Genomic DNA, 72089 nt, shown 5'->3' on the forward strand with positions numbered 1-72089 from the left:
TGAGCCTGATGTGGAGATCCTAGGAGATCTCACTTATGTTGAGCAGCCAGTGCGGATCCTTGACATGCAGATCAGAAAGTTAAGGAACAAGGTAATCCCGATGGTGAAAGTCCTTTGGAATCACCACAACATTGAGGAGTGTACCTGGGAGACACGGGAGTCCATGCTCCAGCAATATCCTCATCTCTTCTAAGGTGAGTGTTATGTGTTTTGTATGTATGTTTATGTTTTATGCTATGTTATGCTTGTTTGGTGAACATTCGGGGACGAATGTTCTTAAGGGGGGAGAATGTAATACCTGGCTAGACTCCGGCATCAGAATTCTTACCGTCCGGTGGAATCTCGGGTGTCGGAAACCTCTAGAAGGGTAAAATCATGTTTTTATACAATGTTTTCATGTATTTTATGGTTTTTATGAAGAAAGAAATTGAGTAAAATTTTTATAGAAAAGAAAGAAAGAGAATGAAGGAAGAGCCCAGGTTCGGCTGCCGAACCTCATGTTCAGCCGCCGAATATGGGATGCATGCGGAGGCACGTTAGGCCCCCGAAAGTGGCCTGGCTAGCCACCTATAAAGGGGTCCCCTGTCCGAAATGGGCGAGTTTTCTCTCCTCATTTTCGGCCAAGGTGAGTCTGCGTCCTCCCTTGTCGATCTTGTGTTCTTCCTTCAAGTCTTTCATGATTTTTACGAGTTATTTTACTTGGTTTTTGAAGTTTTGAGCTTAGATCGAAGTTGTGAAGCTTGGAGACCTCCGGAACTCATTTTTCCCCCAAATCTCCAAGTTAGGTCACGCCCTCTCTGGATCTTCAAGAGGTAAGCATCGATCCTCACCTTTTTTGATGTTCTAAGCAAGTTTTATGAAAGTTTATGGGGTAGAAATGCATGTTTAAGCTAGTTGTTTAATGTTAGGGTTCATGTGAGTTTTGTTGAAAATATGTGTAATGTGTATATGTTTTGTGTTGTTGTTGGGGTTTAGGATAGTGTGAGCCCCCTATATGCTTGTTTGCATGAGTATGCATGTTGTAGGATAGCTAAATGCATGTTTGAAAGTTGTGGGAGGCAAAATGTGCATGAGGAGGCTGAGTTCTGCCACTTTGGAAGAACTCAGGTTCGGCAGCCGAAGGCACTTTCGGCCGTCGAACCTGCCTGTAAGGGCAAGCTTTTGGCTGCCGAACCCTGCACCCGAAAGTTGGACTTTCGGCTCTGAAGGGGAGTTTCGGCAGCCGAAAGTACCGCCGAAGGTGCATGAGTTTCATCTTTGGAAGGGACTTTCGGCCGCCGAAGGTGCCGCCGAAAGTGGCTGAGTTTCGGCTCTTGAGGGACTTTCGGCCGCTGAACCTGCCGCCGAAAGTGCCCTGTTCAGCCTTCCTTTGCATGATTTCTATGATTGTTTTAAGGTGTTTTAGGGGGTTTTTGGGGAGATGTTTAGAGTCATGTTCATGTATGTTTGGTCCCTCATTTGAGTCCACCTGTGTAGGTTTGGACCCGAGGAGCCAAGGACCCCAGTAGTGAGATAGCTAATTCAGAGTCAGCCTAAGGTGAGTAGAATGGATCTTTATGTTTCAAAGTAACTCAATTTCGAGCATGTTCATGCATCACGAATGCCATGTTATGTATTGTAACGACCCGAAAATCGGACCGCTACCGGCGCTAGGATCCAGGTCGGCTTAAGGCCGCCAAGACCCGTAGCAAGCCTGACATACAACCTGACAACCTGTTTAATCCCATACATGATCAACAACATACATAAAAATTTAAAACTTTTCTTTCACTCATAAGCCAAACTCAACCTGTGCATGCACTGAACATACTCATAATCATAATCATGACCCCTCTGTGAGATCTCATCAATGCCCCAATGGGCAAAACATCATATGTTGAGTTGGTCTACATAAACATCATAAAAAGATTAAAGATCATGTATTAACAGGGATACCTCATACATAAAGTCAAGCACAATCTCTAATCCTCAATATCATTACATGATTGAAACTGTACTTTTACATAACATTAATACATTTATCATGTCCACACTATCTATTACATATACAAGACTTCATTACTCTTATAAACCTCCTGGTCTACCCTGTACCTGCAATCCTGGGGAAATTGGGAGAGGGGTGAGCTACTAGAGCCCAGTGAGCAGAATAATAAAACATTTAAAACATATGATAACATGGAATGCATCACATCACAGCTAATCACATCAAGGATGAACTTGTCACCAATAGCCCTCTACATGGTCCAATTGTGCCAGAACGTAGAATGGGTCCTGGTCTTTCCCTTACATAGTGCCAGCGAACGTAGAATGGGTCCCACTGGTCTTACATTCCGTACCGTACATATCACATCGTCATATCATAGATCGAGGGCTATGGATCATCCAACATTCATCCACATCAACATTTAAAATATGCAGTGCAACATATTTGTGAATTCTAATGCAAGCAACCTAATTCATCACATGGCATTCATGATGCATGAACATGCTCAAACTATACGATCAATTTGCTTAAAAACATAAAGGTTTATTCCACTCACCTCTGGATAGCTCTGACCAGACACTAGGGCAACAGACTCACTGCTGGGGTCCTCGGTTCCTCGGGTCCGAACCTACACAGGTGGACTCAAATGAGGGACCAAACAAACATGAACATAACTCTAAACTACTCCCCAAAAACCCCCTAAAACATCATGAAAAAATCATAGAAAAACATGCAAGAGAGGGCTGGACAGGGCACTTTCGGCGGCAGGTTCGGCGGCCGAAAGTCCCTCCAGAGCCGAAAGTCAGGCAGGTTCGGCGGCACCTTCGGCGGCCGAAACTCCCAGACAGAGGCAAAACTCATGCATGTTCAGCGGCACTTTCGGCGGCCGAAACTCCCAGACAGAGATGAAAGTCTCCTTTCGGGGCAAGCTTCGGCAGCCGAAGGCTGCCTCCACAAGCATGTTCGGCGGCCGAAAGTTCCTTCGGCTGCCGAACCTGGTTTCTCCCTTAGTGGCAGAAACTCAGCTCTTCTATGCACATTTGCCTCCAAAACTATCCAATCATGCATAAACCTATTCTACAACATTCCCAATCATACACAAGCAAACATACACTTTCCTAGGGGCATCAAACCATCAAAAACCCCAACTACAACACACAAGCAACTCACATTGTTCATAAACACAAATAAAACCCATAAACCTAACCATGAGCTAAACATGCATTCTACCCCATAGATCGACTTAAAACTTACTTAAAACATGAAATGAGTTTAAGATCGGCTCTTACCTCGTGGAGATCGAGAGAGACGACCTAAACTCGGAGATGGGAGGGGTTGAGTTCCCTTGAACCTCAAAGCTCCAAAACTTTGCTCAAAGCTTGAAAATCTTCAAAACAAAGTAAAAACTCATGAAAATCGAGTAGGATTGGAAAGAAAGAACTCAAGATCGGTGAGGGACGGCGGAGAGCTCACCTTGGCCGGAAATGGGGAAAAAAAAGCTCGCCCGTTTTCGGCTAAGGGACCCTTTTATAGTGGCTAGCCAGGCTACGTTCGGGGGCCGAACGTGCCTCCGCATGCATGCATGTTCGGCGGCCGAACTTGAGGTTCGGCTGCCGAACCTGGAATTTCCTCACTTATGCTTTCGGGGGCCTAAAGGCGCTCCCGAAGGCATGCATGTTCGGCAGCCGAACTTGAGGTTCGGCGGCCGAACCTGAGTTTTCCTTCAAGGTTGTTTTTATGCAAAAACTCATTTCCATTTTACTTAAACCATGAAATACCTTAAAACATTTTATGAAAACATGAGTCTACCCTACTAGAGGCTTCCGACATCTGAGATTCCACCGGACGGTAGGAATTCCGATACCGGAGTCTAGCCGGGTATTACATTCTCCCCCCCTTAAGAACATTCGTCCCCGAATGTTCCTCAACTAGCACATAGCATGGCATAAGACATGACATACATACATAGCACATAAACACATAGAGATCTAACCTTAAAAGAGATGAGGGTACTGCTGGAGCATAGACTCCCGTGTCTCCCAAGTGCATTCCTCCAAATTGTGGTGGTTCCACAGGACTTTCACCATCGGGATTTCCTTGTTCCTTAACTTTCTGATCTGGGTGTCTATGATCCGTACTGGCTGTTCAACATAGGTGAGATCCTCTTGGACCTCCACATCAGGCTCACTAAGAACCTTGCTCGAATCTGACACAAACTTCCTCAACATTGAAACATGGAAAACCGGATGGATTCTTTCCATTGAAGCAGGTAAATCCAGCTTGTACGACACATTCCCAATCTTTTGCAAGATTTCAAAGGGTCCGATGTATCGTGGGGCTAGTTTACCTTTCTTCCCAAAGCGAACCACTCCTTTCATAGGAGACACCTTGAGCAATACCAGATCCCCCTCCTGAAACTCTAACTGCCTTCTGCGGATGTCTGCATAACTCTTTTATCTGCTTGCCGCAGTCTTGATCCTTTCCCTGATTATGGGTACTACCCTGCTGGTAATCTCTACTAGCTCAGGCCCTGCCAAGGCCTTTTCTCCAACCTCTTCCCAGCAAACAGGTGATCTGCACTTCCTTCCATATAAAGCTTCATATGGAGCCATCCCGATGCTAGCATGATGGCTGTTATTGTAGGCAAACTCCACCAAAGGTAGATGCTGCCTCCAAGAACCGCCAAAGTCCAGCACACACATCCTGAGCATATCCTCTATGGTCTAGATGGTCCTTTCTGATTGTCCGTCCGTCTGTGGGTGGAAGGCAGTACTGAAATCCAACCTGGTACCCATGGCACTCTGCAGACTCCGCCAAAACCTGGAGGTGAACTGGGGCCCTCTATCCGACACTATCGAAACCGGAACCCCATGCAGTCTGACGATCTCATCGACATACACCTACGCCAACTTGTCCACAGAATAGCCACTCCTGACAGGGATGAAGTGAGCAGATTTAGTGAGTCTGTCCACAATCTGTTGGACGCCGCCGGTAACCCCACTACGAAGTCCATAGCTATATTCTCCCATTTCCATTCTGGAATAGGTAGCGGGTTAAGCATTCCAGCCGGCTTCTGATGTTCCAGCCTCACCCTCTGACACACTTTGCAGGCTGATACAAACTGTGCCACTTCTTTCTTCATAGCTGGCCACCAATAAACCTTCTTTAGATCTTGATACATCTTGGTGGCCCCGGGGTGAATGCTGTATCTTGCATTATGAGCCTCTCTCATAATGTCTCCTTTCAGCCCTATGTCATCTGGTACACATAGTCTGCTCCCATAGCGGAGGATCCCCTTGCTGTCAAATCTGAACTCACTATCATTGCCTGACTGAACAGTCCTGGCAATCTTCACTAACTCCGGGTCCTCATGCTGTTTCTGAGCCACCTGCTCCAGAAACACGGGTGCCACTCTCATCTGGGCCACCAAGGCACCTGTACCAGACAACTCCATCTGAAGACCTTCCTCAATGAGCTTGTAAAACTCCTTCACCACTGGCCTCCTCTCTGCCGATATGTGGGATAAACTGCCGAGTGATTTCCGGCTTAAGGCGTCTGCCACAACATTCGCCTTACCCGGATGGTACTGAATCTTGCAATCATAGTCACTCAGCAGTTCCACCCATCTTCTCTGTCTCAAGTTCAAATCTCTTTGACTCAAGATGTACTGCAGGCTTTTATGATCTGTGAAGATCTCACATTTAACCCCATAGAGGTAGTGCCTCCACATCTTGAGTGCAAAGATTACTGCTGCCATCTCCAGGTCATGTGTGGGGTAATTCAACTCATGCTTCTTCAGCTGCCTATAAGCATAAGCAATCACCCTCTCATTCTGCATTAGTACACAACCCAGTCCCACACGGGACGCATCACAAAAGACTGTAAAGTCTTCATCACTGGATGGCAGAGCTAACACTGGTGCTGAAGTCAACCTCTTCTTAAGCTCTTCAAAACTCTCCTCGCACTGGTCGGTCCACAGAAACTTCTGATTCTTCCTGGTTAACCTGGTCAGAGGAGCTGCTATCTTTGAGAAGTCCTGAACGAACCTCCTGTAGTAACCTGCCAAACCCAAGAAACTTCTAATCTCTGTCACTGAAGTGGGTCTAGGCCAGTTAGCCACAGCTTCTACCTTCTTGGGGTCTACCTCTATTCCATTCTCTGACACAACATGCCCCAAGAATGAAATGCTCCTTAGCCAGAACTCACACTTAGAGAACTTGGCATACAAGCCATGTTCCCTCAAGGTCTGCAGAACCAACCTCAGATGATGGGCATGCTCCTCTGCATTCCTAGAATACACTAAGATATCATCTATGAAGACAATAACAAAGTGATCCAGGTATTGGCTAAATACTCTGTTCATGAGATCCATGAATGCTGCAGGGGCGTTGGTTAACCCGAACGGCATTACAAGGAACTCAAAATGCCCATATCTGGTCCTGAAAGCTGTCTTTGGCATATCTTCGTCCCTTATCCTTAGCTGATGGTACCCAGATCTCAGATCTATTTTTGAGAAACAACCCGCTCCGGCTAGCTGGTCGAATAGATCATCGATCCATGGCAGAGGGTACCTATTCTTGGTAGTGACTTTGTTCAACTGCCTGTAGTTGATACAAAGTCTAAGGGATCCATCCTTCTTCCTCACAAACAAGACCGGAGCACCCCAAGGTGAGGTACTCTGTCGAATGAAGCCCTTTTATACCAGCTCTTGCAATTGCTCTTTCAACTCCTTCAACTCGGCTGGGGCCATCCTGTAGGGAGGGATAGAGATCAGTTTAGTTCCAGGCATCAACTCTATCTCGAACTCTATCTCCCTAGCAGGTGGTAAACCTGGAAGCTCGTCTGGAAAAACATCCTGAAACTCTCTGACAACTGGCACCGAGGCTGGCTCCCTGACCTGACTGACTAGCTCTCTCACATGAGCTAAGTACCCCTGACATCCCTTCCTAAGCAACCTACGAGCCTGAAGAGCTGATATCAGACCTCTAGGTGTACCCCTTTTGTCTTCTCTGAAGACGACCTCTGACTCGTTCTGATCTCTGAACCTGACTACCTTGTCCCTGCAGTCCAAGGTAGCACCATGGGTAGATAGCCAATCCATCCCTAGAATGACGTCAAAGTCTGTCAAATCTAGAACCACAAGGTCGGCGGAGAGGCATCTTCCCTCAACAAAAACTGGACTGTACTGGCAGACTGACACTGCCACTGACGGGTCACACTTGGGTCCACTGACCCATATGGGACACTCTAACCCAGAGACTATCAGACCCAACCTCTCGACGGCTCTCGGAGCAATAAATGAATGAGATGCACCCGGGTCCATTAAAGCATACACATCAGAACACCCAATGACGAGATTACCTGACACCACGGTGTTGGATGTGTTAGCCTCCTGCTGAGTCATGGTGAAGATCCTGGCTGGAGCTGATGGACCTTCACCTCGGGAACCAGAAGAAGAGGCTGCCCCTCTCCCTATACCTCTGCCACTGCCCTGAGTTGTGGCTGGAGCTGCTGGCTGTGCCACACTACCAGAAGCTGTCTGCTGGGGCTGGCCCATAAAAGGTGCTCTAGGACACTCCCGAGCCATGTGTCCCTCCTGTCCACATCTGAAACATGTATTAGCCCAGCTCGACACACTCCCCTGTGTGGCCTTCCACATCTCTGGCATTCTGTACCATCTGAGCCTGAGCTCGAGCCACCGCCAAGTCCCAGACCGGATCTCAACTTATTCCAAAACTTATTCTTCTTCGGCTTCTTGGTGGTGTTATCCCACCTCTTCTTACTTGAGCTCTAAGAAGAGAGACCTGGCCCTCCTCTGCCTGGGGTCTGAACCCCTGAAGACTGGGTCACTGACTGCTTCACTGACCCCTCAACTATAGCACTCGCCTCCATCCTTCGAGCCATATCCACCACAGTGTGGAAACTTTCCCTCTCAACTGACTGAATCAACGAGGAGTACCTAGAATGCAGCTTCATAACATATCTCTTGGCCTTCTTCGTATCTGTATCTAGAGCTTGCCCTGAAAAAGGCAATAGCTCCAAGAATTTATCCGTGAACTCCTCTACACTCATGTGCTCTGTCTGCCTCAGTTGCTCAAACTCAATCATTTTCAGTTCTCTGGAACTGTCTGGAAAAGCCCATCCAGCGAACTCATTCGCAAATTCCTCCCATGTCATGCCGTCTAGTCTCGGGTCCACATAACACTTGAACCATTCCCGTGCCTTCTTGCACTTTAAAGTGAACCCTGCCATCTGAATGGCCCTGCTGTCATTTGCCCCTAGCTCATCAGTTATTGTCTTCACTACTCTCAGGTACTCAAAGGGGTCATCCCCTGACTTGTATTTGGGAGCATCCAGCTTGAGGTAATCTGTCATCTTTACTTTGCTCCCACCGGCTGAGCTAGGTCTGGGAGGTTGAGTAACTGGGGCTGCTAGTTCTGTAGGTGGTGGAGGTGGGGGTGCAGCATTCCCTGAGGTGGGGTTTGCCGGGTTAGGATAGAAGGGTGAGGGTGGATAAGCTGGGTATTGTGTATAAGGTGGATAGAAAGGTGGATAAGGCATGTAGGTAGGGTAGGGGTTAAAGCTGTAATAATCCAATGTGCCTCCCATCGGATACCCTGAACCCTGTGGGAAGGGTGGATAATGGGGTGGAAAACCATACCCCGAGGCCTGAACGCCTCCCTGAGACTCCCCTGTCCCCTCTTCCTCCATGCTCACATCCAGGTTCCCATCCCTCCTCTGATCCTCTTCCACAACCTCCCTCACATCTGAAGAACTTCCTCCTCTATCAGTCCCCCTTCTGCTAGCATCAAAAGACCTTCTAGGGTCCCTTGACACTCTTTCTCTATTTGCTCTACAAGACATTGCCCTAGGCAATGTAGGAGGACGGGCGCTCGTGCCCTCATCCTCAGGTGGTACTCCGGTCAATCTTGCCGATCGACGGGTTCCTCTCATCCTGTTTTCTGAAAAACAGTACACATCACACAAACATTAGCATCATATGGTTCATGTGAGCACACATGAACCCTCATCACATATACATCATTCATATCATAGCATCAATGCACATGTACATAATCATGGCATTTCACATCATTAAACAAGACAGGACTCCACATCCTATCCTAGTGGACATGATCTTTCCTATTGTGCTTGACCTTCTAGAACATCTATGAGCCCAACACTCTAGGTCCGATCCTATGAACCTAGGGCTCTGATACCATTCTGTAACGACCCAAAAATCGGACCGCTACCGGCGCTAGGATCCGGGCCGGCTTAAGGCCGCCAAGACCCGTAGCAAGCCTGACATACAACCTGACAACCTGTTTAATCCCATACATGATCAACAACATACATAAAAATTTAAAACTTTTCTTTCACTCATAAGCCAAACTCAACCTGTGCATGCACTGAACATACTCATAATCATAATCATGACCCCTCTGTGAGATCTCATCAATGCCCCAATGGGCAAAACATCATATGTTGAGTTGGTCTACATAAACATCATAAAAAGATTAAAGATCATGTATTAACAGGGATACCTCATACATAAAGTCAAGCACAATCTCTAATCCTCAATATCATTACATGATTGAAACTGTACTTTTACATAACATTAATACATTTATCATGTCCACACTATCTATTACATACACAAGACTTCATTACTCTTATAAACCTCCTGGTCTACCCTGTACCTGCAATCCTGGGGAAATTGGGAGAGGGGTGAGCTACTAGAGCCCAGTGAGCAGAATAATAAAACATTTAAAACATATGATAACATGGAATGCATCATATCACAGCTAATCACATCAAGGATGAACTTGTCACCAATAGCCCTCTACATGGTCCAACTGTGCCAGAACGTAGAATGGGTCCTGGTCTTTCCCTTACATAGTGCCAGCGAACGTAGAATGGGTCCCACTGGTCTTACATTCCGTACCGTACATATCACATCGTCATATCATAGATCGAGGGCTATGGTTCATCCAACATTCATCCACATCAACATTTAAAATATGCAGTGCAACATATTCGTGAATTCTAATGCAAGCAACCTAATTCATCACATGGCATTCATGATGCATGAACATGCTCAAACTATACGATCAATTTGCTTAAAAACATAAAGATTTATTCCACTCACCTCTGGATAGCTCTGACCAGACACTGGGGCAACAGACTCACTGCTGGGGTCCTCGGTTCCTCGGGTCCGAACCTACACAGGTGGACTCAAATGAGGGACCAAACAAACATGAACATAACTCTAAACTACTCCCCAAAAACCCCCTAAAACATCATGAAACAATCATAGAAAAACATGCAAGAGAGGGCTGGACAGGGCACTTTCGGCGGCAGATTCAGCGGCCGAAAGTCCCTCCAGAGCCGAAAGTCAGGCAGGTTCGGCGGCACCTTCGGCGGCCGAAACTCCCAGACAGAGGCAAAACTCATGCATGTTTGGCGGCACTTTCGGCGGCCGAAACTCCCAGACAGAGACGAAAGTCTCCTTTCGAGGGCAAGCTTCGGCAGCCGAAGGCTGCCTCCATAAGCATGTTCGGCGGCCGAAAGTTCCTTCGGCTGCCAAACCTGGTTTCTCCCTTAGTGGCAGAAACTCAGCTCTTCTATGCACATTTGCCTCCAAAACTATCCAATCATGCATAAACCTATTCTACAACATTCCCAATCATACACAAGCAAACATACACTTTCCTAGGGGCATCAAACCATCAAAAACCCCAACTACAACACACAAGCAACTCACATTGTTCATAAACACAAATAAAACCCATAAACCTAACCATGAGCTAAACATGCATTCTACCCCATAGATCGACTTAAAACTTACTTAAAACATGAAATGAGTTTAAGATCGGCTCTTACCTCGTGGAGATCGAGAGAGACGACCTAAACTCGGAGATGGGAGGGGTTGAGTTCCCTTGAACCTCAAAGCTCCAAAACTTTGCTCAAAGCTTGAAAATCTTCAAAACAAAGTAAAAACTCATGAAAATCGAGTAGGATTGGAAAGAAAGAACTCAAGATCGGTGAGGGACAGCGAAGAGCTCACCTTGGCCGGAAATGGGGAAAAAAAAGCTCGCCCGTTTTCGGCTAAGGGACCCTTTTATAGTGGCTGGCCAGGCCACGTTCGGGGGCCGAACGTGCGTCCGCATGCATGCCATGTTCGGCGGCCGAACTTGAGGTTCGGCGGCCGAACCTGGACTTTCCTCACTTATGCTTTCGGGGGCCTAAAGGCGCTCCCGAAGGCATGCATGTTCGGCGGCCGAACCTGAGTTTTCCTTCAATGTTGTTTTTATGCAAAAACTCATTTCCATTTTACTTAAACCATGACATACCTTAAAACATTTTATGAAAACATGATTCTACCCTACTAGAGGCTTCCGACATCCGAGATTCCACCGGACGGTAGGAATTCCGATACCGGAGTCTAGCCGGGTATTGCATGTATTAGGTTGATTGCATTAGAATTCACGAATATGTTGCATTGCATAATATGATGTTGATGTGGATGGATATTGGATGATCCATTAGCCCTCAATATGGAATAATATGATATGATGATGATACGGTATGAAGTCCAAGAAGACCCATTCTACGTCCCTGGCACTATGTAAGAGAAAGTCCAGGAAGACCCATTCTACGTCCCTGGCACTATGTAAGAGAAAGTCCAGGAAGACCCATTATACGTCCCTGGCACATTGGAATGTTATGATATGTTTAAGGGAAAGACCAGGACCCATTCTACGTCTTGGCACTATTGGAATGTGTAGAGGGCTATTGGTGACAAGTCCATCCTTGATGTGATTTGTTTGTGATGTGATGCATTTCATGAAAGCATCAATTTATATATATTATTTTCCTATTCTGCTCACTGGGCTCTAGTAGCTCACCCATTTCCCTCAACCCCCAGGTTTGCAGGTGCGGGCTAGACCAGGAAGTCACCAGGAATAGAAGTTTATATATGTAATAGTTAGATGTGGACATGTATTGTAAAATGTTATAATGTGATGTAATGTAAAGAACCGTATTGAGGATAGAATTGTGCTTGGCCCTAGTGTATGTAAATCCCTTTTTGGTACATGATCTTTTTAAAGAAATGTTTTCAAGATGTTTTATGTTAACCAAGCTTAATGTATGATATGTTACCCCATTGGAGCATTTGATGAGGGCTCCAATGTGGGGTTTTATGTTTATGGTTATGTGCATGCTCAGATTAAGCTTAGTGATGAAAGAAAAAGTTTAAAGTTTTTATGTATATGTATGATCATGTATGGGATTTAACAGGTATACAGGATGTATGTTAGGCTTGCTACGGGTCCCGGTGACCTTAAGTCGATCTGGATCCTAGCGCCGGTAGCGGTCCGGTTTCCGGGTCGTTACAAATAGTCTCAGAAGAAATGATATGAGAAGGATCAAATCTATATCTTTTCAGCATGGATACATGGAAGACATTATGTATTTTATATAATTCTGGAAGTAATAATAACCTGTAGGCTACCGGATCTACAAGTTCATTTATCTCATATGAACCGATAAACCTATGACTTAACTTTTCCTTTTTGCCAAATCTAAGCACCCTCTTCCATAGAGAGACTTTAAGAAACACTTTATCTCCAACTTCATATGCTATATCTTTTCTCTTCAAATCTGTATAAGGCTTTTGTCTATCTGAAGCTGCTTTCAACCTTTCCTTGATAGTTCTAACATTCTCTTCTATTTTTCTCATCAAATCTAGACCTATTAGTTTAGTTTCCCTGAGTTTTGTCCAGCACAATAGAGTTCTACATTCCCTTCTATACAATGCTTCATAAGGTGCCATTTTAATACTTGCATGATAACTATTATTGTATGCAAATTCAATCAATGGAAGGTGTCTCTCCCATCTCCTTTCAAATTCAATAACATAACTTCTAAGCATATCTTCCAGTATTTGAATTACCCTTTCAGATTGCCCATCTGTTCGAGGATGAAAAATTATACTAAAGTTCAACTTAGTACCCAGTGCTTCGTGCAATTTCTTCTAAAATCTAGATGTGAACCTCGGGTCCCTATCTGAAATAATGGAAAAAGGTACTCCATGTAATTGAACTATTTCATTAATGTATAGCTCTGCATATCTCTCCAACGACTAATCAGTCGTCACTAGTAAGAAATATGCTCACTTAGTCAATCTATCTACAATCACCCAAATGACATCTTTTTTCTTTGGTGTTAGTAGCAATCCCATAACAAAATCTATAGTGATCCTATCCCATTCCATTCTGATATGGAAATAGGATGTAAAAGACCATATGGAACTTGATGCCCAACCTTCACCTGCTGACAAGCCAAACATTTAGCCAAAAATTCAACTATATCTTTCTTCATATATGGCTACCAATAATGTATTTTGAAATCATGATACATTTTAGTGCTAGTAGGATGTATAACATATGAACTATTGTGTGCTTCCTTTAGAATATTTTTTTCAGGTCATCAACATTAGGTACACATATTCTACCTTCATAATTCAAACAACCATCATTATGAACCACATGTTTTTGCTTTTTCCCCACTTGGACTTGCCTTATCCACAAAGCTATTTCGATATCCCATTTCTGTGCTTTCTGGACTTGTTGGAGTAGATTGAGTCTAAGCTTTAGTTCTGCTATGATGTCCCCATCATTAGCTAAAGATAGACGAGTATTCATAGCTCTTAGAGCAGCTAAGGATTTCATGCTAAGTGCATCTGCTACCAGATTGGCCTTGCTTGGATGATAGTCAATAATGCAGTTGTAATCCTTAAGCAACTCTAATCATCTTCTCTGTCTCAGGTTCAACTCCTTTTGTATTGGTAAATATTTTAAACTTTTATGATCTGTATAGATATAATATTTCTCCCCATACAGATAATGCTTCCATATCTTTAATGCAAAAACTATGGCTGCTAACTTTAAAGCATGGGTAGGTTAGTCCTTTTCATACAACTTTAATTGTCTTGAAGCATAAACAACTACCTTTCCCTCTTGCATGAGTACACAACCAAGCTCACTATGTGAGGTATCACTGTATATCATAAAATCTTTACCCGATTCTGGCTATGTAAGTACAAGTGCCTCTATAAGCATCTTTTAAGCTTTTCAAAACTCTTCTAGCATTTTTCATCCTAGTCATACTTAACATTCTTGCATAACAATTTAGTCAGTGGGGCAGTAATGATTGAAAATTCCTTTACAAATATCTAGCCAAATCTAGAAAACTTCTAATCTCTGCTACATTCTTAGGTGGTTTCCATTCAAAGATAGCTTCTATCTTTTTAGGGTCTACTCTAATTCCTTCAACAAACACAACGTTTCCAAGAAAGGATATATCATTCAGCCAAATCTCACAACTAAGCTTGACATAAAGTTGTTTCTCTCTTAGAGTCTATAATACTATCCTCAAATGTTGATCGTGATCTTCCTTAGTCTTTGAGTATATCAAGATATCATCTATGAATACTACTACAATATGATCTAGTTAGGGATGGGAGATGCAGTTCATCAGATCCATGAAAGCTACAGGAGCATTAGTTAGCCCAAAAGGCATAACAATAAATTCATATTGTCCATATCGGGTTCTAAAAGCAGTTTTAGAGACATTTGTTTCTTTTATCTTCAATTGATGGTAAATTGATATCAAATCAATTTTAAAAAAGATACCTGCTCCTTTCAGTTGATTGAACAAGTCATCTATTTGAAGCAAAGGGTATTTACTCTTAATTGTCATCTTATTTAGTTGCCTATAATCTATACATAACCTGAGGGTCCCATTCTTCTTTTTTATAAAAAATACGGGTGCGCCTCAAGGTGAGATATTAGGTCGTATGAAACCCTTGTCAAGAAATTATTGTACTATATTTTTAACTCTTTTAGTTCAGTAGGTGCCATCCTATAAAGAGCAATAGACATAGGTGCAGTGCCTGGTATAACATCTATAGCAAACTCCACCTCTTTCAATAGTGGTAACCTAGGAAGTTCCTCAGAAAAAACGTCTGGGAAATCACACACTGTGGGTATGTCATGCACACCTAGATTATCCTTTTTAGTTTCAAGCACATAGACTAGGTAGGCTTCACAATCCTTGCTAATCAATCTCTTAACTGTAGTGTTCGATATAACATTAGACAGATAATTTGATCTCTCCCCTACAACTACTACATCATCTTCAAGTGTTTTCAATATAATTCATTTTGATATGCAATCTACTATTACCCGATGCCTAGATAACCAGTACATGCCAAGGATTACATCAAATTCTCTAAAGGGTAACTCTATCAAATCACCATAGAAAGTCTGATTATAGATGGATATAGGACAATCTCCATATACTTTACTCATTATCACACTATGGCCAAGGGGGTTGGTTACTGTTATATCTTGGTTTAGAAAATCTGCATGTAATTTTTCCTCATTGATAATGGGTATACATATGTATGAATGTGTAGATCCTGAGTCTATCAATGCATGCACAAGTTTATCAAAGATTGAGAATGTACCAACTATCACATATGGGGAGTCTTTATCCTCCTTATCCATGATGGCATAGGCTCTAGTAGGTGTTCTGAAGTCTAGTCTATCTATTGTTTCATACACCTTCTGAAAGGCTAAAGTTGCCCCAATTTGATTACGTATACCTCTTTCTCTTCCTTTAGGTCCAGCAAGAATGGGCCTCTCTACAGGTGGTGTTGATGATAACTGTCCTTTAGGATAGTCTCTCATAAGATGCTCAGTGGATCCACACCTGAAGCAAGCCCCTATTAGTTTTTTGCAGGGTCCCAAATGTCTTTTACCACAATGCTCACATACTGGGTATTGTCCCCTGCCTGCCCCTTCTGAACTAGCTACAGAAGTACTAGTTTGCTACCCAAACCTTCCTGCAGAAATCTGCATTGGTCTCTGCCTTTATCTCTATACCTAACTTTGCCTTGATGGTTGAGCACCCCTCTTTCTCTTAATAGGTGCTTGAGAGGCTGATGATTGCCCCTGTGTCTGGGTTTGCCCTCTCTTCTATTGTCCTTTTTATCTCCAGCTCTGATATTATTCTTTTATCTTTTCTATATTCAGTACTGCGTTTACAAGAGTAGAGAACTCTCTGATGGGATGGGCTACCAAAAGCACCCTGATGTCACTATGCAAACCCTACTAAAAAATTTTACATCTAGCTTCCTTTGTAGGCACTATTTCTCGGGCATACTTACTTAGTCTGATAAAATATTTTTCATACTCACCGATAGTCATCTTGCCTGTTTTAGATACAGGAACTCTCTTCTCTTTTCATCTAGATACAAATCTCCAATATACTTCTTTCTAAACTCAGCCAGCAAGAATTCCCAAGTCCGTTGCTCATGCTGCACTATCTGTGATGTGGTATCCCACCACTGATAAGCTTCCTCCTATAACAAAGCAACTGTATAAGCCACACTATCTGATGGTACAATTAGAGCTACTGCAACACACTTTCTATACTTTTCAACCAGTAATCTGTTGTCGGAACATCATCTTCCCTTCTGCCTTTGAATTCAATAGCTCTATATTATCTAAACTTATCTATTGATGGTCTAATAAGAGCCTACACCGGCACTGCTACTGATGGTGGCACCTAAGGTGCTGCTCTTGAAACTCATCTAAACATATTTGCTACTTGCTGTAAGAATGCATCCCTTCCTGGCCTACCTTCACCAGAAGGAGCTAGTGCAACTGTTGGCTCAATAGGTTCTGAGGGCATGACTTCCCACCTCCTCATCTATATCATGTTGTAATTCCTCATACATCCTATAAACAATTAAAGACACAAAACAGGTTTACATCAAATTTACATAGTTATATCATAACCTTGACACATTTGGTATGTACATTCACCTATACTATATCCTAGAACCGCCTAAACCTTTACTTTGATACCAAAAAATGTAACAGCCCTTACCCATTTATTAAATAGCTGAGTAAAGGATGCCACATGCTATACTATATACAATTACATATATAGACTTAAATTAGCTTATACATTATTAGTTGTTATTTAATTTATTTAAAAATATATTAATTCACATTAACAATTTTAAAAGGAGAAACTCCAAAAGTCTTGCTTGTTTTTTAGCAATTATCTCTGTCAAAAATAAATCATAAATTCTCAATATTTACTCAATTCACACTATTAAATCTATAAATGGGACATATTAACTTAAAGTAGTAAATATATTGATTTATATTTTTACTGTTTTTAACACTCATTTATAGACTCCTGGTGGACTACTTATGTACATGTCAAACATAAACAACCTCTTTACGAAAGTTGAGATTAACTAGTTATGATGATGTCTCCGTGTTGATGCAGAACCAGGCATCTTATTTATCACTTCCTTTGCCCGTTATCTGCGTATAGAAAAGTCCAATGTGCTGAGCTCACGCCTAGTGGATTAAGAATAATATATTCATACGAAGAATAAATAAGATTACGCATGACAGTTACAACAAAATCATTTCATAAGACTGTGTGGAAATTTTGTATATTTGTGGGTAAAAAGTGAGCAAATTAAGTCATGCAGTTGTATATATGTAAGGTCATTCATATTATGGTAACCATTTTGTATGCATGCTTATAAGATATTAACAAGTCTTATAATTAAATCTTAACCCCTATAAACTCTTAGCAGAACCAACTAGCTAGACAAGGAAAAAGTATGTATAGCATAAAGTGCCAAACTGTATGGCCTAGGGGCGAATGCTATGATTGTATAGTTCAAAAGCCGAGAAACTGTATGATACATGGTGTGTCAAAAATATCATATCATGTAGCCCATTAGGGTGTAATACTACTAAACTGTATATGTCTTGCTACGCCCTTATTCTGTACATGACTTCCACTAATGTTTACTAGGGCCAAGAATGCATATTTACATGTTAAATATTTATTTATACTAAAATTATCCATTGAGATGCTTAACATATTGAAACAAGTAAGCATGTCAGATTATACATTCATAAGCAAGCATGTCGATAAAACGAGTTCTTAAAAGCATACATGTGTGTATAATAGACCATATTCAGTCATGGACATATTGTTATTTCATTAAGAACATGTGTATAAAGTTTTAGTTTATTAAGTTAGCACGTGCGTAAAGCAGGCACGTCAAGTTAGCACGTACATGATTTGGCAACAATGCTAACATGTCAATCCCTTTAGGTCAATATTCATATTTATATTTGTTTCTGCCTGAGATTTTGTTACATTTCCAAATGTCTTATGGATAGAATTAGACTAATCTTTCTCATGAACTTTGTGTATTTATGTCTTAGCTTTCTAACAAGATATATTACATCTAATTCTGACCATCCTAACTTGAGTTATGAATTTTTCTTTGCAAACTGGCCAATCAGGTACTAACCAGTATAGTTTTAATACTTGTTTTTTAGTCTAACAAAACATATCATATGCATACATTTTCATACAGATTCAAGTTTAAGTTTCTTCTACAAAGTCTTAATGTACTTCTCAAGGTATCCTGAAATGACATCTAAAAAAAGACCAGGGCATGGCCTGAGGTAGAGTTTACTAATCTGTCGATGGATGGGAGTGCATAGTGATCCTTCAGGCATGCCTTATTTAGATCGGTAAAGTCTATGTACATCCTCCACTTTTCATTTGCCTCTTTGACCAATACTACATTGGCGAACCATGTAGGATATTGAACTTCCTTTATTAAACCTGCACTCAAGAGTTTGTTAACTTCTTTGTTAATCACCTATTGTCTCTCCAGGGCAAATTTTCTTTTCTTTTGCAATACCGATTTTATTGACTCATCAACAGATAGTTTGTGGGTGATTAAGATTGGGCATACACTTGTTACATCTTCTGGATACCAAGCAAAGATGGTCATTCTATGTTTTAGTAATTTTACTAAATTATCTTTTACTACACTACTCAATGTAGTTCAAAAATGCACATTTTTATTTGCTTCCAAGTGGATTTCCTCTACTGGGTCTGCTAATTCTGGCTTCATATGAGAGTCTGATTTTTCTAACAAATCAATCGACATTATTGCTTTCCTGAGACTTTTCATGGAGTGCCTATAACATTCTTGTATTGACTTCTGACTGCCTCAAACAATTGTCAATCATCTAGTGTTGGTAACTTTAAACATAAGGTACCCATGTTAATTATTATCATATGGCAGTTTAAGACCGGGTAACCGACTATTACATTATAGGCAAGTGGAATATCTACCACTGCAAATTCTACATATAGCTTCCACTTGTACTTCTCATCTCTTAGCACAAGCAAGAGATTAATGGTGCCAAGAACTGCCACGGTTTTATCCCCTAGTCCCACTAATGGGTAGGAGACTTTAATAAGATTGTTTTTATCTAAACCCAACTTATTAAACACTTATAAAGTGAGAAGGTTAATAGAGCTACCTGTGTCTACCAAGACTCGTCTTACATCATACATGTTCAACCGAATGCTTATAAATAGCAAGTCATTGTGCAAAGTTTTTGTCACTCTATCCATTGGCCTGAACTTTATCTCTTGTTTCTTCCATGGTTCTTGCTCTACATATAAGACATCCTCAGGGGTGCACTTATTCTTTTCCTTACAATCACTAAGGCCACCTGCAATCACCTGTATAATCCTAATGGGTTCAAAATCAATAATGTTTTCTGGTACTCTTATCTCAGGCTTGGATCTCTTGTCCTCTTAGTCTTTCTTGGCAAACTTCTAGAGCGTACCATCCCTTATCAGTCTTTTGAGTTCGTTCTTCAACTGCTGATATTCATTCATTGTGCATCCATGATCTTCATGGAATCGACAGTATTTTGTCTTGTCCCGCTTAGTGGCTCTACCAAGGTTGAGCTTAAAAGGCCATCTGACCTATTTGTTATTCTTCCTAATCTACATCAAAAATGTGTTCGCGAGTCATATAAGAAAGTGTAATTCTTATACTTACCTTGTTCTTCCTCCCCGAGACATGAGATAATTCTTCTAATCTCCTTCATAGTCTCGCCTTTCTAGCTTTTGAGTTGTATTTTGACTTGAAATCTTATCCTCTCTCAGCGCCTAGACTTCATCATCCAACCGAGTATACTTTTGTACCTTGTCCATTAACTGCTAATAAGTGGCTGCTAGGTTCTTGATTAATGAATCCATAAACTTTATGTTGTGAGTCCCTTTCTGTAATACCCGGCTAGATTCCGGCATTGGAATCCCTACCTTCCGGCGGAATCTCCGTTGAAATATGGAATTTTGATGATGCCAGAGTCTTCTAGAGGGGAAAAATGTGATTTCTAAAATGTTTTTACTAATTTCATGGTTTTAATTGGAAAAGAATGTGAGTTTTGAAAAGAAAAGACCAAGGAGGCTTTTACCAGGTTCGGCCGCCGAAAGTGAAGTTCGGCTGCCGAACATGGAAAGGCTTCAGGAGCGCCTTTGGCCTCCGAAAGCCTTGTTTGAATGAACCAAGGTTCGGCCGCCGAACATGCATGAGTTTAGGGGGCACATTAGGCTGCCGAAGGTGATTCAGCAGGCCGCCTATAAAAAGCCCTCAGATCGGAAATGGGCGAGTTTTCTCCCCATTCTCGAGCTCAAGTGAGTTTTGGCCCTCCTTTGGTCGTTTTCATGATTTTCTCTACCCACCTTCAAGTTTTCATGAGATCTACCCTTGTTTTGAAGTTTTGAAGCTTAAAAAGGAGTTTTGGGAGTTTGGAGGCTTTTGGAGCTTGGATCCTCCACACCCCCAAGTTAGGGATCACACCACCCCTCGATCTTCAAGAGGTAAGTGTAGATCCTTGCTTTCCTTTATGTTTTAATGAAGTTTTAAGAGGTTTTAATGGTTGAGTATGGGTAGATATGCATGTTTAGGTTTATGTGGGTTTTATGCCCAATGTATGTTTATATGTGTTTATGTGATGATATGTTGTTAGTTATGCTCCTTTATGCATGTGGGAGTGAGTATGCATGATGGGGAGAGAGTATGTGAGGATTTGGGTTGTTTTGATGGTTTTGGCCTATGTGGGTCATAAACTATCTATGTATGTTTTGATATTGTTTTTGGAGTTTAATCAAGTTGTTAAGCCCCTTTGTGCATGGTTAAGAGTTTGTGCATGTGCTGAGAAGTTGGGTGTATGTTGTGGGGTGTTTAATATGGTTTAAGAGGCTGTTGGTGCATGAGGCTGAGTTCTGGACGAACTCAGGTTCGGCCGCCGAAAGTAGTTTCGGCCGCCGAACCTGCCTATGGATGCATGGATTGGCCGCCAAACCTTGCCCCCGAAAGTTGAGTTTTGGCTTGAAAGCAGACTTTTGGCCGCCGAAGGAAGGTTCGGCCGCCGAAAGTGCCTGACTTTCGTCTCTGGAGAGGGACTTTCGGCCGCCGAAGGTGCCGCCGAAAGTGCCCGAGTTTCATCTCTGGAGAGAGGGTTCGGCCGCCGAAGGTGCCGCCGAAAGTACCATGTCCAGCCTTTTCTTGAGTGTTTTCTATGCATGTTTAAGTGATGCTTTAGGGGGTTTTTGGGTAGTTGTTTATGAGTTGTTTAGAGTATGTTTGGCACCTCACTGGAGTCTACCTGTGTAGGATCGGACCCGAGGAACCGAGGTGTTTAGCAGTGTCGGCCGTTCAGAGTTGGTCCAGAGCTAGCCAAAGTTGAGTGGAACTGAACCTTATGTTTTAAAATAAATCAAATGTTAAGCATGTTCATGCATCATGATTACCATGTTATGTAATAGGTTGTTTGCATTAGAATTCACGAATATGTTGCATTGCATATTATGTTGTTGATGTGGATGAATCTTGAATGATCCTTTAGCCCTCAGTACGATGTGAAATGATATGATATGACATGGTATGATATGATATGACATAGTATGATATAAGATAGAAAGACCAAGTTGCCCCTGGCACTATGATAAATGTAAGCGAACACTAGGTGAGGCCTAATCGCCCCTGGTGTAGTTGGACTTGTTATGACATGAGTTATGTAAGCGAATACTAGGTGTGGCCTCATCGCCCCTGGTATAGTTGGACGTACTACGGTATGTAGAGGGCTATCGGTGACAAATTCATCCTTGATGTGATATGTCTGTGATGTGATGTATTCCATGATAGCATACGTTAAAATGAACTGTTTTCTTTTATGGTTTCTGCTCACTAGGCTTTATAGCTCACCCCTCTCCCCTAACCCCAGGTATGCAGGGTCAGAGGTAGTTCAAGAAGTCACCAAGCTATGGCTATGGTCATGTTTTGTAATAGAATGGTAGTGGACATGATGTAATGTACGTTTATGTATTAATGTAAAAGAGTTATGCTGTAAAATGATTTTATGTAATATGTTTAGAGTGATAGTATTGTGCTTGGCCCGAGTTGGATAATCCCTTGTGCATGAATTTTATTTTATGTTGTTATATGTGATGGACCAAGTTTGACATAGGGTATGCTGACCCTAGGGGTTCTATGAGATCAGTCATAGTGCATATGCAGGTCAAACTGGTTAAAGGTAAAGTTTTAAATATTTTATGGTAATGTTTGTTCATGTTTAGGGATTATACCGACTGTACAGGATGCATAGTAAGCTTGCTACGGGTCCCGGCGGCCTTATGCCATTCTGGATTCTAGCGCCGGTAGCGGTCCGGATTTCTGAGTCGTTACACTTTCTTTAATGTTTTGCATGCTATCTTGTGATCCAATTCTTCAATATGTATGGCTTCAGCAGTGAAACGTGAGATAAAACTCCTTAAAGACTCGCCCTTTCTTTATTTGATTTTTCACAAGTCTGAGAAGAGTTTTTTAAGAGGTATACAAGTAACAAATTTGGATTTAAATAACATGGCAAGTTGTGTAAAACTATGGATATAACTTAAACTCAGATGCTGGTACTATTTCTAGGCCAAACCTGTGAGGATGGATGGAAAGACTCGACACAACACAAAATGTTAACATCCTGTACCTAAATCGTAGTCCGAAAGATAGCCAGATGACTCCTGGGGTTTACTGTCCCGTCATACTTATCCAAACAGGCAGATTGAACTTTGTGAGAAAAGTTTCTACAAGAATTTCCTCCGACAGGGGTGAACGTCATCCAAACTATAATCTTCCTTTTCCTCCTTCTAGTACCTTTGTACAACACGAACCAACTTCCAGTCAATGTCTTTGGGGCCTTGTCCGATGATTTTTCATCATTTAGTTTGACCTTTCCTTTAAACTACGTGTCAATTGCCTCCGTCTGAGTCTTTAAGGTCTCGAAAGAAGCTTCCTCCCTTATTATAGGAGTCATGAATGAGGCCTCCTCCCGAGTTTTACATTGCTTAAGAGTTGCCTGCAGCCTTTTTATGTATTGAACCATCTGCTCATTATTCAAATTATTGAAGTTTGTCTCATTGACTATGGAAAAGTGTCATGTCCACTGCCAGGGGTGGAGGAGACGATAGCTCCCCTGTTGGCACTAGACTTAGCAACAGCTCATGAGTTTTTAGCCATTTTAAGAGTAAAGTGTGAGAAATTAAAAGGAATTTTAAGTGAAAAGGTAAATAGAAATGCTAGGCCGCATTTATCTCCAAATGAACAAGAAAAACTCGATGGGGATCTCGGCAATAGAACCAAATGATGTGATCGAAAAGAAGCTGAAAGTAATTTATCACTCTGCAAAAAAAAAAAAAAGAAAGTTAGGTGATCGGTACTTATAAGCAGTCATTTTGACGCTCAAGTCAGTAACTTATTAGAAAGGGTGAGTGTAAATAGATTATTTGAGTTTAAAAAGAGTGTAAGAATGTATACTTTTAACTCTGTATATGCTTTACTTTTATACCATAAGAAGACAATGTTAGTTGGCGATTTTCCTAGAAATCTGATTAGTACCCGTTAATGGATAAGAGATTCCGCAATTGTAGGCGTAATTGGAATCTGCTGAATGATATCATTTTAACGATAACTTAGATGTTATAGGAGGCTCAACTAGACACAAGAGGGCAACTCTTCTACCGTTCCAAATGTTAACCATTATGATGATCGGGTCTCCTTTCTTATGGGTGAGGCTTGTATGATTGAGAGTTATAGGTTATTAAAGTTTTGTTGTGACTCTGTCGAATGGCAACAATAAATGGCATGCTTTGGGCACATATTATACAATATCAATAAGCAATGTCTTTACAAAAATAATCGAAAAAAAATAATGTCTTGAAAATTATAACAAATTACATTATTATTAATATTATTAAATACATCTCTCTATAACTTTTTTTACAAAAAGAATGTATTTCCAATAAAAAGAGAAAAAATGTAATACCTTGAAAATTATAAAGAATTACATTATTATTAATATTATTAAATACATCTCTCTTGCAACTTTTTTTTACTAAAAATGTATTTTCCAGTAAAAAGGGAAAAAATCTAATATCTTGAAAATTATAAAGAATTATATTATTATTAATATTATTAAATACACCGCTCTATAACTTTCTTTGTTACAAAAAATGTATTTTCCAGTAAAAAGGATATTACTAGCAGTGAGCAATGTGAAGAAATCAGGTATTGGTAATCTGGTGGCTGCTGAGTGTCACTTCGCAAGTAAATGGCGTGCACGCTGATTGGCTCCTTTTACTCGAGAGTTCAGCTCATCAATATCCCCACCTAGATTATCAAGGGCTTTATTTTGCCTGTATGCATTTGCCATACAAGTTAGAACATTTGTGCAAAGTTAGAAGCTTAAAATATAATAATTTACAGAAATAATGCAGAATTGAGTTATTTCTATACTCAATAAGAAGAATATCATTGCTGACCTGTCAATTTCATTTCCCATCTCACAAGCCATGCCCTTCAAATCACCAAGGATATTACTCAAATCTGAAAGCCCATCATCTTGTTTTGCCTTCTCTAGCTGCCATAGACAAAGAAAACAAATATATGAATTCAATAATACAGCTCAAATAAAATCAAGCATTCCTAATCACCAGTTAAAAGGCACAAACCTCCACTTTCTGCATGGCAGTTAATGGTTCAGAAGGAGGTGATGCAGGAGCTGAATGTCCTCTAGCTTTACCTCCTACACCCAGCTTTTCTCTTTCTTCTTTGTTTTTTGCACTTTTTTTGGATGGCTTATCTGCAGCCAAAAAGAACATCAATGAAAAGCATAATTATATACTCAAGTCAGGTAAATTTCTTAAAAAATAAACTATCCAGTGACATCAGAATTAAAGACCTGCTGTGGTCACAGGCCCTGTTATTTTCTTGGTCTTCTTAGGTTTCCAAGGCTTGGAGAAGATGCCCCCAAGATTATTTAACAGCTTTTCACCCTAACAATAGCAATACAAGGACTTAGGAATGATTCACAATTAAAACTTTCCAGATAAACAGGGACAATGTAAAATGAATTCAAAATTATATATTGATCTCACCTTACTCAGATCCTTGTCCATATCCACAGCCATCTGGTGGGTCCTGTTGATTTGGTCACCCTGAGCATGCAACATATCAAGAGTTTTCGTAGCATCTTGTTTGATGTCCTCTGCAATCCTTAGGCAATTATTAACACCACTTGTTGTCTCCTCAGCCTTGTACATAGCATAATTCTCCAGCTCTTGAACACTTTGGTTCTCTAGTCCTCCTGAGTCCCGGAAGCCATTCTTGTATCTGTCATCATCTGCAGGCTGACGTTTGCCATTGGATTCATCATCTGAATCGAAAGGGTCAGTCTGATCTGCCTTAGTTGCTTTATTTGCAGGTGCTTTCATAAATCCAAACATTTTGTCTTTAAGGAAAGATTGTACACATCAAAGGTGTATAAATGAGGTTGAAAATCCAAAACCCAGGAGACAAAATGATGGGATTCTTGAGAAACTCTGCTTATGTTTCCTAAACATAAACATAGTTAATTAGTGAACAACTAATGACTTCAATGATGTTAAAAAAATGGCTTCAGCAGTAGTATGAGGATCTCAAAACAGAGACAATTTAGAAAAACCAACAATTAATGTATGATAAATCAAAATAAGGTAATAGCATCAAAAAGAATAAAAGAATGGGAACCTTTCAAGGCAATTAACAGTAGATCACATTTGCAATAAAAGCATGCCAAGAATCCAGAATGAACCCCATACCAAAAAAAGAGATCGAACAAGTACTCGCTGGAATCCCCAATTACACTCCTCACGGTTATCTTTGATATTGACGATAAATAACAGAATTCAAACGGAACCCAAAACAATATTTTACATAAAAGAATATAAATATTCGTTTCAAGGGTCCAGATGCAATCAAGATCGGTTGATCAAAGATGTAGCAGAAATTTGATAACAAAATCGCATTAGAAAGTGAAAGAAATCAACAAACCTGGGTTTCCTGTGTGTTGGCAATCTCCAAAGAGAGGAGTTGGAAGTTTGTTATGCAAAAGAGAAGAGGAAGAATTAGAGATTTGTTTAAGAGTAGAAATAGGAAAGGATTAGAGATTATTAGAGAGAAAGAGTCTCTCTTCCGCAGTTTGAAAAGAAAACGGATGGAAGGCGCCGCGGAAAAAGAAAGAGGTCTCTAATTTGCGGATATTTTTAGACCGTTGGAGTTTTTCTTCTGATCTTTGGAGGGAGGACAATTTTTGTAACACGGCTATTATAAACTCTGAGTTTATCAAGGATAGTTTGTTAAATTAGAAATATTTTTTTTTTCTCTTCTATATAATATCAATTTAATTTTTTAATTTTTTAATTTTTTTAAAAATCAATCAAATAATTTTTTTATTTTTTTAAAATATTAAAAAATTAACTAAACATTAAGGATGAAAGAAAATATATATATATATAATTTAAGAAACTGAAATTTCAATTATATTAAAATTACATTATGCAATGTAGTTACTGTAAGTCGACTCTCTTTCAATAGCTTAAATTTAAGAAACTGAGTTTAATTTAGATTCTTAGTTGTGGAGCTGCTAACGTGCATGTGATCCTGTATTACTGCATATGGTTGAATGTTTAGTCCATTCGACTTAATTTTAAATCGAATTAAATAATTTAAAAATTAAAATTTTAATATTTATAAAAATTAAATCAATTAATTTTAAACAGAAATCAATTTAATCAATTAATTTGATTCAATTTGATTTAATTTGATCAATTAGGTTTTTTATAAATTTTTTAATTTTTACATTTTATTTTTAATATTCACTCTAAAGAAATTTTTCTTTATTGTAAATAAGCTCAAAAGTTTTCATACAATTAGACTCGATAATAAATTTATATGAATCAAAAGATTCGATATAAATTATATTTTTATAGATGATTTATATTTCAGTCACAAGCGAAGTAACTCTTTTAAAAAATCTCAAAAATTCTTCATCTATTTATCATCAGCGTCACATATAACATAATTAAAATTTTTAATTTTTAGCGCATTCTCTTTAAATTAAATAAAAAATTTTATATACTTTGAATAAATTGGATTGAAATTGAAACATAATTAAAAATATATACGGAATGATTTACAAATTGTCTAAATTTTTATTATTATTTTAATTTAATTTTGCTGCATTTATAAGTTTTGTAATGAATTTTTGCAAGTAAAAACAATGAAAACATATTATTTATTTTTTATAGTTAAGCCTTTTATATTTATGAAGTCAAATTTATATTAAATTCGCCTACATCGATAACCTTTTAGGCTAAAGCCCCCAACTTTTTCATTGACAATTTCTCATAACGACAAATACTCACTCCCCTCCACGTGGAAATAATATTTTTATTTATTTATTTAATTTAATTATTTTCTTTATTATTCCATGTGTTTAGCCTAATTTATTAGGTTTGATCTGATTTGTTGGTTTGATTAGTTTTGTTAATTTGGTTTGATGTATTTTATTGAGTTGGTTGCTTTGGTTTGACTCTTTTTAATTAATATTTATTTCTTTTCTATTAATTCTCATTAAAATGAAAAATTTTAACTTGTAAAATTTTTATTCTATTAAGTTTTTTTTTTAAAAAAATCTATAAGGGGGAAAACGACAAATCACTAATTCCCCTCGTTTTCAATCTGAACAAGTTGGCATAAGGGAAAAAAGATAAGAACACAAAACCAACACTCTCTTTCTTTCACTCATTTTATTTTCTTCCTCCTCATTGTACCTCCTCATACTTCCAACACACAGCTACAACAAACAATGGCTACTTTACCGTTCCCTGCAGCTCAATCAAAGTCCAAATTCCCTTCAAGGTTCACACATTTCAACTACAGAGCCACCCTTTCGAAGCTTTTCTTTACAACCCCATTTTTGAATCATTCAAGAAGAAGAAATTTATCTGTCAAGAACATTGCCAGCGATCAAAGACAGGATTTACAAGACCCTGTTACTCGAGGAGGTTGTGTTTACATGCATTTTTCGTCTTTGATACGAAGCTCTGTTGTTGAATACGGTCCTGTTTCTAATTACGATTTTTCTGCTTGTAGATTCTCTGGATACATCTGTTCCAGATTCAGGCTCTATCGCCTTCAGAATCAAGTACCATGCAGAATTCACACCATCTTTCTCTCCAGAACACTTTGAGCTCCCCAAGGCGTTTATGGCTACTGCAGAGAGTGTCCGGGATTTGCTTATAATAAATTGGAATACTACATTTGAGTACTATGTGAAGATGAATGTGAAGCAGGCTTATTATCTGTCTATGGAGTTTCTACAGGTAAGTTATGGATTTCTGGTGGATACAACTGAGCACTGAACATAATTCTCGTTTTACTTTATATTCTTTTGATAGTTTTGCAGGGTAGAGCCCTGCTGAATGCGATTGGTAACTTGGAGCTTTCAGGGGCTTATGCAGAGGATTTGAGAAAGCTAGGTCACAATTTAGAAGATGTAGCTAGACAGGTAAGATGGATCTATGACTCTTTTATTCAATTACTCTCGCTCATGCCATTCATTGCACTAGTTTAAAATCTGTCACATAAAAATTGGCAGGAGCCTGATGCTGCACTTGGTAATGGAGGCCTAGGGCGGCTTGCTTCCTGCTTTCTTGATTCCATGGCAACGTTAAATTACCCTGCATGGGGCTATGGACTTAGATACAAATACGGTTTGTTTAAACAACTTATTACAAAAGATGGTCAGGAGGAAGTTGCAGAAAGTTGGCTTGAGGTACCACTCAATTATGTGCATTTCATTACATCAATAGAAGCTTTGCCCTTATTAGGTTGGTTGATTTGAACATTTCTGGCAGATGGGAAATCCCTGGGAAATTGTAAGAAATGATATAAGCTACCCTGTGAAATTCTATGGTAAAGTAATTTTGAAGCCAGATGGAAGTAAGGCATGGATTGGAGGAGAAAACATAACGGCTGTCGCCTATGATGTGCCAATTCCAGGATATAAAACTAAGACAACAATAAATCTTCGGTTATGGTCCACTAAAGTTGCTCCAGAAGAATTTGATTTACGTGCTTTTAATACAGGAGATCATGCTAAAGCATTTGCAGCTGTAAATAATGCTGAGAAGGTTAGGGAATTAGCAATGATTAAACCATTTAGTTTCCATGGTTTCCTTCATAATCACCTGATTCTGACAAATGGGTTTTTTCTCTGATGTTTTGGTTGCGATTAGATTTGCTATATATTATACCCTGGAGATGAATCAATAGAGGGTAAGACTCTTCGATTGAAGCAACAATATACTCTATGCTCTGCATCTCTCCAAGATATAATTGCTCATTTCGAAAGAAGATCAGGAGAATCAGTGAATTGGGAAATTTTTCCTGACAAGGTAGCAGTTCAGATGAATGACACTCACCCAACTCTTTGCATCCCAGAGCTTATTAGAATATTGATGGATGTGAAAGGCTTGAGTTGGAAGGAAGCTTGGAATATTACTCGAAGGTATTTCACTGTATCAATGTTGACAATTGTTTGTTACCTACAGATTTTAAGTGGGTGTCTAGTTGTAGGAACTGATAGTTCGTTAAAAATTATGCTTCTGTAATTTTATGCTAGAACTGTAGCTTATACAAACCACACAGTTCTACCTGAGGCTCTGGAGAAATGGAGTTTGGAGCTACTCCAGGATTTGCTTCCTCGACATGTAGAGATCATTAAGATGATTGATGAGGAGGTAAGGTTTGGAGACGACAAGGTTTTATTTTCTGACTCAAGTGAAAAACTGAACATGTTGTGCCTCCCTGAAATTTGCGTACATGTTGTTAATCAATGTTGTATGTTGCATGTCTTAACCAGTTGATTCATACCATAATGGCGGAGTATGGTACAGAGGATCTTGACTTGTTGCGACAAAAGTTCAAGGAAATGAGGATTCTGGATAATGTGGAGTTGCCTGACACTGTGATCCCACTGCTAGTTAAATCACGAGATAGTTCTTCTGTTGATGCCATTGAGTATGTTGATGAAGTTGAAGATCCTGATGAAGAAACTGAATCTGCTAAAGAAGAGGAACCGACCGAAGAAGAGGAAGAAAAGGAGGAAAATGATGTAAAATTTGAGCCGGATCCAGCATTGCCAAGGCTTGTCCGAATGGCTAATCTATGCGTTGTTGGCGGATATGCAGTGAACGGGGTTGCTGAGATTCACAGCGAAATAGTGAAAAATGAAGTCTTCAATGAATTCTATAAGGTAGCATATATAGTTCCATTTCTGATAATATTTCATTGCAGTTCTTTTTAAAGCAGAATGTGGCATAGTTTAGCTTTTTCATGGTAATGAAATTTTGTTTCAAGTAATTTCAACATCCATGGCTTTTTGGCAGTTGTGGCCTGAGAAATTTCAAAACAAAACAAATGGAGTAACACCAAGAAGATGGATTCGATTTTGCAATCCTGATCTCAGCAAAATCATAACCAAGTGGACTGGAAATGAAGATTGGGTCTTAAGCACTGAGAATTTGCAGATACTTAGAAAGGTAAACTATTGATGAATGATCACTTCATAAGTTAGATATCTTTCATTGACTTGTACTGAGTGAGATTCCCTGGTGAGAATCTTTTAAATGACAAAATATTGGTTTTCCACAGTTTGCAGATAATGAGAATCTCCAAGCTGAATGGAGGGAAGCAAAAAGAATGAACAAGATGAAGGTTGCAGCTTTTCTTAAAGAAAAAACAGGGTACACTGTCAATCCAGATTCAATGTTTGATGTGCAGGTTAGTAAATCTAGATAATCTCTTTAATCTCTATCTGTTGCTGCTGATATTCTTTTTAAATGTAAGAAATCCAAGAAAAATAAGCAATATTCTAATTTTCAGGTAAAGCGCATACATGAATACAAGAGGCAGCTGTTGAACATCTTGGGAATTGTTTATCGCTACAAGAAGATGAAAGAAATGAGTCCTGAAGAAAGAAAAGCATGTTATGTTCCAAGGGTGTGTATATTTGGAGGCAAAGCATTTGCTACATATGTCCAAGCCAAGAGAATTGTGAAATTTATCACAGATGTGGGAGCTACTGTTAACCATGATGAAGAAATAGGTGATCTTTTGAAGGTACATATGCATATATTAATATAAATTGTAATAATCCGGCTAAAGCTGACAGAGCCACCAAGTTATTTAGTAGTTTTCGGCTAGTTATTATATTTCTATTAACTTCCCTTGCTCTCTCAATATGGAATAAGATCCCACATCCCACCCAATTTGCGATACCCTTGTCTCAACTCTACTAAACTGTACTAAGATGGATCGGATATAATTGTTAAGTAAGAATTGAACACTAGGGTAGTATAGTTTGCTAGTGTGTCAGGTGGTTACACTCGACCCACGGACAGCTCTTTCTAGGTCCACTAGCTTTACAAGAATTTTTTGGTCCAGTGTGGCTCTAATCTAATACCAATTATAACAAATTGGCTAAAACTGACCACATTATCAAAATACAGGATATAGAAGATATTTAGATCAGTTTTAGTTATACCGTTACATGAATTGTCTAATGTTCATTGATAACATATATCAGCTGAGAAACAAATTGATCTCTTGTTTTAGGTCGTGTTTGTTCCTGATTACAATGTGAGTGTTGCAGAAGTACTGATTCCAGGAAGTGAGCTTTCCCAGCATATCAGGTATTGAATAAACTGCAGAACTAATCTGGTTTACTCATTTAGCACATAAATAAGAAGATGAAGACATATGTTTGTTGTTTAAAATTTGGTTAGTACTGCTGGAATGGAGGCCAGTGGAACCAGCAATATGAAGTTTGCCATGAATGGCTGTGTCCTTATTGGAACCTTAGACGGAGCAAATGTCGAAATAAGGCAAGAGGTTGGAGAAGATAACTTCTTCCTGTTTGGTGCTCGAGCTGATGAAATTGCTGGACTAAGGAAGGAAAGAGCAGAGGGTAAGGTAATTAAGCTGATACTCCAAAACTACAAACTTCATTTTTTTTTTCCCCAATCCCCTATATGATCTTTGGACCATTATCACTATGTACTCCGAACAACGATACTTCTTTTTAGTATATTTAACTCCAATTAGGGTTTGAATTCGAGATCTCACTGTCACTGATCACATATTGTTATGTGCAGTTTGTGGCTGATCTACGGTTTGAAGAAGTGAAGGCATTTGTTAGGAGTGGTGTTTTTGGGCCCTATGACTATGAAGAACTCATGGGATCTTTGGAAGGCAATGAAGGGTATGGCAGAGCTGATTATTTCCTTGTAGGCAAAGACTTCCCCAGTTACTTGGAATGCCAAGAGAAGGTTGATGAGGCCTATCGCGACCAAAAGGTGAGTAATGTTAATTTTCCAACGCAAGAAAAAACACACATACCCTTAGTCTTTCTCTGCGAGAAGTTTTTTTAAAAATAATTGAAGGCAGCATACTAAATTTAAGAGTGGCATTTAAAGTGAAATTAGTTTCTATGAGCAGTCCATTTGATCAACAACATGTGCATGTGAGTTTAAATAAGTGTCCATGGCAAGCAGGCAGAAACTCTTGTTGATCAAAATAACCATACATGTATGTCCAGTGGTCAAATTTTTACCAGACAATGACATAACCTAATGTTTTAATTGGACAGAGGTGGACAAGAATGTCGATTTTGAACACAGCTGGATCATACAAATTCAGCAGTGACCGAACAATTCATGAATATGCCAGAGATATATGGAGGATTGATCCTGTTGTGTTGCCTTGAAACAGAACCTCAAGAGTGATGAAACAATAATGGACCAGGAACTGTCACTGGTTAATCAAAGGGGACCCAATTATACCCAAGCAAGTAGCTTGTATAAAATAATGAATTATCACTATAAGAGTGAGAGTTTATTAAAATTTTACTGCGGACAAAAAAATTAAAAACATCTATCAGCAAGTTTGGCTAAAAGACTGAATTAATTAAAGATACTAAATTTTATTTTATTTTATTTAAATTTGGGATTTCTTTATTATGTAATAATAACTTTTTGCTAATGTTAATTACTCTAATCAGCTGATTGCTTAAGTGCTCCAGCTGCCAATCAATCCCGGTTTTCCTCGGTAAAAGCATAGTTAGCGAAATTGGGAACCAAGATTAGTTAACAATATATTGAGTATCAATAATTATTGCCTGATGTCACACACAGCAAAAGAATCTGATTTTGAAATAGAGGAGGTTGTGACTTATGATGGGGACTTGAGTGAATTGATTGGTTAGAGGGGTACCCACAAATTATAGATTATAAACAGGATTTAAAAGAGAAGATTACTATTAAAAAAAGATGAAAAAAAAATGAATATTGTAGACTAGGGTTTGGGTATGGATTACCTCTATGCACCATTGAAGTTAATGGGGGATCTCCTTTTTGTATAAGTAGAAAAAATATATATATAATTTAATTAGTGTTTGCCATTAGAACTGAAACAGAATTATAGGCTGATGACATATTCCAATAAGAACACTTGAGATGCACTTTGGAATAGAAGTCATTATCAAAAGTGGTTTTCAAGCTCATCAGCATCATGATTGTCGGGCTACTAACATTAAGCCACGGTTGAATTTTTATAAAAGAATCGGATCTAAAACCTATTAAATACCACTACACAAGATTAGTCTATTAATACGCAACTTAACCCACAATCGAACAGATCAGATTAATTGAATTCGGACTCATAAGAAATAAATCTAAATTATCTGTGACGGGGAATAGGAGAGTAAGCGTAACTATACCACGACTCTATCAGTACGAGTACTGAAAGGAAATTAAATGATCGCCTGATAATAGAGGGTAGACAGATACGCTCGTATATATGATTCCATGTGATAGCAATAGATAATATTATAACAAAGTGGTAATTATGCGTTATTAAAAGATAAAAAAAATAAAGAGAGAGGTGTGAATCGTTCAGACTAAATTTATTTCTACGCATCTAAATTCTACTTCTTTCTAGATCTAATTAATAAATCATCAAATGTATATATGCCCTACGGTTTTATTAGAGTCCCTAGACTAATAATCTAACCTATATTTGAAAAAATAATTTTGATAATTTAAAAAAATTTTAAGAGTTTAATTTTTATGAATAAAATAAATATTTATTAAAAAAAATTATTTTTAATTGGATGATTTGATATATTAAGTTTCTTCTCCCACTTCAAGTTAGGTATTACTCCAGTATTGGTCCATGATTTATTAATTGGCAAAGGTTAAGGCAAGCATGCAGAAAGTTAAGTCAATCACAAAGTTGACAAAATGATTGCATTTGAATTACTCACACAATTTTAGGCTTTGGAGAAACCACACTTTAAACATAATTAAATATTACCCACTCACAAATGCTTGCATGTGATCATCTCTCTAGCTATAGCTAATCAGCTACCTATTAAGGTTTAAGCAATTTCTTTTTTATTTTTATCAAAATTGAAACTTCCAAGAAAACAATTTGCAGCATTTTCTTATTCACATGCATGCATGCTTCCCATTGATCTAAGCAACTATTTTGTAATTTTTTGTTGATTAAAGATCTTCTAGGGCAAAGATTGGAAGTAGGGAAGCTAACAAAAGGCAGACAGAGAGGCAATGGGCCACATGAATTAGTTAATCAAGGCTGATCTTGTGTAGAATGTCTGCAACTGAAACCATGCATTTTTCAACAAGTGGAAGTTGCATATGCCAATAGGAAGTTAATTATCCCTCCGCCAAAAAAGGCCACAACCACTTTTTGATTCTGTGGTGTCCCTTCACATCAGCTTTTGGCATTGGGTTGTTTATAGTAATTGTCCTTAATTATGAAGTTGTTATACTTTAATCCTTTTATTTTTGGTTTATTATCATGAGAGCTCTTGTTTTTCAAAACACTACATAAAAATCTCTCAGATTATTTTTCATTTATTTTAAAAAAATTTATTATTTGATTCCTATACAATGAATTTTAAATACATTAAAATGTCTCAAATATTTTAAAAAATTTACTAATTATCAGTTAAGTACGAGAAAAAATCTAAAATACTCTAAATATGAAAGGACTAATTAGTAAATTTTTTAAAAATCTAATGGATCAATTAATAAATTTATAATTGGAGCCATTCTCAAATCAAGAAATGAAGCATTATTAGGTTAAGCTTATTAGGGTGAGTAATTTAATTTCTAGTTGATTAGATTCTCTATATAAAATTAAATAAAATCTAAATTTGATTATTTAATTATTTATAAATGCATTAATGTCACTATCATTTCTACTACTGCTTCTTAGATGGACACAACATTGTTGCCCAAGAATCATGGCCTTATCTTCCACTACTAGCTTGATTAATGTAATAATAATGATGATATAATATTTTACGAAGCTTTTGTTTATTTACAGAAAATAAATTGTAATTAAAATATAATTTATTTTTTGTTATTCAATTTTAATTTTAAAAAATAAAATTTATTAATAAATTTATATATGTATAAATTTTAATAAAAAATTTAAAGTTTGAAAAATATTTAATTAAAAAATATTTTTTTATTAATTAAAATTTTAAATATTCATATATTAAAAATTAAAAAATATTTTTCGTAAAATAAATATATGATAAGAAATTAATTATTTTTTTATATGTTAACTGGTATATCACCATGATTCAATGCTTCTGCTTGTGCAATAATATTCCCATGGCCCATTTTTCTACTCAGTACTATTTAACACCTTCATCTTTCATGTCGGTGAGAATTGGCTGAATTTTGCTTTAATTTTTTTTAACTTTTAAGTAATTAATGCTTTTTTTTATCTCTTAAATTTGTAAAATTTTATATACTAAGAATTTCAACTCAAAATTTTTAATTAAAAAAAATTCTATTTTATAATTGATATTTATTTTTTAATTTAATTTTTTATCATTAAATACTGTAAATATTATCGATAAATGTTGAAATAAGTGATTTAATATTTTTTTTAAATGAAATTGAGAATTTTATTCTGATAAGTAAATATTGGCCGGAATATTTTACCATTTAACAGGGAAATATGGTGTGAGCCACAATATGAATTTATATATAATTTTATAAAAAATTATTTATACAAATTTTTATATAAAAAATTATTTTTTAAAAAAATAAATTTATATATAATTTTATAAAAAATTATTTAAATTATTTTCATGCAAAATTTTTGCATGGTGAGATAAAAACGAATAGGCCATTGATCAGAATTCACAAAGTAAGAAAGCCAGATTTGGGAAAAACCTCGGAAATAATATAAAAATATCAATTGGTTTGGCTGTTTGCTTTCTCAATAAATCAAGAGTCAACATGCCATTATTATATTAACTAAATCTATATTATATTAAAAAGATGGAAATAAACGACATTTAACATATATTTGCATGAGAGCTCAAGATCCTAATCACCAATAAATTAAGCAATCCAACAATTCTTTTACTTTTTTTATTTTAATTAATATCTTACTTCTTAAAATATTTTTTTTAAAAAAAATTATATGTAATTAGTGATTGTTTAATTTATCAAGTAATTTAAAATCAAATTGGTTGCTTTATATAATATGCATTCAAATTTAAGCTCAAAAAAATTTCTTTCTTTACTTGCTTTTATGATTTTTTTTATTTTTTATAAAATATTAAAATTGTATAAAAATTAAATTATAAATATAAAAATTTATTAGTACTTACAATATTTAAAATTTAATTTATAAAAATATAAAAAATTATTTTAATTAAAAATATAAAATTTAAATTAAAAAATTATTTTTTAAAAAATTAAATTTAAAAATATAAGAATAATATATAAGTTAACATCGACTTAAATATCAAAGGAGCGACAGTTCAAATCCGTTTGAAAACCGTGACCAATGAAATTGAATTAAATAAGAATATATTTTATATTTTATGTTAAACTAATTATTTATATAAATATATTTTTTATGAGATTTAAATATATTTTAAAAAATAAAATTTATATAAATACTTATAAATATTAATGACATTCGGAATGACGCAGAATATTAAAGAAGAGAATAGAGTTAAATTCTAATAGAATTCACTCGGTAGATAAATGTCTGTGATTAAATAGATTGAATGAATTTTAAAATTTGAATCGATCAAATAAAATAAAAGTATAATATTTATGATGCGGCGAGCGTAAAGATCTTCGGTTACACTATAATATATATAAGTCTACGTGACAATAAGAAATGACACTATAATAGAGTGGCAGTTATATATTATTAAAATATAAATAAAAAGAAAATAAAAGAAAAATATATCAACTCCCATACTAAATTTATATATATTTATAAATTTTATTTTTTCAGAATTTAACAACATCAAATATTAATTTTTTAAGCATATCTCTGAGTCTTAAATTCTCCGGTTCCGAAGCTGTATAACTTGCATGCTCAGCATTTAGTGAGATACTTTAAAAAAAAAAAATTATATATTCCACCGAATTTATAAAAATTCAAAATCAATCAAGTCCAAATTTTAAAAAAAAATGTGTAGATGGTAGTGTTGAAGATAATCAGAATCTAAATTTCGAATATAAATTGGTTAGAGAATAAGAGTTGTCTTCAGAAGTGGACATTTTAAGGGTCTTAAAGGTTTCATTTTCTTGATTGCTACCCACTTGATCGGATGATCGGTTGCCATTGATAAAGCTAATTTCATTAAAAGATTTTAGAAAATTTTATTATTTAGATATCGAACAACTCATTAATTAATTTTTTAATTTTAAAAAATATATTAATTTTTTTAATTTTTTAATTAAATTATTAATTTTAACTATTAAATATTAAAGAATAATTTAAAATATTAATAATATTTAAAAATTAATTAATAAATTTGTTTATAAAAAAAATAAAATATATTTTAATATATTTTTTAAAAACAAATAACATGATTACTAATAAATTTTTAAACTAATTTTAATAAATTTTTTAAAAATTTTAATGATAATTATATTTTTTAAAACTGATAAATTAATCAAAACTAATTAATAGTTTTTATATACCATAAAAACTAAAGCAGTATTTATATATTTAAAGTTATAATCCCTCCCTCTTATAATTTTTATTATTTTAAAATTATTATTTATTTTTTAATTATAATAATATATAAATTGATTATTATAATTTTATTTTATTTAAAAAAATAAAAATATTTTTAATATTTAATAAAATTTAATACTTTTAAAATAAATATAATATAAAAGTTAATAAAAGAAATTGTTTTTTTTAATATATATAAAAAATAAAATAAATAAAAATTATGAAAGTAATGAAATATTTATTAAGTAATTTTTCTTGTGATATTAATAAATTTAAAATAAAATTAATGAGTTTGGAATTAATCATAATCACATTGACCCTAAATTTGTTTGAAAATGGAAAGAGGGAGAATAGATAAGATGGTGAAGGGTGGTGGTTGTGTGCAATTGATAAATAAATGTCGTTTTGAAGAAATTGGGTGAAAACGATGGGATTGCTTAAAGATCAAGTTACCTTATTAATAAAGAGATTCGCATCACTCCCCACGATCTCTACCTCCTTTGGCTTTTTCCCCCTCAACTAATTTTTTATTGCAATCTCTTTTTTTTGTTTTTTTTTTTAAAAAACTCATTTTAGGCTGAGTATACAGTTTAATTTAAAATCAAATAAATTAAATAAATTAAAAATTAAAATTTTAATATTTATAAAAATCAAATTAATTTTTATTAAAAAATAAATTAAATCAAACCGAATAAATTTTAATTTAGTTTAGTTTGATGGATTTAAATTTCTAATAATTTTTTTATTTTTAATATTTTAAAATTTAAATAATTTTAATTATAATATAATCTCTTTATATTATTAAAAATAATATAGTATTATTAAAAATAATATAGTATTATTACTAATCATTTGATTTGATTTTTTTAATTATTTTTAATTAAAATCAATTTAAATCAAAATAACTGTAATTTTTTAAATTAAAAATTAAATTAAATAAATAAATAAAAAAATCAAATCAAATTTTTAAATTAATTTAATTTTTTCAATTTCAATTTAACACAGTCGGCTAGTTAGGTTATTTATTCTAGTATGTTCATAAATTTAAAACTATGAATAGTTCAAGAATTTCAGTTAGAATTAATTATTCACCTTGCTCAAATTGATTTTCGTTAATTTTTATAAAATTCCTGATTTACTCCCTATTTATTTCTAAAAATTTATATATAATATGTTTTCGAAAAGTTGTTTTTATTATTTATTTATAATATTAAAAAAAGTGTTGATAAAATTTATGTAAAGAATGTAAAGCTATATTAATAAAAATTTTAAAATTAAATTATTTTAAAATATTTTTTTGTCTCAAATATTTTTTTTAAAAAATAAAAATTAAAAATTAGAGAGTAAAAGATCATCAAACTAAAGCCGTGAATGCTGTCTAAATATTAAAATTTAAATAAATAAATAAATATTTTTATTTTGAAATTCAAAAAATAGAGTTTACAATAATTGGATAAGTTTGGCCTGAAAGCAGGGTTCCTCTCCCTCTATTCTTTTTCTTTTTCTAACCAATGACGTCTAACGGATTTTCTATTATAGGACGTCTGTCTCTATCATTCAGCTCCGTATGTACAGTGGTGTCAGTTCCTCTTACTCATGTCAGACGGCTATTTAATTTTCCTAAGAACGCGTGCAAGAAAGACTGCGAAAAGACCGGACATGCTGCCCATCTTTGGGTCCTATCACGGTACTGGTTTCAACACAACAGGTTCTGGACTCGAAGGTGGCCTAGATCGACTGACGTTTTCGGGTTGGGTCCGATCCATTGCTTTGAGCAGGCTTTCCTTGAGGTGCTCCGGGTTCTGGGCTGACCTTCGCTTTCATTGGGCTCTGATCCGATCTGGGAGGGATAGACCCAGCGGTTATCATATATATATATTAATTTACTAATATACTCATATTGAAATTTAAAAATAAAATTCATTATTTAAAAATAATTTATTAATTTGTGTAATTCAATTATAGTATATTAATATAAGTTGATAACAAATTATAAAACGCAAACTAATATTTATAATATAATAACTACATTTTTTAAAATAAAAATAAAAATAAAAATAAATCTATCATTGTGGTGGAACAAACGATAATAATAAGCATAAAAATTATTATAATCATAATTATTATTATTATTATTATTAAAAATATTATAATATCTTGCTTGGTTTAAAATGTTCTATTTCTATATTTCTCAGAAAGTATTTATTGAAAAGTATTATATAATTGTGTTTGATATATAAATTAATTTTTTAAAACATAAAATTATTTTAAATAATAAAAAATAATAATATTTATAATATAATTTTAAATATAATAAATTAACAGATAAATTAATAAATTCAATATAAATTAACTAGAGAACTCCAACTTATTCAATTCAATCCAAATAAATTACTTTATATGAGAGAAATAATTTCTAAAAAATTTACTTAAAATGTAAAATAAATAAAAATTTTTTTACACATTTTAAAAAATATCACTTCTTTAATTTAATTACCCCTAACCAAACAAGGGATATATGATTATGGTAATGAGAGTATTGGAGGACACAACAGTTCCACGTCAAGGCGAGAATCCGTGCATGGAGGATTGTTTCTGGACCATACGTTTGTCTACGTTACATTCCTCCCAGAATCCTTAGTCGCGTCGCCATATAAAAATTATTTCATAATTCAATCAATTTGAAATTTAAAATTTATTTAAAAAATAAATAAATTAGAAATTATTTTACATTGAAACCCATAATATTTTATAATATATATAAAAAATATCTTAGTTATTAAGTAATATATATACCTTGAAAATTGTTAATTATGGAACTCGACTTTATTTGGTTATAACAACCTTAAATAATAAATAAGAAAAATATTATTTTATACATTAAAATCAGAAAATACTATTACTTAATTTTTACAGTATGATAAAATTGATTAATTAATTTTTATATTTTAAAAAATATATTAAAATATTTTTAATATTTTAAAAATTTTATTAATTAAATTTAGTCATTAAATATTTTACTGATTAATTTTTATAATTTTATAAAATATAATAATTAATTTTTATATTTTTAAAAAATTTATTAATTAATTCTTATATTTAACCGTTTTGTAGACTTTTTAAAATATTATATATTTTAATTATTTTTTAAAATAAAAAATTAATTAATAAATTTTGTTAATTAAATAATTAATTTTTCATAAAATTATTATTAAAATAGCTGCTAATTTCTAATTCATAATAATTTGTTGTAAAAAATAGTTGTAATCTTTAATATTGTATAGGCACTTCATAGGGTGAGCAGAATTGATTAACAGTCCATTTGCTTATTTGATTATAATATAATTTTGAGAATTTAATTTTTATTTAATAATAATAATAATAATAAAATACCCAAAAAATTAAACTTTATTCCAAAAGGTTAATTATTATTTTATGAATTTTAAGAGATAAGATGCAATATTATTAATTATTAATTAGAAAATTAAGAGCTTAATCAATTATCTCAAATTAGTTTTGATATCAACATCAATCAATCCTTGTATCAGTGGACCACAACTTAGAATCAAAATTATTGGAAAGTTCAACTTTTTCCCATTTTAATAATTTCATCACAGCCACTTGTTTCATATCTCTTTCTTTTTCCATTTATTTCTTTTCTATTTACACTTGTTAGGGAGATTATTACTTTATTTAATATATATCAAATAATAATTGTAATATTAATTATTTGATTTTTAATAAAATATATTATTATAAGGGCATTAATTATTATATATTTTTTCAATATTTAAGCTATTTAAAAATATAAACAAATCAAGGGAGTAAAAAGAAAATTAAAAAAAAAATGAATAGCCGTAAAGTCTATTCTGTACTTGTGCCCACATACATTATATTCATCTGACTGATGAGGGAGGGATTTTCCCTACACAATTATCACATGGAATCCTACTATTTCCTCAATCCTCTTAACTTTTCTAATCTTAATTCCACCCCTCTCCACCTCTTTTTTTCTTTTTTTTGGCAAAATCATATGGTTATATAACGATATGGTCCAACCTTAAAAGATTATTATTATTTTTTTTAAAAAATACTAATTGGCTTTCTAATAATAATAACAACAAAGGATTAACCAGTCTATTCTTTGCCTTAGGTTTGAAGGAAAAAGTTTTCTTTTTAAAATTTTTTTCACTGTTACAAGGGAACTAATTTAAATAATTAATGTGTGCAACCATCTCAGAATTTATTCAAATACAATAAAGATACTTTTATTTTTATAAAGTCTAAAAAATAAATTAAAAATGCTGATAGAATTAATTTTTTTATAAATTTAATTTGATATAATAATTAAGATTTTATTTAGTTGAAATAACTCAATTAAACAATTTAAAATTTATCTCAAATATAAACCTCACATAGAAAAGCCTGATGTTATCTCCTCTTACTTCATTTCATGACATCTGCACACCAATCCAACTATCTATACATTTTAAATCTATTTTTATTTTTTTTAAATTTTTTTAAAAAATTGTCTATTTTTTTTATAATTACGAAATGTGTAGGTCATTTTTTTTATATGCATCTCAATTAATTCACTACTCTAAATAAAATATATGTAATACGTTCTATATGTATAATTTGATAAAATAAATCTTTTTATTTATACTTTTTGTAAGGAATATTCTAATTAACATAAGCAATCAAATTAATATTGAGAAAAAAAAAATAAAAGAAACGAGAGAACTTGTTGCACGTATGGAATGCGCGTGTCAACAGCAAAATTAAGAAAAATAAAAGAAAATACTATATAAGAATAAGTTTATTATTATTTTTTATAAATTAAAAAATATAATTAATGAAATAGCTAAATTTAAATTAATTCAAATAATTTCTACATTCACTCTCTACTTAATTTAAAATAATTATCTTAAATTATTTAATAATTTCATATTAATTATTATATATAATTTTATAAATATAATTTTGATTTACCCTATTTGGTTTATCATATTTCTTTGACTTGTTGAAAGCTCACATCAAGCCAGCAACAGATTTTTATACACCTTTATGCTAAATTTATAACGTTTTTATTGTAATTAAATTAAATATAATTATTAAATCAGAATTAAACTCTCAAATATTATAATTTATTAATATTTTGGATGGCTTTATTTTATTTTATATGACTAATTTTTTTTAAAATTTATTAATTTTATATAATTTTTTAATTAAAATATTTGTAATATTAATTAAGATAATTTAAACTAAACTGATTTAAATAACATTTAATTTCATTTCGAAACAAGTAATACAATTTTGATTTATCTTATTCGTGTTGCTGACTTTCACAGTTAATTTTTGTACGATCTTTCTAATATAATCCCAATTAATATGCATTGAAGAGTAAGGTTTATTAATTTTGAAAATAATTTAATGATAAAATAATAGTGGTTTGATTTCAAAAATAAAAATCAGAAATAAAAAGAAAGAGAGAGAGAAAAAACAAGGTGCCACCCGCTTGTCGGAAAAGTATCTACTATTTATTCATGCGCGTGGTGGTCCCCATCTTTCTCTCCTTCCCTTAAATATCCGCCTCTCCCTCTACTGTTTTTTGCAGTTGACGCCCCTCTCTTTTTTAAGTTATCTCTTTTCTCTCTCTAATTCATTTGATGGGACACTCTTTCAAACCCTTCAAAAAGTTTCTAAAACTACGCGTCCTTCCCAACACAACCAACCAACTAACTTCACTCCTAAAACCCTAACCTCTCTCACTCTCTCTGCTCAATTATTCTCCATCAATTCCCTCTTCACTTTCAATTCCCTAATCCCGCCTCCCCTCCTTCATGGACGATGCTGCTGACAATCCCGATTCCGGAGACCACTTCGCCATCGGCTCTAACTGGAATCTCCACCCTCACTCCGATAACGTCGATTACTTCTTCGCTAGCCACAGGGAGAGCAGTATACTCAATGAATTCGGATGGAATCTTCATCCCTACCATACTTCTACTGAGAGCAGCCGCTTTGACGATTTCGACAGGATCGATGCCCTGACGGTAAACCATGGGTTTGCACCTGAGACCTGTAGTAGCGTCTTGCAGGGATCGGTTAGTTGTGGTGATCAGGCGCGTACGGTTGGGTCTGGGATTGGTGGTGGTGACGTGTCAACTTCGAACCCGTCAGTCTCGTCGAGTTCCAGCGACGATCCGCCCGATAAGTCTACGAGCTCCGGCGGTAAACCACCTGAGATACCGTGAGTGGATACATACATGAAAAAATGAAATGACTTAGTACTGTAATTAAGTGGAATTTCAAGGCCAAGTGATAGTTGTGCACTTGAAATAATGGGGAAAAAAATCAGAATCAGAGTCTAACAACGCTCCTTTCTGTTTGGAGGGGAAAAGGGGGAGAGGGTGCAATTTGATCGTCCGTACACCTCTAGAAACTGTCAAAACTTTTAGTTCATGCAAGTTAGGTAGGAGTGAGATAGTTTCGTAATTTGACTGAAATTTTGGGGCTAGATGAGAGAAATTCTTGAAACCAAAGGGCCTTTTGTTTTTTAACCCAAAAGATAATCTTGAAGAGCGCTTGAGCACCGCCGTTATTGCGGCGGGAATGGCGTCCTCTAATTTTTTAACACTACAGAGATTGGAGAATAATTTTTTTTTTCTTTTTTTAGGAATATCTTCTCTTCCTAAATTTTATAGCGACAAAATATCCTTTCTGTTCTAGATACTAATTTTTATTTTTATTTTTTTCCTTTAACTTTCAATAACGTATAGATAGATTCTTTCGCTCCCATGAAAAGGAAAAAAAAATTGTGGCGGAGATATTTTCTTATGATCGTGTTTTATTTGCTGGATGCTTGTTTTATCTTCTACATTCATCCCCTTTGATAGTGGGTATACATTACAATCATTCCGAGAGTGATATATGTCTGCAAGTTGCACGACACAATGCTTAAACGTTTTTACATTTGTTATTTTCAGGTTATTGCATCTCTCTTTCTTTCTTGTTGCTTTTCATGAACAGATTTATGGGCATTAGCATCAATCCTATGTTTTATTTAGTCTTCATGAAAATGCACTTATATATAGAGAGAGAGACTCTTTAAATGGGGGCATTTGATGGCAGTTTGCATTCTCTAGTATTGATTGATCATACGCACCGCACCGAATGCAATGGATATGGTTATGGTGATATTTTTGGAGTTGTAGACAACGATTCTAAACCTAATATTTACATACTTTATTTCAAATTAAATTCTAAGTTTATTCGTATAAGTAATGCCATTTTTCACTGTTAGTGAATTCATACCCTACTCGAGCTAGGAAGTGCCTTGGTCATTGTACTCGGCATCAGGGACGATATTAAAAGGATTTTAGGGCTTTAGATTACTTAACAATTAGAGAAAATTAAGTTCTCTCACTTGCAATTTGCAGCACTTTCTGCACAAAATCACAAGAATTTAGACGGTTTTTATCTTATCATATAAGAATTAAAAATTTAATTGGCGGAAATTTCCAAGAGAAATATAGTCAGTGAAGATAACTAATGCGTTATAAATTACAAATTAATCTGCTTGCAAATAATAAGACCACTTCAGTTTCATTTCTTTTTTATTTTCAAAATTTTATTTTTATTTTGATAAAGCTTGATGAAAAATTTTGTAGGAGTAAAGTTAGAAAGAAGGGACAAAAGCGAATCCGCCAGCCCCGTTTTGCATTTATGACTAAGAGTGAAGTTGATCATCTTGAGGATGGTTACCGTTGGCGGAAATATGGACAGAAAGCAGTTAAAAATAGTCCATTTCCCAGGTCTGAAAATGATCTTTTTTTTTTTCTTTTTTCAATCTTTTACATATATTTTTGTCTCAAAAGTATACACCTGATTTATATATATGTATTCCTTTCTTTGGTTATTTCATCGCTTCCTCCAAAAAGTTTTATAAGGCTTCCAGTTCACTTTTTCAGTTATGTTAATGCACTCCATTCAATCATTTCTGCTCAAGTAGTTCCTGAAATGCACAATAGCTGATCAATAAAAGTAAGAGAATATTTATGCTTTCATTTTTTTCATAACTTAATCTGATTTGGTCCAGTGATTAAAGCGTATCATTCTTTTGGCTGCTTCAGTTTTGAATCTCCACTACTCAATCCCTGCTGAAAAAGAAATATTTATACCCTATGTATAAATGAACTTAAGCTTTAGTGGCATGCTAAAACTTGAGAATTTGTATTAACTTCGATCATTGACATTGGACACACCTTTCAATCATTATAGGGCACGTCACTTTACTTTGGCTCTTAGCTATACAACAAAATGGCTTTCTTCAGCCCTATGGCTGGAGTATTTGGGATTAGCCATTCACAAAGAAGGGTTTTATGTTCTTATTGAATTCCCAATGCAGAGTAGGTGACTTGCGGGTAGGAAAATCTGTAGCAAAATAATAATTTCTGAATATATTGTACGTTTGACCCATAATTGTTCAGGAGCTACTATCGATGCACAAACAGCAGATGTACCGTGAAGAAGAGGGTTGAACGGTCTTCTGAAGATCCCACCATTGTGATCACTACATATGAAGGCCAGCACTGTCACCATGCTGTTGGTTTTCACCGAGGTGGAATCATTAGCCATGAAGCGACATTTGTCAGCCAGTTAACCCCCTCAGTTTCACAATTTTATTATCCTGGAATTCAGTTACCTGAAATTCCTCCAACTATTACAGAGTCAAATCAGTTATCTGTTCAAAGAATTGAACCCACTACACTATTAGTGCCAAGCCCACGGATTCCAGCAGATGAAGGGCTTCTTGGAGACATTGTTCCTCCTGGGATGCGTACATGAGGTAAATAGTACATATTACTTAAACTAACTTGAGTTTAAGAAATTTGATGACATTACGCCAAAGCTTGTGAGATAACCATTATGATAGCAGTGCAAGCATTCAGTGTGTATCAATATATTTTTAGAAGTGTGGGAAATACGTGAAATCTATGATTGCCCCTATTAGTTGCTCAGGTGATGCTTCTCCTTGTTAATTGGTTCCTGAATAAACCACCGTCAAATTTACGTTTGTCAGTTGTGTTCGCTTATAGTAGGGCATCCTAATGTTCCAAGTTTATGTTAACACTTATCTTTTATTTAGACGTGAAAAAGGAAAATATGATGTGTTTTAAAAGTTTTCAGTTAGAACGGAGTATGTTTTTTCAGTGGTATCAAAGTATGTTTCAGCTGTCTAAATGAATCTCTTTCATTCACTCTTTTCTATTGATTTCTTTTTATCAATTCAAAATATATTACTGGGTATTCGTTTTGCACAAAAAATTTCAGAAACTAATGAAATGCATAAAAGCATATGAGATGTTATACAACGGATCGATGCTAAATTAAAATGAATCTTATTATTCTGGACATTGATGGCGTTAGCAGACAAAGGGAGAAAGTCCGGCTATTTTTTAATAAAATATTTTGCTTGTCTCTTAGTTATGGCTTCTACATTTTTGACCAAGCAGCGTTGCCGAACGAGAAATATTCTTATTGGATTAACTGGCATAATACGTGCTATATATATATTAAAACTTTTTGTTTTGTCCAGAGGTAAGAGAATATTACTTATCTAAAATATTGGAAATAAAGCTAGCTAGATAAACATAATCTGTTAGAAAAAGATTGTTTTTGAGAGTTTGTTTGGCAAAAGAGTTTGCTATTTCATTACAAGAGCGCTTGACTCGGGTAAAATCGATTTCTTTGAACTCTTGGTCAATTGTCTTAATTTAAGGATCACATTTTGAATGTGGATTGATGGATCATCTTGGTTGTAGTCTCGATGAGTTGTTTACAATCACCCTCTATAATGATCTTCTTAAACCCTTCCCTGCGGGTTATGCTAGAAGGACCGCTTCACGACAAGCTCGTGAGGGAATAAGGATATAAGAGAAACCAGTGCAATTCCAGCCGGTAATTTGCCCATTATGATTTCTAGTACTTCTTTCTTCTCCTTATTGGATAGGGTTGCATCAAAATTCATCTTGATCATTCTTGTTGGAGGTGGAGACCAAGAGACTTGCCAGGTGATAGAGATAAAACGGTGCTATTGAGGTTGAGATATGACTTCATTGAAAGTTTCATGAAAATTGGACCGATGGAATTCTCTTGTAAATAGTCAAATTGGGGAAAAGTTTTTCGTTAAGGATGCACTAGAGAAAAGATGGCTAACTTAGTGGGAGTTTAATATCCCAAACTCTTTTCTAGAAGACCTCTAAAAATTGTTGCGATCTCAGTTCATAGTTTGCAATAGTTACATTAAGTCTCTCTTTATTGATTTGACGTTCTATTTGGTATCTATATTTCGGTGTATCTATCGTATCTATCCAAGTGACATACCATATGATCTTCTTGTGTCTGTAGAGACCAATAGGAATAGAGAAAATATTATTAGGCGTCATTTTCAACAAACACATTTTTAATTAAATCAATATTTCAGCAATGTGAAGATAGGTGCATGAGCTAGTAAACTCAATGGATCTGCTAATTGTGCTCCTCTTTAACTTTAGGTTTATCTGGAAAGGAATTAGAAATCCAGTTATCTTCCTTAATCTAGCATAGGTTTAGCATGTTGGTAAGTGCATTTCTTTATCCTAGACTACATTTTGAGCTGGAATCCCTTTATTTACACCCTTTATGAACCGAAAAAAAGGGGGGAAAAAAAGACACTACAGGATATTAATTGCACTGAGAATCTGAGACGGTAGGCCAGAGTGTAGTGAGTCATGTGTACCGCGTCCTTGTTTCCTAGCATCATTACTCGCATCATGTAGCTCTTATCGACTCGAAAGTATACCCAGTTACCCACTACTTTTGCTAAGTTTGAACCAAAATGAAGATATGATTTGTGTTGCCCACTGGAATTATGTAAAATCCAAATGGAAACAAATTCCTTGGGAACCTACATATACTGTATATGTTATTCTTCACATTACTTCTTCAAAACCTCTGTATCTACGTATGCTTCTAACAATTTTTGCATTTATATTTTACTTCAACTTACAGGTAAGTGTAGCATAATAGCACAAGTCCTGAGTTTATTTCAGTAATTCATAGCGGAGTCATTATTCTTTAAGTTTATTCACATCTCAATATATTTGCAGGGAAACGGTTTGATGTATTCTGTATTGTCTCTTATACCCTAATTTACAAGAAATGAAATTGAACATGAAGGAATATTTATTTCTTTTGATTTATATTACCATGCTCCATAAGATAGTTATCTTTAAAATCTAGAACTGGCAAGTTAATTAGCATTTTGTTTTTACACATGCTGTCATGTTATGGTCAGAGAAACGCCATTTTTCTCTAGCTGTCGAGGTCAGTCCTTGACCCTTACAAAACTTGTATTCTTAATGTGAAAGCGACTGTTTCTCACATTTATACCCATACATATTGCAGGTACTTACGCGTGGTGATACCTATTCTCAAACTTAGAAATTTCATTTTCTGTGATGAGTTTGGGTATTTGTAATTAAAAATATAGTACAAAGGAGCAAGATGTCCTCCTCATGTTGCACTCATTACTCTTCAGTTAGTTGGGAGTAAATTTAGGTTAGGTCGATTTATGTACCCCTCTAAACGTAACCATGTATATATATAACCTTGTGCTTTCCCTTTTTTTTTTTTTTTTTGTAAGTGTTCATTTTACAATCCTTATAAAATTATGCAACTCTTTTAGTAAAAAATAGTTGAATTTTTCATTTCAAACTATTGAAATATTAGAATTATTTTTAGAAAATAAGAAAAAAAAAGAAAGAAAAATGTTAATAAATAAAATTAAAATGACTAATATAACTCTATATTTTCAAAAATATAGTGATAATATAATAATTTTACTAAGATTTTTTTCTTTTTGTTTGTCTCTTTCATATTCAAATATGAAAAGAGTTTCCTTCTCACTCCAAACATAGTGTTAGGAATTTTGGGAAACAATTCATTTAATTTGTGATTATCTTAGATATGGGTAGTTGTGTGGTCGCTGTAGAAAAGCGAGTTGTCGATCATGGGATTGGAGAGGTACATTCACTGTAAATTTGGAACCATGAAGTTTGAACAGTATTGTAAGAAAACGAAGAGTGCAAAACTGGTCCACTTCCGTTAACTTCGGTGTTGCTTTAAAGTCAGCCGACAGTTCTTACCTGTCGACTTAAGGCAGATGTAACAATAATGTATTTTTTTAACTTTTATTTTAAATTTTTAACATACAACTTTTTAATTTAAATTAATTTTTTACTATTAACATCAATTTATTTAAAGAAAGCACCTAAATATTCTTAAAAATTTTAATATTCTCTTTTGCTTATTCTGTCGGTAGTTAGAGTTATTGTTTAAAAAATACTTTCTTAAATATATTAACATAAAATATTAAAAATTGATTGAAAAATTAAATAGCAAAACAAATTTTATAATTAATTTTTCAATAATACTTAAAATATTTTTTTTATAAAGAGTGCTTTTATTAATTTTGAATCATAATAAATCTCATTTTTCACACACATCGAATACAGTATTGTGACAAGTTGACCAATAATGAAAAGCTGTAAAATAATTTAAATGTCTTAGAAGAATTAAGGGACAAGCCTAGCATCTAGACTATGACATACCAACAAAAGGCAGTGAAATGCCATGACCACAAAGTCAAGAGAGGGTATTGAAGGCAACGGACTTGGTGCAGCGAAAACTGGACACCACCGGTAAAAGGGAAGGCTAATTGAAGCTTGCTCCTACATGGAAAGGATCGTTCAAGATCGTCAAAGTCATCAAGATTGGAGTATTTTATTTCGAGGATCTAAAAGGAAAAAAAAACCACATACTTGGAATGTACAATATCTTAAAAGTTACTATGTGTAATCCCTTGATAACCTGAAATAGAAACTTTTTTGAACTCTTTCAAATGAATGGTTGCGCTTTAAATACCAAAAATGATACGACTGAGCATACATACAATAAAATCAAACTGATAAATAGAGATTTTAATCATCTCAAATTAGGAAAGGCAGGATAGCTGGCCAGAATTATAATATTGAAACCACTAGGATTAAACACAATTGTATGAAATAGTATTGTTAGTCGCAATTCATATTTATACTCACTTAAAATATGATGCGCCAAGCAGAACATTCTTTGTTGATCAATGATACTAAAATTCATTTATGAATATTGTCATTGTATGTATGTTGTGCAAGTTTTATTTTTCAGATAAATTTCGAAAGTAAAGAGAAGGCTAATAGGCTTGAAAATCACCAATAGGGCCACAAGCCCGAATACTTTGAAATTGCTAGTAGGGCCATGAGCTTGAATACTTGAAAATTGCCAGTTGGGTCACGAGCTGGAATACTTGAAAATCTCCAGTAGGGCAATGAGTCTGAATACTGAAAAATCATCAGTAGGGCTATGAGCCTGAATACTCGGGAATCACCAGTAGGGCTATAAGCCTTAATACCCGAAAAACGACAAGGAGCAAAGTCCTCGGACCAAGACCCAGGACTAAAAGCCCGGAAGACGCCTAAGAGTCAAAGCGCTTGGACCAAGACCCAAGGCCAAGCGCCTGAAAGACATTTAAGAGCCGAAGTGCTCAGACCAAAATCTAGGGCCAAGAGCCCAGAAGACCCCTAAGAGCCGAAGTGTTTGGACCAAGAGCTCGAAAGATGACAAAAAGAAAAAGTGTTCAAACAAAGATCTAGGGCTAAGAGCTCGAAAAACGACAAAGATAAAAGTACTCGGACGAGTACCTAGAGCTAAGAGCCCAAAAAATGATAAAGAGCAAGGGTGCTTAGACGAGAACCAAGGCTAAAAGGACCGAAAGATGACAAAGAGTAAAAGTGCTTGGATGAATAGCCACGACTAAGAGCCCGAAAAATGATAAGGAACAAAAGTGCTCGGACAAGACCTAAGGCTAAGAGGCTCGGAAGATAACAAAGAGCAAAAGTGTTAGGACGAATACCCAAGGCTAAGAGCCCAAAAAATGACAAGGGACAAAAGTGCTCGGACAAAGACTCAAAGTTAAAAGCCTGAAAGACGGCAAAGAGCCAAAATGCTCGGATGAAAACTCAGGGCTAAGAGCCTAAAATATGCCTAAAAGGTAACGTACTCGAATGAAGACTCAAGGCTAAGAGCCCTGAACACAGTTAAGAATTAAAGCTCTCAGCAAACTCTCAATGCCAGACAGACAAAAAAAAATCAATAAACTTAGAAAAATTAAGAAAAGCTATCAAGATGAAATCTCTCATGTTGGATCTAAGTGTTCTAAACCTTATTTTGATAACTAATAAACAATTAGTGCTATTAATTATCTTTAAAAGTATTTGTATGAGCTTGTAGGCCCCTTATTTAGATAAATAAAATTGCTTCATTTTCAAGAATGAAAAGTGTCAAGATTGAAAGTATACTATAAGAAAGGGACCAAAATATAATTTTAATTTATACATTATGAATTTCAATTAATTAACTGTGTTGGCTCAAGCTCATTTTTAAAATTTTAATACTTATAAATATACCAATTTTTTAAGAAATTATTTTTGGGGACCAGAATGAAATTTGATATATGAAGCTTTTTTTGAAGATAATTTTCTATCAAATAAGATATTTCAATTATACGTTACAATATTTCAAATAGAATAAAAATTGAAAGTTTGTAACTTAAGTTTTTACTCCATAACTCTTTGAGGAATCAAAATAAAATTTCACAAATGGAGTGTTTTTAAAATTATTTTTCAGAAAATTAAAAGATCTTAAAATATAGGTTACAAGGATTCAAACGGATTGAAAATCAAAATTTTATAACCTAAGTTATAATTTTTCAAAAATTTAATGAATGATTTTGTGCTGCCTAAAGATCAAAAGAAGCAAAGGTAAAAGTTCCAATGTTCGATCGTCGAAAGTAGGGACTTTAGGCTGCCGAAATTCTATTTTTAAAATTTTTATTTTTACCTCTAAAGATTCAGCCGTCGAACCTAAGTTTTTCTGAATACGAAATAATGGTTATTTCAGTATAAAAACGGCTCTATTTGCATTTAATGTATCCCCAATGGCCATATTTATATTATAACTATAAATATAATGTGTTTTTTATCTGAAAAAACTTACAACAATCATCTAAGATATATTTATTAATATTAAGCTTTTCACGCTCTTTCTCTCTTTAAACCTTGAGTCATAACATTAATTGCTTGAAAGTTAATTTTGAGTTGTAATTAGTTTGTATTTTGAAATTGAGTGAAGGTTGTTGAGTGAATTTATTATATTAGATGTGATTTTGAGTAAAGGATTGCTCTTGTAAGAAAAAGAGGATTGTAAAGAGTAAGAGTCTCGCTTTAGAATTGTAAGGAGTTTTAATCTTTACCTAAAGAAAATTTAATAATAGAGCTGAACTATCAAGAAGGGTCTTAAGGAGAGAACGTAAGCTTGGGATAGTTAAACCTCTATAAATCATTGTGTTCATTATCACTCTTTCTTTCTTTCTAATCCTTTAATTTTTATTTTTAGCCTTTAATTTTTTATAAACCCAATTCACCCCCTCTTGGATTGCTTCAAGGGACAACAATTGGTTCCAGAGCAAGTTCTCTTTTCTAGAAGATTTAATCTTCTTAGAGTAAAGACTAAATGACAACCCTCAATGCTCAAGAAAGTTAATCGATTATGAGACCATTCTTCTTTGATTGGAATGTCTTTCTATATTGAAAAAAAATAGAATATACTATTTTCTCAAATCGGAAAAAGTTGATTTATGAGATGTTGTGGAGAATGGTCCTTTTTTTCCAATAAAAATAGTAGATGAAAAATAAGAGCAAAAGCCTAAGAGTGAATGGGGTGAATTAGAGAAGAAAAGAGTAGCTCTTAATGATAAAGCCATTCACATTATGTTTTGTGCTCTTAATAGGAGTGAGTACAACAAAATATGCATAAAGTCTACCGCCAAAGAGATTTGGGATGCTTCAATTGTCGCTCATGAAGGTACCAATTAAGTCAAAGAAACAAGATGAAATCCCTCATATACCAATATGAGTTATTCAAAATGAAATCCGATGAGATTATTAGCCAAATATATGATAGGTTTATTGAGATTATTAGAGGGATGAAATCTTTTAGTAAGATATTCACAAATGAGGAATTGGTGAAGTGAAGAAAATTCTTAGATGCCTATCTAAGGAACAACTACCTAATGTAACCTCCATAAAGGATGTTAAAGACTTAAGTAAAGTACAATTGGATGAACTTTTGAAAAATCTCATTGATTATGAGATGATACTAAAGAGAGAGCTAGTGGAGGAACCTAGCAATGTGAAAAAAAAAAAATGGTCCATAACTCTTTGAGAGATCAAAATAAAATTTTACAAATGGAGTGTTTTTAAAATTATTTTTTCAAAAATTAAAAGATTTTAAAATATAAGTTACAAGAATTCAAACGGATTGAAAATCGAAATTTTATAGCCTAAATTATGATTTTATAAAGATTTAATGAAGGATTTTGTACCCCTAAAGTAAATTTTAGGCGGTGAAGGGAAAGAGAGCAGAGGCAAAAGTCCCAATACTCAGCTGTCGAAAGTAAGAAATTTAGGCCGCCGAAAATCTATTTTCAAGATTTTTGTTTTCACCTCCAAAAGTTCGGTCGTTGAATCAGAGTTTTTCTGAACACAAAATAACGGTTATTTGAGTACATAAACGGCTCTATTTGCATTTAACGTAAACGGCTATATTTATGTTATAACTATAAATATAATGTGTTTTTTATTTGAAAAAAGTTACAACAAATATCTAAGACACATTTATTGAGATTAAGTTTTTCACACTATTTCTCTCTCTAAACCTTAAGCTATAGCATTACTTTATTGAAAGCTAGTTTTGAGTTGTAATTGGTTTGTGTTTTGAGATTGAGTGAAGGTTATTGAGTGAATTTATTATATTAGCCGTGATTTTGAGCAAAAGATTGCTCTTATGAGAAAAAGAGGATTCAAAGAGCAAGGATCTTGCTCTAGAATTGTAAGGAGTTTTAATATTAACTCAAAGAAGATTTGATAATAGAGTTGAACTCTCAAGGAGGGACTTGAGGAGAGGACGTAGGTTTGGGATAGCAAAACCTCTATAAATCATTGTGTTTATTATCACTCTTCTTTTCTAATCCCTTAATTTTTATTTTTAGTCTTTAATTTTTTATAAACCTAATTCACCCTCTCTTGAGTTGTTTCAAGAGACAAAAAGTGGTATCAAAGCAAGTCCCCTTTTCTAGAAGATTTAATCATCTTAGAGTAAAAATCAAATGGCAACCCTCAATGCTAAAAAAAGTCAATCAGTTGTGAGACTACTCTTCTTTGATGGGAATGACTTTCTATATTGAAAAAAAAATAGAATGTACTATTTCCTCAAGTTGGAAGGAGTTAATTTATGAGATATTGTGGGAAATGGTTCTTTCTTTCCAACAAAAATAGTAGAGGGAAAATAAGAGCAAAAACCTAAGAGTGAATGGGGTGAACTAGAGAGAAGGGTAGCCCTTAATGACAAAGTTATTCACATTATATTTTGTCCTCTTAATAGGAGTGAGTACAACAAAGTATATCTAAAGTCTACTGCCAAAAAGATTTGGGATGCTTCAGTTGTCGCTCATGAAGATACTAATCAAGTCAAAGAAAACAAGATGAAATCCCTCATCTACCAATATGAGTTATTCAAAATAAATCTGATGAAACTATTAGCCAAATGTATGATAGGTTCAAGGAGATTATTGGAGGGATGAAATCTCTTGGGAAGACATTCACAAATGAGGAATTGGTGAAGAAAATTCTTTGATGTTTACCTAAGGAATGACTACCTAAGGTGACCTCCTTAAAGAATGCTAAAGGAGGTCACCTCATCTACCAATATGAGTTATTCAAAATGAAATTTGATGAAACTATTAGCCAAATATATGATAGGTTCATTGAGATTATTGGAGGGATAAAATCTTTTGGAAAGACATTCACAAATGAGGAATTGGTGAAGAAAATTCTTAGATGTTTACTTAAGGAACGACTACCTAAGGTGACCTCCTTAAAGAATATTAAAGACTTGAGTAAGGTACAATTGGATGAACTTTTAGAGAATTTAATTAATCATGAGATGACACTAAAGAGAGAGCAAGTGGAGGAACCTAGCAATGTGCAAAAGAATATTGCTCTAAGGGTATCTTCCGAAGACTATAGTGAGGAAGAAGAAGAGCTAAATGAAGAAGAATAAGCCTTAGTGACTAAGAGGATAAGAAAGTTGCTCTTTTAAAATAAAAAGTTCATCCTAAAAAAAAGTTTTAAAAAGGAAAAAGGTGAACCAAGCAAAACGAAAATAGTTATATGCTATGAGTACAATAAACTGGATCACTACAAAGTAGATTATCCCAAGTTGAAGAAGCCTATCAAAAAATTTCAAAAAGAAAAATTTCAAAGCAATACGGAATGAGTCAAGTGACACTGAAGATGAGGATGTTGGTGATAAAGTTGCCAACATGTGCTTCATAGCTTTAGAGGAAAGCTCCGATGAGGTAACTATAATTGATGATATTACTATATGTGATAATATTATTAAATTTTGATATTATAAACTTGTTAGTATTTTAAAAATGATGAATGATAAATTTGAAAAGAGTAATAAGAAAAAATAAAGTTTTGAAAAGTGAGTTAATTAGCTTAAAAAGACGAAGTGAAAACTCACCTAAGAAATATTTACCCTCAAAAGATAATTTACAAAAATCTTTAGACGAGCTTTCACTAGAAAACAAAAATTTGAAAAATGAAATCCTTAAGTTGAAAAATTCCCTTTCAAAATTTTTAAAAGGTAAGGACAAACTTGATGAAATATCATACTCTCAAAAGTCTCATAGTATCAAATATGATCTTGGCTATGATAAATCAACTTAAGTAAGTCCTAAAACTATTTTTATTAAAGCTACTAACTTGAATAAATCTAAGGTGTCTAGCTCTAATAAAATTGTACTTAAAGGTTCTAGTAGTAATGCACTAAAAAAGAATACACATGTATACCAATTCACTAGTCATAATGTTATTAAGACATACACCTAGACGATTTGCATATAAAAGAAATTATCACTATAGAGCACATATTTTTAGTTCACATAATCATCACATTCATCATACCTCTTGCTCACATGCTTATAATGGACAAAGGAGAAATGGCTATATGAGAACACAAACACACTCATTTACTTATGAACCTAGAACAAGAAGGTTCAATGGTCATTGTCACTATTGTGGCAAGTTTGGTCACACCAACTATAGGTGTACTATCATCTTGGATATGGAAGTATATGGTAATAAAAAATTGAAATGGCTAACTCCCAATGACTCAAGTACATTTGAGTACTTAAAGTTGTTTGAATCTCTTTTTGTAGATGTGCTTGAAATCCTCAAAACTTGAAAGAAAATGGTATTTAGATAGTGGATGTTCAAGGCACATGACCGAAAATTCAAGTCACTTTATCTCTCTTGAAAAGAAGGATGGTAGTGGACAAGTAACCTTTGGAGATAATGAAAAAGGTAAAATTGTAGGAATATGTAAGGTTGGTAAGGAAAACTCTTCCATTGTTGATAAGGAAAACTCTCCTATTGTTGATAAGGAAAACTCTCCTATTGTTGATAAAGTTCTCTTAGTTAATGGTTTAAAACATAATTTGTTAAGTGTAAGTCAATTATGTGATAAAGGTTATAGAGCCACTTTTGAACTAAAATCATTCTTTATCTCTAGAATTTCGGATAATAAAATATTGTTTGTTGGTGAAAGAGTTGAAAATATTTATGTTATTAATTTATAAGCTATATTTAACCAAGATATAAAGTGTTTTGTTTCTATTAGTGATAATTCTTGGGTTTGGCATAAATGACTCTCTCATACTATCATGGATATTCTAAAAATTTTGAGCAAGGATGAGCTAGTTAATGGCCTTTCAAAAATCAAATGTGAAAAAAACAAAGTGCGTAATGCTTGTCAAATAGGTAAGCAAGTTAAAAAACTCTTTTAAATCCATTAACAAGGTAATTGCTTCTAGGCCTCTACAACTTTCGCATATGGGTTTGTTTGATTCAACTAGAGTAGCTAGTCTTGGTGGCATGTATTATGATTTTGTTAAATGACTACTCTATGTATACTTTGGTTGTAATCCTTACTCATAAAGGTGATTGTTTTGATACTTTTAAAAGTTTTGCAAAGAAAGTTTAAAATAAAAATGATTTTTAAATTTTTTCAATAAGGAGTGGTCATGGTACAAAATTTAAAAATGAGAAGTTTGAAATTTTTTTTAATAAGTTAGGAATCACTCATAATTTTTCATTTTTTAGGACTCCCTAGCAAAATTGTATTGTTGAAAGAAAAAATAAAACTCTTTTAGATATGAGGAGGACTATATTAAGATAATATAATCTACCCACCTATTTTTGGACGAAAGCCATTGATATGACTTGTTATGTTTCAAATCGAATTTTAATTAGATCTCTTTTAAATAAAACCCCTTATGAGCTTTAGAATGGAAGAAAACCTAGACTTGGTTATTTTAGAGTTTTTAGTTGTAAATGTTTTATCTTAAACAATAAAGATAATTTTGGTAAATTTGACTCTAAAACTAATGAAGGCATATTTTTAGAATATTCTACATCTAGTAAATCATATAAAGTATCCAATAAGAGAACCTTGATAATTGAAGAGTTAATGCATATTATTTTTTATGAATCTAATCCCTTTGCTCCTACAAAGGAGATGGTTTATGATGATGATCTTGTAGGTAACCTTGATGAGTTGACCATTAAAGATCCCCAACCTCATGGAGATCAAAGTCAACCCAAAGAGGATTCTATGGAGGTAAATGAAGATGAGATTGAACTCCAAGAGTAACAAATGCAACTTATACAAATCCAAAGAGTCCAATATGACTTGCCAAAAAATAATACTCGAAGAAGTAAAAGGGCATTTGATAATGTATAACAATAAGGCCCATTAAGATCATGACACGTGTATACAGGATTTAGAAGGGTTATGTAAACTCATCTATCCGGTCTGACCGGGTAGTAAACAGTCCGACTTATAGAGTACAAAGATCATACTATCAGCACTATTGACTTTACCCATGTCCGAAACGAACAGGTCAACCACTTCAAGACTCGTACCTCAAATGGAAATTAAATATGGATGCTACCAGCCTCAGTGACCGGAGGGCCCTTCGATATGAACTGAATGAGCCATGCACAGTTTAATGAGACTAGGGAAGGGCGCCAACCTCCAACGTATCGCTCACCTCCTCGGTACATCACTAGGGTCATAATTGCGTGTGCAGTAAGACTGAATGACATAACATATACGATGGACATAATATGGGCTAACCTACTCAGCATGTGCTAGCACTCTTTTCTAAACCTTAATGTAACAGCCCGGAAACCGAACTGCCATCGGCACTAGGATCCAGATCGACTTAAGGTCGCCGGGACCCGTAGTAAGCCTGCTATCCTGTCTGTATACCTGTGAAATCCCATACATGATCATACAGTTTCTGTAAAAACATAAAACTTTTCTTCATTCCAAGGCTTAACCTGTGCATGCACTCTCTCTGTTCTCTACTAATCCCTACGAGAGCTCCTCATGGCTCTAGGCGGATCAAACTCATAATGTTAAGCCTGGTTTTGCTCATAAACATACAACAATAAAGAAACATACATAAACTGATCATGTGACTCCACAAAGGGCTTACAACTCTTATAAGTCAAGCACTATTCTATACACTGTCCATATACACTATCTCTATACATTTACACTCACTGCTGACTTCCCTGATTCCTCTGGTCCGTACCTACACAGGTGGACTCAAATGAGGGACCAAACTCACTCAAGAACATCTCTAAGAAACTCCCCAAAACCCCTCTAAACAATCCTAAAACCAGCACATAAAACATGCAAAAGAAAGCTGGACAGGGCACTTTCGGCGGCAGGTTCGGCGGTCGAAACCCCACTCCAAAGACGAAACTCATGCATGTTCGGCGGCACCTTCGGCGACCGAAGGTCTCGTCCAGAGACGAAACTCACACACTTTCGGCGGCCGAACTCCCTCTTTCGGCGGCCGAACTCCCTCTTTCGGCGGCCGAAAGTCTCTGTCTAAACCGAAAGCCTAGCTTTCGGGGGCAACCTTTGGCAGCCGAAACTGCCTCCACAAGGGGTTCGGCGGCCGAACCTTCCTTCGGCGGCCGAACCTTCCTTCGGCGGCCGAACCTGGTTTTGCCCGAAGGACAGAACCCTGCTCTGTTTCATGCAAACTTTGCCCAAAAACTTACAAACATGCATATCAACGACTCCCAACTAGCATAGACACATATATATGCACAAAGGGGTCTAAACCTACCCTAAAACCCCAAACAAACATAGCACATAACATGTTGGAACACCACAAATCATCAAAACCCTCACCTAAACCTAAACATGCATACTACCCATACAAACTTCATAAAACCTTTCAAAATCATCAAAGAAGCTCAGGATCTTCACTTACCTCTTACACCACTTGAGGATGAAGGATCCTAACGTGGAGATATGAAGAAAAGCTCTTCCAAAGCTCCAAGCTTCAAAACTTGGTTCTTTTGCTCAAAACCTTCATAAGTCACCAAAACTCTTAAAACTCTTGAAAGATTTGATGAAAATCATGGAAAACATGAAAGTCAACGTGGGAGAGGCTGAAACTCACCTCTGGCTGCAAGTGGAGGAGAAATAACCTCCTTCCACCGACCCTTGGCCCTTTTATAGGTGGCTGGCCAGACCACCTTCGGCAGCCGAACGTGAAGCCGCAACCATGCAATGTTCGGCGGCCGAAAGTGACCTTCGGCGGCCGAACCTTTGCATTTCTCCCTTGTTGCTTTTCTTTCAAAACTCAATGCTTTTAACACGTCAAAACATGAAAACAAGTGAAACTACCTTGGAAAACATATGTATTACCCTGCTCGAGGGTTCCGACACCCGAGATTCCACCGGACTACAGGAATGCCGATGCCGGACTCGAGCCGGGTATTACACTTAATCTACCTGAACCAGTATCAAACTCTATTAATGTCCAATCACCCATCTAGATCTATTAACTTCCCCATAAGACCAAATCCTTGTCCACGCGTACACATCCCATTGAATCCACCGGATCTCGGTTTATTAGTAAATTTCCCCTCTCCTTACCTCCCAGTTAGGTTGTAGATATATTGTTTTGCTTTTGGTTGCCTCAGATCAACAACTTAAAGTGGGAGTTGCATGTATTTTTGTTGGTGTTTTACTTTGTTTTCTTTCTTGTTTTTATTTTTTATAATAGTTCAAGCAGCGAATCTTATATATCTATGGGAGGATTTAGGGTCCATAAATAGAAGATGTCATTCGTTCGCTAACCCATAAAACTGTAAATAGAATTTTATGCTACTCTTTTCTTCTACCTCCCTCGTTACTTTAGTTTCCTTAGAGATTGATATATCTACTATGATTGTATAGGATAATAACTAGAAATGGCAACAAGTTGAGCATTTTGGACGTTAGACCTACTCAATCCCACCAAATCATAATAAAATAGATTTTGTAGTATATAATCAGGTTCAAAATGAGTTCGGATTTAAAAGTTACTATTAGTAATGTGTTCGAGTTTTATATATAAGATATTCATTATCAAAATTCATTTATATAAATAATTAATTTAATATAAAATATATTTTATAATAATATTTATAAATATTTTATATTATTTTCATATAAATTAGAATTTAAATATTTTTCTAGAAATATTAGTGTTTATTTAAAATGAAAATTATCAATAAAAATATATTTTATATGAATTATTAATTAAAATATATAAAATTATATATATTCATATATTATTTAAATAATAATAATTGAGTTTAATATGAATATTGACTTCAAAGTTTGTACAGTAATTTTTGCAGAAATCATATTATTAATGATGTAGTAGGTATAAGGCCTATCTCCTGTGCATTAAGGAATCCTCTACGTTTCATTTATGGCATGTATAGCTTTTATTGATTTGTTGGCTTGAAAGCACCTTTTTCTCCATATTCACGGTGATTACAAAGGCAGAAACACATCCTTTGTTTGGAGTCTTGGTCTCTGGCTCTGTAGCTCCAGGGCTTGCCTCCAGTTGTGGGTTGTGGGCCTTTTTCTCTGAGCTTTTGTTTGGATCTCCAGTTGGACTTTCTATGGATGCTTGAATTGTAAACGGCCGAGTCCCATTTTTTTTTTTCATGTTAAATGAATAAAAATAAATAAAGCCCTTGCCTGAACCATACATACAATTAGGTAGAGATGCCATTCAGTTTGTGTCCCTAAGGGTGTTTACTTTTAGCAAGTAATTGGTGGTGTTTCTGAATTGTCACATATATTTAGTTGATTTCATTACATGATGATGGCAGCTGAGCGGACTTTACAGCCCATACGAACCAATGATTTTGGTAGCAGCACTGCTTGTGCTTGTTTCTTCTCAAGTTCTCATGGGTTTCTTACACAGTTGTCCTCTGCCCCCATCTCTCAAGAGTCTGTACTTCCAGAAGAAAAAGATTGTCAAATACTTGCCGATGGCCATGTGCTTACTGGGTACCTCTTAATCCTCCAATTCGATGTGCAATTTGAATATATACTATTCGATTAATTTAAATTTACACTAGATAAATCTATTAAAAGAATAAATCACTCGTAATTTCTATTATCTCTTTAAAAATAGTCATTACAAATAATATTCATTAGAGTATTTATAAGTAATATAGTGTGGTTTACATTATTATTTAAATTTTAAATTAAATTTAATATATTTATTTAAATTTTTATGATAATTAAATATTATTTAAATTTTTTACCAAAATTAAAAATAATATTTTTAAAGACTGAATTGAACTTGAATTCCAAACATACTCTAAACAACTACCCTCAACCCAGACATCTTTAACTTTAATAATGAAAAGTGAATCCAATCCCTTATGATTCTTCCACCCAAAAGATGAAAAATAAAAAAAAAACATAGAAGAAAGGAGAGAACCCACCAATCTTTCATCTCAAGAATAGTCCAACAACTCCACAATATTCGTAAACCAATATTATAAAATAACTAATTAAATAAAAATAAAAAATAGATATACTAATTATAACTGTATTTTCCACAATATTCGTAAACCAATATTATAAAATAACTAATTAAATAAAAATAAAAAATAGATATACTAATTATAACTGTATTTTTTATATAAAAATATTTATTAATTGTAATTTTGTAAAATTTATATATATATATATATATATATATATATATATATATATATTCACATCCTAGATGAAATTATCAATCAATTCATTATATAAATTATCCTTTCAATGTCAATGCAAGCATGGAAATGTAAACAGAATTACAGAAACCCCATTTCGAAGAAAACGACACCGTTCTAATAGAGTCCTTTCGAACCTCCTTTACGCCGCATTTGCGTACAAGGCACGGTGCTTGGCTTGACCACCCCCCCACCCCGGCTCAAGCCTCAGCCAGAGAATGACTCCATTTTGCTTTAAAGAAACTTGAATGAGAAATTTTCCAAAAAAAAAAAAAGAAAAAAATTTTAAAAAAAGGGAGCATAGTACTTGAGCTTGTAAATTGAAAAGGAAACTTCTCACCCAACCTTTAAAAAATGGCACTTTTCTAGCTTCTCTCCCATAAAGCAAAGCAAGTGGTCCGTGATTCTTTTAGGATCTATTCACTAGCAATTCAATTTCTTCTAACAACATTAAAACTTGGAGCTATTCAGCCTTAAATTTCAGTTGGTGGGACATTGTTTTGCCTGTTGGTACTTGATTTTGCTTCCCTTAACATCTTATGATGATCAGATCTTTAACTCAACAGTTAAACGGTTGATGAAATCAAGTAGCTTTCTTTCAGGATTAACAGCAAAGAAACAAACTTTAGTATATTGTTTTACCAAAGCAAAAGCCAAAAGGGCCTCCTATGAAATTGAGGACCTCCTACAGCTAGCAAGCAAAAAAATATATATGTATATATATATATATAAAGATGATGCTTCTTACATTTCTTAAGCAACGAATGAACAGTTACCTCTTTAAGACATCCTTGAATCTGAAGCAAACAACCAAAAACATTCACCAACTTGCCTGTACACTCTAGCTTCGCTGGAATCTTCATCGGAAGCCATGTCTGTAATTTACCATGTTGGGATATTATAATACCCATTTGGATCTTCTTCCGCCGGAGCTGGAAGATTGAGATCAATTAATCCAGGCATTGATATCTCAGACACTTCTTGGTTAATCACTACTGTTCTGTCCTCAGCACCTCCAACAAAATGGGACCTCTTGTGACCACCTAAAGCTTGACCTGATCGGAAAACCTTTAAGCAAAATGGGCATTCATGTACTTTAGCTTTTCTGAAACCCAATTTTTTGTCTGAATTGGCAGACAAATTATGCTCAATTGGGTTCTTTCCATTGCAAGATTTGATCTTCTTAGTACTAATCCTAGTAGGCAATGAACTAGGAAGATGGTTAGTGCCTATGCTGTTCTCACCACTCTCATATACTCTGTCATTACAAAAATTGGTCTTTTTATGGCTGGTCCTGTGTCCTCCTGTTGTCTTTGAAGCATTGCTGCTGAGAAATTCAGTATTGTAAGAATCGTTGTTGCCTCTCTTTCTTGAATCATACTTCAGTGGAGCTCCATCAGCTTCATCATACGAATCTCTTGATTCCATTTTAATTCGCCTAAACCTGCTTAATCTTTTCCCCAATTCAGGATCAAAGTCATCTTCAAATCTAGACTCAAATTCAACTTTGTGCTTCTTGAAATCAGAGTTCCCAGTAAATCCATGAACAGAAATATCAGATTCAACCCTCTTGGGTCCGTTTCTAAAATACCCAGAATCAGAATTCTCAGAGTCATCATTTTCAATAGATAACATTTCCTGTTGCTTTGGTTTCTTCATCTCCAAAGTCCTATTATCAGCATAAACACAATTAGCACCATTCTTTATGCTAATTTTCATTTTGGGAGACGATGATTTGGTCTCTAAAACAACAGAATTGTTATCTGAGGAATCTGCAATAGAACTAAAACAACCTTTGAAACTAGAATCCTTAGACAACATCATCAAACACATTGCAACTTCTTCTTGCTCTTGTTCTTGCTCTATTTCAGAAGCAGAAGACATAGAACCATTGGCCAAAATTAATGAAGAAGAGTAAACACCAATAGTTTTGTACCTCGTCCTTTTGGATCTCCTTCGCTTGCTTGGAGTCGATGTCTCTGTATCAGATTGGCTATCCATAACTTGATCTTTGAGCTTCTCAGTCGGCTCTGAGAAATCTTCAAAGCTGTTCTTAGAGTGACAAGCCATGTGACCACAAAGAGCTTTCAATGATTGAAACCCTTTACCACATTCCTTACACACTTTCTCTTGCAGAAAATTACTGTTGCTTGAATCCACCGAAAATCTCCTACTTTTCTTGGGATTCTCTCTAAGAACATAACCAGATTGGGCACCCGCTTCAGGCTCGGAGTCCCTCTTGATGTTGCTTCCATTGACAGAAGCAGCAAAAGACTTGATTGTGTTGAGCTTCATGTCCTCATCTTTTACCTGAGTTTGATTCCCATTCCCATTCAAATGGATCCTAATATGACCACCCAATGACTTGCCACAAGGATAGCTCTTGTCGCAAAACTTACAGATGAACAATTTTTTCTTCTGATTTGCTTCCATGATTGATCTGATTGCACGAAACGAAAAATACCCAGTAAAGAAAGCAAGATCAGTAACTCATACCTCACCAAAAGCCTTCAAAAATGCAGCATTTTCATGATTGAAAGAAGACCCAACATCACACTAAGCAGAGACGAGAGCAGCAAAAATCAAATCCAGATCAAGAAACACAGAAAACAGATCACGAAGTTTATTTTCTTTGATACTATTGATTGATCAGGAGAATCAAAAGCGTTTAGAGATGTGACAGTTTCTGTAAAGTACAAGATGAGACCAACCAAAAGAGGCCCAAGAAATCCCATTTCTCAAGTACACAGACATCATCCAGCCTCTCTTGAAAGCTAAAACAAGAAAAAATGAAAACAAATTAGGGGAAAAAATCAAATCTTTTGAAGAGGATGATGATGGGGTCGCTAACTATGGCGATGAAGAAGGCTCTATAAGAGAAAAATGAAAGCAAAACAAAGACTGTTTCTGTTTGTTTTTGTGCTGTAGTTGGAGGAGAATTCCATGCATGGAAGCAAAACATTAAAAAGGGAAGAAAAGATAGGCAGCACGTGTACTCAAGTGAGAACCCTTCGGTGTTGAAACTGGACGGTTAGGATTCAGAGTGACTTTTGAGGATCCCATGGAATTAAGATTTAGTAGATACTAGAATAACAAATAGCTTCGCTATTTAGTGTCTCTCTGTACACCTTCCAAACGATGCCTTGCTTTGTCTTCTTTGGCTTTTTGATTCTATGCTCTAAACAACATCCAAGTGAAACGTCAGAATCTCCAAGCATTCTTGGCTTTTTTAACCTTCCTCGTTTGCCCCTATTCCACCCCAGGCTATGGGCCGTGTAAAATTTTATCTCAATTCGGTCTACCATATATTTAAAAAATAAGTAAATTCTTTTTTTTTATAGTAATTAAATTTTTATCTAAATTCAGCTCACTAAATTTTTATTTAAATTCAATTTACCGTATAAATTATTATGTAACATGATTGAATTAGATATTTTATTTTTCATCAAATTGAAGAGAAAAAAAAATAAAGAAAAAGTTGATTGAATTATTATGGTGAATAAATAGTAAGAGTAAGTTTGATAAGTTGTTACTGAAATATTCAGAATTGTTAGCTATTGAATTTGAATCTCAATTTATATATATATATATAAAATAATAAAATAGAATGGCATACGTCATTTTTCCTTTAATTAAAAATTAAATTTTAAATATAGAACATAATTTTTTTAAAAAAAAATACATTGTCTTCAATCAAAATATTTACATTAATTTAAAATATTTTAGATACTGAAAGATATATATATATAAAAAAAAAAGAAATAAAAAGAAGAAAGTGGAGGAGTGAGTGAGAAATTAGTGGGGGATCCCAATTCCATGACATGAATATGAAAATGAAAATGCACAAGTCAATAGTCAAATTGCCAATGAGATTGGATTTGAGAAAGCAGCCCCTCATATACGCTGGTTTCGATCACAGACAACACCTGACTGCTTGCGTATTTTCCATGGAAATTTTATTTTCTGTCATTTTCCTTCTCCTTTGCTTCTTAATCACCCCTTATAGTTTCTTTGATTTAGTCAACCTTGCTCATGACTTTATTTTTTGTTAGTGTGTATATTGGTATTATTTTAAAAAAATTAAATACATTAATGAAATATATAAAATTTAAGTTAAAATCATATTTAATATATTTTTATCCTAATAACGTTAAAATAATAAATCAACTTTTTAAATTATTTATTTTAATTCTAATACGTTTTTATCCTAAGATCCAGATGACGGTGGTCTCCAGTGTTTAGCATATGTCATTATAGGCAGCGTCTATAATGAATTACTTTGGCTAAAAAATTTATGCGAAAATAAATTAAAAAAATAAAAAAATTTTGAAAATTTTCCCTGAAAATAAATTCACCGGTTTAAACTTTGATAACTGAAAAATAAAATATTAGGACCTTAAATTTTCCTTACCCAAAATTTCCTCATTATAATATATTTTAATGAATAAGTTAATGTAAATAGAAATATCCATGTATGAGTTAACTCAAATGGTATTTCATTGGTATGGCATAAATTTTGTTGTAGAGAAAGGGAAGGGACGGCGTAAATTAAGGAAGGAACACAGGACTTCGAGTATTTCACTTTCTATTCTTGATTTTGGATTTTAAATTTCAAATTTTGGTGTTTTTCTTATTTTGAGTTTTTTCTAATGTAATTTAGTATTTTCTCTACCTAAAAATATTTTTGATATTTTCGTCCATTACGGCTTTTACCTTTGCTGAAAGTGGATGCATCGGTATTCTTTATTTTATTTTCTTTTTACTTTTTATTTTTTTTATTTGCAGATTCGGTGCTATTTTTATGAAAGAGCTCATATTTGAGATCTGTTTTTCGAGATCTTCTTCTATTTTAGCTTTCTGGTAGTTTTTTTTGTATGTATAATGTTAACAACCTCCAAATCATACTAATACGTCCAGTGGCTTCCGCCCCTTTTGGCTATCTCTGACTGAGCTCTATTGCGTCTCCAATATTGGTTTGTTGTTGTCAAATATAGTTTTTTTTGTTTGCTTGGAAGGCCAATTTTGTTGCATGCTTTCTTTCTCTTTATTGTGATACTGAGCAATTAGATTTAGATTTTACAGCAGATCCGATGAAGTCCCACAATAACTTTTCAAAAAGAAAATTTCAATATGCACGACTTTTAAAAGTGTGACGAGGATTTGAGATCTAATCACAAAGTTCGAGGTGAAAGTTCCACCGTTTAGGAGTCAATTTTGCATTTTAATTATTTTTTAATATTTTTATAATTTTAGTTTTTTCTATTATAAATAGCATTTACTTGACTATTTGAGATACTTTTCAATTTTTTAAGAATTTCAATAAAAATTTTTTCGACTTCTAATCTCTCGTTTCTATTATTTCTTCTTAACCAAATTTTATTGGTTAAACTTTTAATTAAGTCTAATTAGTCCTATATCATATTATCACCACTATGTTTAGTTTCTTTATTTTTTTAATTTTGTATTGTATTTTTTAGTGGTTGCGATACAGAATTGGAGGTGCAAGAACGGAGGAGTGATAACTGTTATTGTCATTTTTGTTACTTGGTTGCGGTTTGTTAGGTCATTTTGCTTTGTTGGTCTGTTGCTATGGCATAGCCATTTTGAATTTTTTGGTGCTTTGTTTCTATAAAGACAATGAAGGATCGGTTGTGAGATAGTGTGGCGGTCACAGTTATCTGTTATATACTTGGTTAATTTTGAATAATTTGTTTGTTCTGAGATCGAGTATAATTATTTGATTTGATTTGTATGAATTTTCAATTTATTTATTTTAATATGTGTAGTATTTTTGGTGGATTGATTTTTCTTCTCTCTAAGCCCTCTTAATTGTACTTAGCACTATGGATCTTGAAAAAATACAATGTCGATGGTTAAAAAAAAGCAACTCAAATGGTAAATATCCGATAATAATTTTTTTATCAAATACAACCAAGTTATCTAAAGTTTTTTCTGATATAAATTATTTAAAATATAGCAACGGCCGTCGAAATAGATAGAAAAATTATATATATATATATATACCTTTATTTTTAAATTTTGAAATTTTAGTCTTACATTTTAGTTCTTTCAAATTGAAAGTCAAAATTAATATGTATATTTTTTTATTTTTAACATCCAATATTTTAAATTTATTTCACTCCTTCACTTAAAAATTTCTTCGTTATTTTTTTAGTTTAATAAAATTAAAATATGAGATTAAAATTTTTATTTTTAGAAATCAAGAGAAATAAATATTAATTTTGATAAATAGTTTAATAATTAAAAAATATTATATATTTAAAAATATTTTAATCATATAGATAATTAATATAAAATTAAATTGAGATGTTCCAATTTAATGAAATCAAACTCTATGAACTAGATTACTAGGTTTATCAGATCCAAGCTGACACAAGCCATAATAGCAAAAAAAAAAAAATTATATATATAAATTATTGGCGTTTTAATAAATATATTTTAAATTATAAAAATTAATTAATATATTTTAAATTAACCACTTAAATTTATTTATATCCTACCAATTTAATTATTAAATTTAATAAAAATAATGTATTATCATTTTAATTAATATTAAAAATTAATATTTTAATATAATTTAAATAAATAATTATAAAAAAACTTTAATTTTTATTAATTTTAATAATTATATTCTCAATTTATTTTTAAAAAATATATTCTAAATTAATTTTTTAATTTATTTAATTTTTAATTTTAATTTAATTTATTTATAATTTTATATGACACATTTTTAAAAGCTGATAATTTATTTTTCTTCTTTTTATATTAATAAGTAAATTTTTTACGTATTTATCCGTAAAACATATTGTAATAACAATTTTTATTATTTAAAAAATTAATTATATTTATCGTAATCACTTTATTATAATTAAACGTTAACCATAAATCTAATTAATTAAAAATACTAAATTTAAATTAATTTATGACTATAATTTATATTTTGTCTAATAAATTTAATTATTTTAAATTTATTAAATTAAATATTAATTTTCAACATAATTAGAATAAATATAATAAATATAATTAATTTTTTAAATAGTTGAAATAGTGATTAAGTAAATCAATGTTATCACAACACTTCTTATTTATAATTACTCAAAAAGTTATACTTATTCCTGCAAAAGCATATTAAAAAATGAGTTATCGGTTTTTAAAAATATAAATTTTAAATTATAAAATAAATTAAATCAAATTAAAAATTAAATTAAATTAAAAATCTTATTTAAGCTATGTTTATTAAAAAAATTTAGGATATAATTATTGAAATTCACAAAATTTAAATTTTTTAATAATTATTTATTATATTAAAATATTAATTTTTAATATTAACCATGATAATGATATATTATTTTCATTAAATTTAAATGTTAAATTTTACGATAAATTATAAATAAATTTAGATGATTAATTTATGTGGGATTTGGATTATATGATAAAATGCAAATTTAGAGTTGTTTCAAACATTATCACTTTTTTTTTAATAAAAAAACCTCACCTACTTCGCCAAAATCAGAAAACAAACTTAAACTTTGAATTTCTTCGGCATAATTGATTTTGAACATGATATAGAAAATTTAATTACGAACGAAAGCATAGCGCTCTGATGAATTAAGATTTTTTTTTTTAATATATATAATTTGATGATGATCAAGTTCTGAATGTTCCGGCCATGGCTGAGTTCGCGTTAGGAAGATCGGACTTTAATTTTATTAGGGTCTAATATATGGGGTTACTTCATATAGAAGCCTTGGACTTGCCTTGACGATTCGGTATGGGTACGGACCTGCATGTTGGGGGCTTGACTTCAAATATGTGTTAGCCTCATGGGACAACAAACCCTGTGATATCCGAAATCATGACTAAATGGCGTTGGATGATATTAAATGGCCGCTTGATGATAAGAAAAGACGCAGTACATCCGTGCGTACGGCCAGCATGACTACGATAGAAGGGTATGAGCGCAGGAAGATGGTTACATGTCACTAGAGGATAAAAGAGAACAGGAATAAAAGGAAACAAAGGGGAGGGACAAACCAAGCTTATCAAAATATACCCTGTGCCTAACCTCTTACTAGAGCTCAGACATCAATTGACATCGTCTGTGGGAACAAAGAGATCTTTTAATTACCAGAGTTCTCATATTCATTTCACCCACTGAGATCCATATGCCCAATCACAACGAAAATCATACCGGAAACACCCCAAACAACCTGAACTCAACTCAGGAAGGTCCACAATTCTCATTCTCTAGCCGACCGCCTCA

General features: G+C 34.2%; 4 protein-coding genes across 6 annotated transcripts; 2 read left to right on the forward strand and 2 right to left on the reverse strand.

Moving 5' to 3' along the window:
• Positions 1 to 24453: 24453 nt before the first annotated feature.
• Positions 24454 to 26573, reverse strand: LOC110616005 (putative SNAP25 homologous protein SNAP30). The gene is made up of 6 exons (XM_021758300.2): positions 26337 to 26573; positions 25403 to 25859; positions 25207 to 25300; positions 24977 to 25107; positions 24788 to 24885; positions 24454 to 24661 (listed from the first exon to the last, which is right to left on the reverse strand). The coding sequence occupies exons 2-6, from the start codon at positions 25748 to 25750 to the stop codon at positions 24562 to 24564; spliced, it is 771 nt and encodes a 256-aa protein (XP_021613992.1). The 5' UTR covers positions 25751 to 25859; positions 26337 to 26573; the 3' UTR covers positions 24454 to 24561.
• A 1504-nt stretch (positions 26574 to 28077) lies between these two features.
• Positions 28078 to 33349, forward strand: LOC110616004 (alpha-1,4 glucan phosphorylase L-2 isozyme, chloroplastic/amyloplastic). Of its 2 annotated transcripts, XM_021758298.2 has the most exons (15): positions 28080 to 28351; positions 28440 to 28669; positions 28753 to 28854; positions 28945 to 29121; positions 29204 to 29479; positions 29585 to 29856; positions 29971 to 30088; positions 30211 to 30603; positions 30737 to 30889; positions 31002 to 31130; positions 31233 to 31469; positions 31965 to 32041; positions 32135 to 32321; positions 32504 to 32704; positions 32998 to 33349. In XM_021758298.2, exons 1-15 carry the CDS (start codon positions 28153 to 28155, stop codon positions 33112 to 33114), a joined length of 2868 nt encoding a protein of 955 aa, XP_021613990.1. In that variant the 5' UTR covers positions 28080 to 28152; the 3' UTR covers positions 33115 to 33349. The 2 variants fall into 2 exon arrangements, with proteins under 2 accessions (XP_021613991.1, XP_021613990.1); XM_021758299.2 differs by lacking the exon at positions 32998 to 33349 and having other exon boundaries at positions 28078 to 28351; positions 32135 to 32316.
• A 10716-nt stretch (positions 33350 to 44065) lies between these two features.
• On the forward strand, positions 44066 to 50125 carry LOC110614243 (probable WRKY transcription factor 57). Of its 2 annotated transcripts, XM_021755730.2 has the most exons (4): positions 44066 to 44691; positions 46112 to 46255; positions 46931 to 47289; positions 49890 to 50125. In XM_021755730.2, the coding sequence occupies exons 1-3, from the start codon at positions 44282 to 44284 to the stop codon at positions 47286 to 47288; spliced, it is 912 nt and encodes a 303-aa protein (XP_021611422.1). In that variant the 5' UTR covers positions 44066 to 44281; the 3' UTR covers position 47289; positions 49890 to 50125. The 2 variants fall into 2 exon arrangements, with proteins under 2 accessions (XP_021611422.1, XP_043813062.1); XM_043957127.1 differs by lacking the exon at positions 49890 to 50125 and having other exon boundaries at positions 46931 to 47519.
• Positions 50126 to 64409: 14284 nt separating this feature from the next.
• LOC110614857 lies at positions 64410 to 66953 on the reverse strand. The gene has a single exon (XM_021756541.2). The coding sequence runs from the start codon at positions 66236 to 66238 to the stop codon at positions 64688 to 64690; it is 1551 nt and encodes a 516-aa protein (XP_021612233.1). The 5' UTR covers positions 66239 to 66953; the 3' UTR covers positions 64410 to 64687.
• Between the last annotated feature and the right edge of the window lie 5136 nt (positions 66954 to 72089).

This window comes from Manihot esculenta, chromosome 5, assembly GCF_001659605.2.
Source record: "Manihot esculenta cultivar AM560-2 chromosome 5, M.esculenta_v8, whole genome shotgun sequence".
NCBI lineage: Eukaryota > Viridiplantae > Streptophyta > Magnoliopsida > Malpighiales > Euphorbiaceae > Manihot > Manihot esculenta.

Excerpts from the sequence above, each read along its gene's own strand:
- LOC110616005 (XM_021758300.2), bottom strand. The coding sequence starts at position 25,750 with ATGTTTGGATTTATGAAAGCACCTGCAAATAAAGCAACTAAGGCAGAT. Across the intron at positions 25,301-25,402 it reads TGGACAAGGATCTGAGTAAG|GGTGAAAAGCTGTTAAATAA; the intron begins GTGAGATCAATA and ends TGCTATTGTTAG. Across the intron at positions 24,662-24,787 it reads ATGGGAAATGAAATTGACAG|GCAAAATAAAGCCCTTGATA; the intron begins GTCAGCAATGAT and ends AAATGCATACAG.
- LOC110616004 (XM_021758298.2), top strand. The coding sequence starts at position 28,153 with ATGGCTACTTTACCGTTCCCTGCAGCTCAATCAAAGTCCAAATTCCCT. Across the intron at positions 30,890-31,001 it reads ATTTGCAGATACTTAGAAAG|TTTGCAGATAATGAGAATCT; the intron begins GTAAACTATTGA and ends GGTTTTCCACAG. Across the intron at positions 31,131-31,232 it reads ATTCAATGTTTGATGTGCAG|GTAAAGCGCATACATGAATA; the intron begins GTTAGTAAATCT and ends TCTAATTTTCAG.
- LOC110614243 (XM_021755730.2), top strand. The coding sequence starts at position 44,282 with ATGGACGATGCTGCTGACAATCCCGATTCCGGAGACCACTTCGCCATC. Across the intron at positions 44,692-46,111 it reads GGTAAACCACCTGAGATACC|GAGTAAAGTTAGAAAGAAGG; the intron begins GTGAGTGGATAC and ends AAAATTTTGTAG. Across the intron at positions 46,256-46,930 it reads AAAAATAGTCCATTTCCCAG|GAGCTACTATCGATGCACAA; the intron begins GTCTGAAAATGA and ends ATAATTGTTCAG.
- LOC110614857 (XM_021756541.2), bottom strand. The coding sequence starts at position 66,238 with ATGGAAGCAAATCAGAAGAAAAAATTGTTCATCTGTAAGTTTTGCGAC.